We start from the raw sequence: 72,089 nt of genomic DNA on the forward strand, positions 1-72,089 counted from the left end.
TCTGTTAGCTCCGCCCCTTTTTGGAGCTATTGGAGCTGTTGGAGCTGACGGCTGACCCCTGGCTGCTCCCTGACATCAGTCGTGGCAGAAAAGTGCAGAGCCCCGTCACAGAATCACTGACATGCTCTGCTGTCAGAGCAGTTGACAGAGGAGAAGCTAAAGATGTTGAGAAAATAGAAGCTCCTCACAGCTTGCCAATCAACAGTACCCATACTCTGTTGTTTTTCTCTCTTTTTTTTTTTTTTTCCGCAGTGGAGTTATCTGACGAGAGAACTGATCCCTCACCTGAGCTCATTACCTGCCTGCTGGCCCAACACAACACAATTTAAGTGGCATTAAGTTCTTCAGCGCACACACACACACACATGAATTTCTCTGCAGAAAGATGTGTTAAGTGTTCACCCGTGCAAAAAGGAAAGTCGATTCTGTCAGCACAGGAAAGCATCCTATAGGATTTGTGTCAAAAAGTCTTATTTAAAGAATTTTTGACAAGGAGGAAGTTATCTTTGCACTCGCAGAGCAGGAAAAAAAAACAAAAAAAAACTTCAGTTGATAAAATGGGTTTGAATAAGAATAAAAAGCCCAGACAGAAAAGAATCAGGCTCAGAAAAACACACACACACTGGAGCACATTTCTTTGGTTCAGCTCATTTTATTTCAGTTCAGCACAGGCCTATGAAATGGGCTTTCAACAAATACGTAATTGCTCAGTCATTTTGCCACTCAGTTGATCCCACATTACACAGCCGGCACTATTGCTCTTTTTCCCCGACTGCCTTTGACACTTCCTTGGCTTTTAGAGCGGCTTCCTTTATAAACTCAAGTCGCTGTGTAAAATGTGGATTACAAGCCTGTTGAGCTCAGTTTTTCATGTAGGCTAAATTAAGTGCATTAAGCGCTGCTCTTTAACATTAAGGAAAACCCTGAGTGACAAGTTAAGGAATTATATTTATAAGAATCCTTTAGGTTTGTTCGTAGTAAATTTGCAAAATATGTTTCGATTTGCGCAGAAATGTAAACTTATCAGTTCATTTGTTATTAAATAGGACGGTTCCAACTTTCCACCTGGAAAGTTTGTGAGATAAACCTTGTGTAGATATATAGTTTGGTCTCAGCATCTGATTTGCTGCCAGTTGTAAACATCCTCCTTGTAAGCCATTCTTTCTATCTGAAAGCTTTGATTTGTTACCGCAAGGAAGAGCACCATAAAATCCACAGTCCGAAATGGTAAATGAGCATACATCTGAAAAAGGCCAGACCAGGTCACAGAAAAAAAAAACAAAAAAAAAAAACGACAAGCTTTGCTAGATTTTGTATGGATGACTCCCTTGTACTCAGCTGTGCCTGGGAATGAGTTATGATCACAGTAGGAAACTCTGACAGTACCCACCACCCACATGGCCTTCATCTCACTTTGGGTGTTTCTATCCAGTTGTTACTGTTTGTTTGTGTTTTGCTTTTTTTCTTTGACAAGAGCAAAAAGTCTTTTGTGGAAACACCGATTCAGTGTTCAGTGTTCCACAGAAAAGTTTTAAAAATACCTTTTATTTTTTTTTTAGTTAACACAGCCTTTCAGAGGCACAGAACTATGAATATATCTGTTTTATATATATATACTGTAGATAGATAGATAGATAGATAGATAGATAGATAGATAGATAGATAGATAGATAGATAGATAGATAGATAGATAGATAGATAGAGAGAGAGAGAGAGAGAGAGAGAGAGAGAGAGAGAGAGAGAGAAAGAGAATCAGCCAAAATAAAGTATACATACAGGGTGGGGAAGCAAAATTTACAATATTTTGAGGCAGGGATTGAAAGACAGTGTATGACCAATTAGTTTATTGAAAGTTATAAGAATTTCAATCTTCAAATCATATTTTACTGCATTTCTAATGGGCTTGTTGTCTACCTCAAGTTCAATTGCCATTTTTCTCATGGATTTGGTTGGATTCTTTAGGATTTTGGATTTGAGAGCTTTAATAAAAGCTTTGGTACGTTTTTTGTTGCTTCCTCCACTTCCAGACTTTCTCGTAATAGTTTTGCTCATAGTCATTCTCTTCTTTACATTCTAAACAGTCTTTATGGACACTCCAACTATTTTTGAAATCTCCTTTGGTGTGACGAGTGCATTCAGCAAATCACACACTCTTTGACGTTTGCTTTCCTGATTACTCATATGGGCAAAAGTTTCTGAAAAGGTATGGATAATAGTGTTAGGTATGATTATGACATCAATATATGTTTGGTTTCAAAACAATTGACGTAGTGCCTGCTGAGAAAAAACAACTAAATGTTCATTGTAAATTTTGCTTCCCCACCCTGTATATCAGGAAAAGAAAAACTTACATAAATATGTCAATACCAAATTTATTCAGACTTCACGAAACTCATACAAGTAACCTTTGACCTCTACAATTACAAGAGGCGCTCAAAGAGGTCTGCCAGATTTCCCTTTATGCAGATCATACATGGTACCATGTGTTTCAAACTTATCACAAATCGATGAAACTGTCAGACATGTAGGAGGTTCTGAACCAAACTCACACCTCCACTGTCTTTGAACTTCAACAACATTCTCAAATTTAACCCTTTCATGCACGAATTATGAGAACCTTAATCAATTTTTTTTTTTCCCTAGTGTTTTTATTCCTCTTCAGGCATGAAAAAACACAGTGCGATTGAAAAATTTCTTGTGAAAAATAAATAAATTTTTAAAAAATTATAAAATATATATATATATATATATATATATATATATATATATATTAATGAAAAAACAATCTTATGAGCCTATTTTTCATGAAGTTGCAAAAATGTCCACTCAGCTGGACACCACTCGTTTAATTTTTGACGCACAGAAACATGTATTTACTGATGAATTATGTGAAAACTATGGGGAGGGCTTGTGATTCTGGGGCTTTATGCTCAAGAGAGATCTATATAATGTTACCAGTTCATGTCAGAAAAGATATGTAGTGTCTTAAAACTTTAATAAAGATATGTGTAAAAAAAATTTAAAAAAAAAAAAAAATCCATGAATATACAATAGAACAGCTGTAGAATAGCTGTCCACTGTAGTGACCAGTGTGCATGAAAGGGTTAAAGAACCACTTTAAACTGATCTTACGTTCCTAAATCGACATGTTGTAGACGTCACTTGTTGATGCTAAATTCATGAGGGTAATGTTATTGGTTTGTTGGGAACACATCATACAACAGTATACAGTGTTATCATAATTTGATCAAACTTTGAAGGATGTATCTATATGTATAGAAGTACTAATATAAATTTAATATTTATGCAAGTTTTACTTTTCCTGATGTGTGTATACATTATTTTGGCAGACTCTGTATATATATCCCCACTTAATAAATCCACTTAAAGCTCCTAAGGGTCTCTGGGGTCCCAAAGCCTATCCCAGCTACTATATTCATTTACATAAGTATATATTTCTTGTAAGAATTTGATCCGTTACCTTTAGTTTGCTGCTGGCTGAGATTTGGTTCCCATAATGTACTAAAACATAAAGCAGTTTTATAACTTGTTTGATCTCTGGCCTAAGTCTGCAGTTTCTGAGGAAGTTGCAGAAGGCAATGCTAACATCCAAGAGAGCTATATATATACAAAAATATTAGGACTCAATGAATTTAGGTCTGGCATTCCTAAGAGGGTCCGAGGCTACATAATTATAATGATAAATGTCATATTATAATAATTACCATAAATATCAATGCAGTAAACGTTATTCATCTTTTGGGGTTACTTTTGTTCACTTTGTTATCTACACTTACAAAACGGTTCGGAGTTTGTTTTATTCTTATTTCATTCAACATTATTTTTTTAGAATTATTTTTTAATATTCTACCTCTAAATCGCTGATATATGTATAACAGTCTGACCATAAATTACTTTAAATTCCAACTATCTATGTGGTTTCTTCAACTCACCCTCAGAAAGAAAAAATCAGCCTTTAAATGTAAAAGAAATATTGATTTGACTTTTATTTTTGATAATTATTGGAAACAACTGACCTCAACATTTTATTATGATTCTTGTCCTGTGATGTGTTCTAATTTTTGTCCAGATAACATATTATGTGAATTACTAAAATGTCTGATGAGAATGACAGTCAAACTATGACAAACATTGCTTTTTCTTTTATAATAATTGACGTGCAGATGGTGCGGAAAGTATTCAGACCTCCTTAAATTGTTCACTCTTTGTTATATTGCAGTTATTTGCTAAAATCATTTCAGTTCATTTTTTTCATTTCCTCATTAACCCTTTCATGCACAAATTATGAGAACCTTAGCCAATATTTTTTTCTTGAGTGTTTTTGTTCCTCTTTAGGCATGAAAAAAACAATACAATTGATTTTTTTATTTACTTATTTTTTTAATGAACGTATTTTTCATGGAGTTACAAAAATGTCCACTCAGCTGGACACCATGCATTTAAGTTTCAAACCAAAGAAACATTTATATAAAAATCATCATCAGAAAGTGATATACTGTGTGAAAACTATGAAATAAAAGCATTTTTAATGCCACTAATTGCTAAATTGCTACTGTTTTCTCACATTTTATCATACTCTAATATTAGTTATTACTCATTTCATGGAGATAAAATCCTCCTGAGACCCAGGAAATGGACAGTTTTGCTTTTTTACATTAAAAAATTGTCTTGATTGGAAACTGCATAATGCAACAGTTTTTTCAGATACATTTTTAAAACTACTTTTATTTATTGATTGATTTTTTTTTAATGGAATGTCCTTTGTAATGGACAGCATTTTTAAAGTAAAACTGTTAAACTTTTGTCCCCTACAGAGGAAAAAATGCATTGCTGGGTCTCAGGAGGATATGCAAAAAAAAAAAAATTTTTTTTTAAATTGTTTGTTAATTACAGTCTAATATCAATTAGCGGTTGATTTCCACTAAAACATGTTACTGCAGATCAGGTTTATCAAGAACAGCAAAGTTACAGTAATTGTATGAATTGCAGTGTTTTGGATGATGCATAAGAGTCCTGATATGGAACTAAAACAACAAAACCCATGAATAAACAATAGAACAGCCGTAGAATGACTGTCCACTGGAGTGACCAGTATGCATGAAAGGGTTAATGTACACACAGCACCCCATTTTGACAGAAAAAAACAGAATTGCAGACATTTTTGCAGATTTATTAAAAAAGAAAAACTGGCCATAAGTATTCAGACCTTTTGCTGTGACACTGGCGTATATTCCAGTCTAGCTATGTTTAATTAAATTAATTGGACTTGATTAGTACGGACACACACCTGTCTATAGAAGACCTTACAGGCCACAGCACATGTCAGAGCAAATGAGAATCATAAGGTTAAAGATGGGGTATGAGATCTTAGAAAAACAGTTCGAGCTAGCTACATTTTGAAAATACTCAGTTCAACAGTCCAAACTCCTTTCTTCAGACGTCCCTCCGAAGCCACGCCTCCAGAGTGGTAGCACACGCAGTGCTTGTTCCCGAAGGTTCACGAGCGCTGCACAGTAACAATTCGCCGGCTGAGGCTCTGCTCTGGGTTGGGCTCCGACGCCATCTATGGTCCGGTCCAGTCCAGTCCGGCCGAACTGTCTCCGCCACCAGCAGAGGCTCCGTCCCCTACTTTGCTCCCGTACACCTCAGGCTCCTACCCCAACTACGGCCCCGGCGTATCCAGTCATACCTCATTCAGTTTCCTCTAACACCCCCACTCTTCCAGAACAGCCCCTGTTCAGACCTATGTGACTAATGTTACATTTCCAACTGATTTATGTTAGTGACAAAACAGTTTGCAGGTGAACTTTCCATCCTAATATAACTACTATAGCCAGGTTCTGGCTACGCTTCCTGTACAAGCCCCTGGGAACGCGAAGAGAGGGGGAAGGGGGGAGGGGTGAATTGCAGTTGAGTTTGATAGACATATTCAATAATTTCGAGTGGGCGCTCAAAATGATTAGATAGTGTTTTTTCAGTCCTGTCCGATCCACAGGTGACTGATTTTTTTTTTATTTTTGAGTTAGAGCATTTAATTAATTAGTTGTAATCGGGGTGTGAAGAGGACTTTAAGGAATATAATAAAAAAATGCTCCAGAAAAACATCTCAGACCCCACCTTTAAAGGAACTGCACCAAGAGCTCAGAGACAGAACTGCGGCAAAACACAGATCTGGACAAGGTTACTACAGGATTTTTGCTGCACTAAAGGTTCCTCAGAGTACAGTGGCCTCCAGAATCCTTAAATGGAAGATGTTTGGGATGACCAGAACTCTTCCTAGAGCTGGTCATCTGACCAAACTGAGCAACTGGGAGAGAAGAGCCTTTGTGAGAGAGTTAAACAAAAACCGAGAGATCACTGGGGCTGAGCTCCAGAGATGCAATGGGAAGATGGGAGAAAGATGTAGAAAGTCAAAAATCACTGCAGCCCCCCCCCCCCCCCCCCCCCCCCCCCCCCCCACACACACACACACACACACACACACACACACACCAATTCAATTAATTCAGTTTTATTTGTAGAGGCCTATATCACAACAAGGTTTCCTAACAGGGCTTTACAGAATTAGTTGGATATGAAAACAAGCAACAGTCAAATAAACAGTAGATGAAGGAAATGGATTTATGTCCTGGGCCTCCCCCGTCCTTAGACCCTCCTTCTCGGCAAGGAAAAACTCCCAAAACCCAGTGGAAAAAGACAAACCTCGGAGAAAACCACAGAGAAGGAGAGATCCACTCTCATGGATGGACAGGCAATAGATGCACCAGGACTTCAGGACCAATCAGGGCTTTATGGCAGAGTGGTCCAACAGAAGCCTCTTCTAGGTTCAAGACACATGAAGTCCCACATAGAGTTGGACAAAAAAAAAAAAAAAACACATGAAGGACTCCCAGACTATGAGAGATAAAATTCTTTGGTCTGATGAGACCAAGGTTGAACTATTTGGTCTTAATTCTAAAGGCGGCCATACACTGTGCAATTATTTCGATCGTTGCACGCAGCTCCATCTCAAACTGTGCGAATCAGTCGTACAGTCAGGCTCACGATTCCTGCTCTCTCATTGTACGGACTGACGCTCGTATGCGACCTGACTGCTCACACTGTAGGACCATACACCACAGGATGCACGACACGTTTGAGTGTTGTATCCGGAAATACAACGTTAAAATACCAAGGAATCCGTAAAAGTGCATATAGACGATTGTGCATTGGCGTGAGTCACGAAATGGTAGTGCTAAACAAAAACCAACGAGCTGCTTCGGTAATATGTGCCATTATCTGTGAGGAATCAAAAAAGAAGAAAAGACAACGATGTGTTCGGTGCAGGCATTGGTTGTCCAGACGTGGACAGTATCGGCTGTCATCCAGGAACTAGATGTAAGCTGCAACAGCCAAACTGCACTAGGACAATAGCCAGCTACTGTTAGCTTGTATGCTACTGTACGCGTCTGTGTTCGCGCATGCACAGTGTGAGAATTTGAGGCACATCGGCTCGTGACACTGCTTTGACAGTACGATACACTCACGAGGAGCGAGCAGGATTTCAAACAGCTCTGTTTTCCTTGCGAACACACGATTGCTGGTCGTGAGGTGGTCGTGAGGTGCTAATCGCTTCTCTTTACCCCATGTACACTGCACAAAGCACGACACACGATTAGAGGCACATCGGGCCCGATCCCAGAAAGAGTCGCACGAGTGAGAAATCGTCTCTAAACTCGCACAGTGTAAGGCCGCCTTAAGCGGTATGTGTGGAGAAAACCAGGCCCTGCTCATCACCTGCCCAATCCAAACCCCAACAGTGAAGCATGGTGGGGGTAACATCATGCTGTGGGGGTGTTTTTCAGCTGCAGGGACAGGATGATTGCTTGCAATTGAAGGAAAGATGAATGCAGCCAAGTACACAGATATCCTGGACCAAAACCTCTCCCAGAGTGCTGTGGACCTCAGACTGGGCCGAGGGTTCACCTTCCAACAAGACAATGACCCTAAGCACAGACCCCAGCCAGAGTCCTGACTTAAACCCAATGGAGCATCTGTGGAGACACCTTAAAATGGCTGTCCACCAACGTTCACCATCCAACCTGACAGAACTGGAGAGGATCTGCAAGGAGCGACGGCAGAGGATCCCCAAATCCAGGTGTGAAAAACTTGTTGCATCATTCCCAAGAAGACTCGTGGCTGTATTAGCTCTGAAGGGAGCTTCTACTCAATACTGAGCAAAGGGTCTGAAAACTTGTGACTAGAGATGCACCGATACCACTTTTTTCCAGACCGAGTACGAATATTTACATTTGAGTACTTGCCGATACCAAGTACCGATATGAGTACTTAATAATCCCATTCCAGTTCTTAGTTCCTTTTGTAAACGTGCTTTATTGTCGTTGTCATTAGTCTGACTGGAACAAGGCGCTGCTACTGACATTTAATGTGTTGGAATGAGCGTTTGTCCATTAATCCACCAGGGGGCGCCGCTCTGAATTAACCATACTGGCCAAATACCACAAAGAAGAGTAAAGTTTTTTGAGAAGAAGAAAGTCAGTAATAACAAACATGGAGACGACAGAGGCAACACTAATGTGATAATAATATTGCAGCATTTTCGCTAGTAAGGTTTAACAGATTAGCTTCAGCAGGTAGAGAAAAGAGAAATGAGTGATAAGTTTCACTTTCACTTCCACTGGCGGCGGTCCGCACCGCTCCGTACTCCTGGTGGTTTTCTCTGTGTGGGTACGCATCCGCCAGCACCTGGAAAACGGATGGAATGCACACAGAGGACGGACAGAACGCTGCATCCGTATCTGTCTGTGTCTTCAATGTTACTTGCAGTCAGCGTTACTTTATCACCGTCATTTATTTTGTAAAATCTCCACACTCTTCACACCCCCCACACATTATTCCTCCTTCTCGTACCTGCTGCACTGAACTGTGAATGTCACACGGCCGTAAGTGGCATCAGCGAATTTGTATCAGATTACTTTTATGAGTACAAATACGAGTATGCACACTGAGTATTCGTATCGGTATTGGTGCATTCCTACTTGTGACCATGTGATATTTCAGTTTTTCTTTTTTAATAAATCTGCAAAAATGTCTACAATTCTGTTTTTTTTCTGTCAAAATTGGATGCTGTGTGTATGCTAATGAGGCAAAAAAAAAAAAAAGAACTTAAATGATTTTAGCAAATGGCTGCAATGTAACGGTGAAAAATTTGAGAGGGTCGGAAAACTTTCCATAGCGACTTTAACTATGAAGTTTAGATGGAGGTCATGATAGGACACAAATAAGCTCCATTTGGTTAATTAAGGTTATGAGATGGGTCTGAAAGTTTGAAATCCTGTACTGAATTAACATGATCGTGAAATTGTGAATCTGAAAAGAAGACGCACACACATCAATACGCTGTTTTAAACGCATACATGTTTGATCTTTACTGTGTGGGGGCGAATTTACGTCTGACAAGGATCTTCGTGGAGGTCTAGAAGTTTTTGGGGCCTCGGTGGTGGTTTGGACATAACAGCACACAGTAGCTCCTGGGGTAAAACACAACTGACAGGTCTATTACCGCCCATCTCCTCAGCAGGCGGATATGGCAGGCCCTTCAATAACCCTGCAGCGAAAACAAGCATGCAGACACACATATATACGCACTTATCCACTGCCTGATTTATGAGCTTGAGAGCCCGGAGGTGGGAGGCAGTGTCGTCTTCCCCCAGACATGTTGACCAGAGCATGAGCTATCGAAAGAAGACAGGGAGGCGGGCAGCACTGTAATTAACACACTAACTACATTAGGCTGAAAGATCCCACAGTACATCAACAGGGGATGCACTGAGAAATGATTTGGGCACTTAGTCCTAAAGCATCTGTGTCAAAGATGATTGTGTAAATTATGTGAGTGAATCAGGAAACAACTGATTCAAAACATCTGATTCAATAGGTCCTGGCACCAAATGAATGCTCCTTTGAGTCTTTTTTTTTGTTTGTTTTTTCAGTTGTGAATTTGCATGTCAGACACTGTAAGAGAAAATATAAACTGATTGCACTATGGTCCTGGATTAAACAAGACATGAAAGCTAACTTAATGGCATAATCACTTTAGAAATATTGAATTAATTAAGTAGTGAAATTCAAGTTAATATCAGGGGTAATGTAGTGTCTTTAACCCTTTACACTCAACAGCCTTAGTGTGTTATCGGAGAACATAAGATGAATTTATCCCATAAAGACCCAAACATCCACCGCTGACCCAAAGCACCTGTTGGTCTAAAATGTTTAGTTGATCCACTAAACCTATCAATACATTGAAATACTTGAGATAAAATACAGTTTCATGGTCATCAGATATGACCTATTTGGACGTTCAGAGGCTCCGCAGTGAACGTGGAAACACCATCATCTTCTATAACATTGATTCACCAGTAAAACCCATGGAGTTCGATCAATGACAGTGGATAGATACATTGGATTTTACCTTCAGTTATTGAAAACTTTGCTGAAAAAGTCACTTTTTCCTCATTTTTCCCTATTTTTGATATAATAATCCACAACTTTAACCCTTTCATGCACAAATTATGAGAACCTTAGTCACTTTTTTTTTTTTCCTGAGTATTTTTATTCCTCTTTAGGCCGGAAAAAACAACAACAATGTGATTGAAATTTTTTTTAACAGATCTATTTTTCATAGTTACAAAAATGTCCAACAGGTGTTTAATTTTTGAAGCAAAGAAACATGTATTTAAAACGTAATATCAGAAAGTGATATACTTTGTTAAATCTATGAAATAAAAATATGTTTAATGCAAATACTCTGATGTTTTCTCTCATTTTAACCCTTAGGGGTCACAGTCTCATTCTAGCTATTACTCACTTCATGGAGATTATATATATATATATATATATATACTGAAACATGTTAGTGCAGATCAGGTTTATCAAGAACAGCAAAATTACAGTAATAGTATGAATGTCAGAGTATGGAATGATGTATAAGTTTCCACTGTGTCGGCTGATATGGAACTAAAACTACAAAACCCATGAATATACAAGAGAACAGCTGTAGAATAACTGTCCACTGTAGTGACCAGTATGCATGAAAGGGTTAATATGAGCTTTTATGAATATCTACATGCTCAGTGAATTAAATTTTGGAAATTACCTGATTTTTACTGGAAAAAGACAAAACTAGAAAAGCACTCAGAGAGCGCAGACCTCTGCCAAGTCAGATCAGTGCCCCCCCCCCCCCACCCCCCCCCGCCTTCCCGATCACCACCAAAATTTAATCATTTGTTCCTTGTGCCAGTATCAACATTTCCTGAAAATGTCATCAAAATCCTTCCATAACTTTTTGAGTTATCTTGTTAACAGATAAACAAAAAGACAAACCCCAATGAAAACATAACCTCCTTGGTGGAGGTTACAATAATTGGTGATAAATCATTTAAGAAAGGCTAAATAGTGGGGGGAATTCATTTGGGAACAGCCACAAAAGAAACAGTGGGTCCTTATGGGTGCTTTTGTGTAATGATAAAAAATATATATATATATATTACTATGTAGAAAATCAAGGTCAATGAAGTTACCGTATTTGGTTCCATATCTGTAAGTGGCAAAAAAAAAAAAAAATCAAAGAAGTATATATGTTAAAACTACAAGAAAAACTCTTGTAATATGAAAAGAACATCACTTTTAGAGCATTACAACATCAGTGCTGATCCAGACCCCTGTCCACATCTACATTGTCCCTTTGAACATCATTCCTTACATTAGTACCATTACTTCATGGTACCTAACAAAGCAGGTACACTCACTGTTCATGCAGAGGTGGACCTTACAGACCCTATAGACCACATTAGACCTGAGATTGTTGACTCACTGTCCTCACTGTAACTGCTGCTGTATTGTAATGTATGATAAAATTACCAAAAAATAGTCACTTGCCCGATAAAGGGTTAAGAGGAAATATGAGATAGCATGAGTTTCATTTTCCGTGAGTCCACTTTGTTTGACACTGAATCAAAAAATGTCACTTTGTTGAAAATTTCCGACAAAAGTAATTAAATAAATGGGGCTTAATCAAGTTATGTTGTGCAGACGAGTGAACTATACGGTGTAGGCAACAAACCAGAACTTACATAATCTAGAATCTTGATTTCTTCAGAATTCATCGGACTCAAATGAGTAGGATGTAAATAATTTTGTTGTTAGCAACGTACATGTTGCTCAACATAGCTACAGGTAGAGTCAATGACCCCCATGCTATTGCAGCATTGACTGCTCCTCCTCAGCTGTTAGCGAAGACAATAGGGAGCATTGTACGTGTTGTCGAAAGCATCCGCCTTTATTGACTTAGGTAAGCCCTGGGTTGTTCCTGCACTCAACATTTAGAGATAGCTTCCTCTGTCACCCACTGCACTCCCACTCCCCCCCTCTCGCATCAGCCCCTGCTAATTACCCCAGCATACGCTAAGCTGACAGGTGAAGGTGTGCGATGGCTGTCTGAGTGGGTGGGTGAGTGGGGGGGCTGGCTAAGGCTGACACCACTCCACTCCTGTGACCTAGCCCTGAACTTGGACCTGTGAGAAAATAACAGGTTCTCCAATTAGGCCTCCAGTGTCTCTCCTCAGGGCTGTTTCTGGAAGTCTCCCTTACCTCGACACACAACAATTAGCCCAGAGGAGCTCATCAGCTTGCGTGGACTTGCAGCGTGCAGGTCCTTGCAGAGCTGCCTCGCTGCCTGCCAGCATCTGTTTTCACAAAGACATTTAATGCGAAAATGTTTGTCTTCATCGTTGCAATTAACTCGGGCGCACTGTAACCGACTGAAAAGCTTTTGTTACAGAGTTCATTCTATTATACAGTTCAGACTGGAAAGTGGCAAGTCCTAGCATCGTTTGTGCGTACATGCAGTATTTTTACAACCGAACCAGGCAGTTGACAGATTTCTGACATTTGTACGCTGATGGCCATCTTTGTCTGTTCTAATTCCATTTATTAACTCTGTCAAGCAATTATTTGTCTGCCTGTCTGTCTGTCTGTCTGTCTGTCTGTCTGTTTGTTTGTCTGCAGGATTATGCATAAACGGCTACACTGATTTCCCTGAAACCTGGTGGAAGGATAGGGTACAGCCCAAGGACCATTAAATATTGGAACAGATCCATGAATAGGGGCTGAGACTGGAAGGTTCTATTTACTGTTTTTGTAAGACTGTAAGAAAGATATTTTGTTTAATAAAATAACAGGAACGTAGGGCCTTGGTGGAGAAATGTGCCCTGGGAGTGGCCTTCTAGTTACCTCCGCCAAGGAGGTTATGTTTTTGCCGGCGTTGGTTCGACTGTCTGTTTGTTTGTCTGTGTGCAGGATAACTCAAAAAGTTCTGGACGGATTTGGATGAAAATTTCAGGAAATGTTGATACTGGCACAAGGAACAAATGATTAAATTTTGGTGGTGATTGGGGTTGGGGGGGGGGGGGGGGGGGGCACTGATCTGCCTTGGTGGAGGTCTGTCCTCTCCAAGTGCTTCTAGTTTTTAATGAATTATTGTGTTGTACATGCATATTATATAAATACTCTATATTATAGAGTAAAGAAAATTATTGTTCTGTTTTGAATGTTAAGAAATACACTGTCGCCAATAAACTCAGAATAATATGTACCCGTTTGCATGAAAAGATGGCAACGTGATTTATTCTTGATAGATTAAGTATGACTGGAACTCAGTATGTAATTACTGCACCAGGTCAAAGGTCATTACCGATGTGTAAGTGTAAGTAGTAATAAAAAGAAAAATGTGTTTGAAAACAAAATGATTCCAACTTCATGGGCAACAGTGTATATTAATGATTTTACAATGTCATGTTTGCATTACCTGACTCATTTATTATTCACATCAAGGTTATGATAGTTTTGGATTTTTCATTATAGTTTAGTTTTATTTTGCTTTGACTTCTCTATTTCAGTTAGTTTTAATTAGTTTTTAGAGCAGGTTTGCTAGTTTTTATTAGTTTTTGTTATTTTCTAAATCCTTAGTTTTAGTTTAGTTTTAGTTTTTTAAATATCTTTTCTCTTCTTCGCCGTCAAATTTAAATAAATCCCAGACAGGACTCTGCTGTTTTCTCCCAACTTTAGTCTCCATGTTTCCAGGTAGAGCGGGGACCAGAAGACAACTCTAAACCACAAGTGACAAGAAGCGACGGACCGTTAAATATCATATGGTGCCAGCAGCTAAAATTACTTGAGGGAAATAAATCGATTTTGTATCAATCCGACATTGACAAAGACGAAAACGAAGGGAATTTTATCCATAATTTTTATACGTTTTACTTAGTTTTGTAAGCACACAATACAGTTTCAGTTAGTTATTGTTTTTTTTTCTTTTAATTATAGTTTTTATTTATTTCAGTTAACGAAAATGTTTTCACAATTCTAGTTTTCGTCATTTCGTTAGTTTTCGTTAACGATAATAACCTTGATTCACATATTTACTTATAGTACTTTAAAAACATGTGTATTTAAAAAAAATAATTACATATTGAAATATATTTCACATTAAAAACAAACACATCCCTACTCAGACGTGAAAAACACCATTCGCTAGATAAAGAAAAAGTGTGTTTCTGTTGAATACACACATATATAAAGAAGCACATGAAGAATGTTTACACAAGGCGTTAAAGCACAGTACACATCAGTCAATGCTAATCTCTGCTGTTTGCTTTAGAAATCATCCATGTCCGGCATCAGCCACTAAAAATACACTTTAGATTGTTCCACACTCAGTCAGGGTCACAGAGGAGCCCTTAGGTACACCACAGGCCATCTTGTTTGCCGTACAGATAAAGATGATAAATGTCACAACATGGAGTGCCTAATGCTTTGTTCTCTTGAACATGATTTATGGTGAACTTTGACTAAGGCTAATACATCTTCAAAAGCTTCTTCTGTAATGGATCTGCCCACACATCAACTTGTCAGGGCTACTGTAACTGTTTGATTTATCCACACTTAATATGTGGCAGTTTGAAAATTATTTGGAGTGTCATATAAACGGATCCTGTCGAAGACTTTAATTTGTTGCTGAGTATTTTCATTGGAGATGCACCAAAGAGAGGAGAAAACAAAAGACAAGAAAGTGGCTTAGATTCATATAGGTAGTAGAACATGCGTGCAAACAGCGCGATGCAGCAAAGCATGATTTATGGTTGAGAAAACAGAAACTGGTTTGTATAGTAATCGAGCAGTCAAAGTAATTACGACTTAAAAATACCGAGCGCTAGGTGTATGATTGCCATTTTATTAAGTGTATTTAAATACATAAACACACACTTGTATAATAATAAAAATGATTTTACACAAACCTAAAAAAACAGCAAACAAGCTTACCAAACAAGCAATATTTACATCAGAAAAATACTGCACTTTTAATATGAAACAGTAACAAATAAAAATAAATCTTTATAATTCAAAAAGTGAAACTCTTTAAAATTTTTCAAATCTTTGCAAGGAAATAAAGTGAAGTCACCGACAGACAGGTACATACAGTGTCGTTTGAATGCGAGTCTAACACACTGACTGGGGTACTCATGCAAAGCCTCCCGGCTGAAAACGTCTTTGAGATTTTAAATGTACAGCATTTAGTGTGCATCTTTGGCACAGCCTATGATTTATTCCCTCTGTAGAATCTGTGACAGCTTAAGAGTCTTAGTGGCCTTGTTACAGAAAGAAGAGACACTCTGACTCCCGTGAATGGAATTAAAAAGATCGGGGACGGCTGCAACACATTCAGACTATTTTAATCTAATTTAAAACAGCATTTAAAAAATACTGTTTTACATATATATCTGCTAGAGCATATATTTTATACTTTATACATATTTCTACAGTATGATACAGTGTGTAGCTTGACAGATATAGATTTATAGATAGACTGATTTTTTATTTCTATTTTTTTTTTTTTTTAATGTGAATGCAAGCTATACTAACCAAATAACGGACATGTTTGCACCTTAAATTGTAAGGAGAAAAAAAAATAATTCAAACACAAATTATTCTCCATCTAAACTTTTTAACTCTGTCTCCAAAAATGGCACTTGTAATCAAAAGCACTGTAAAAAATATACTTGCATTTGAAGTTATCATATCAACACTTTAAAAGCTTTTCCTCTGAGACCAGCAAGGCACTGTAACCATGTAGTATTACAGTTTTTGGCAGTGATTTATAATACACAGATACACTACGTTAAGGCAAACTTTGATATTTTGGCACATAACACAACTTGAGGCAGCTGTGAGGATCGAGAGGTGTGAGTAATACAAACGTTGCAATACTGTGTTGTGATTAAGGCTTGAATGACCTGGTTGGATTTGACAGATTTACACTCCATATGTGACGGACTTGCTCAAATACAGCTTTTTCTTTTTTTTTTTTTTTTTTAATCCTAATTTTCACCAGTGCAATGAGTGTCTATACATGCTAGCTTTCCACAATTTCGACAAAATAACAATAGGCTACATTAGGTATAAGATTGGATGCCGCCGTGTTTTCCAGTCAAAAATCCCTACCTCGAATGGCTCTAAAACGACACACAGGCTTTTTACAGTGATCCTGAGGCACTATTTGTTTTCTGGTTGGCATTAGTCTTTGGTTGGTTCGTCTGCTTTAACTGGCCACGTGAGTCTCTGAAGGCATCAGGAGTGGCATCTTTCGCTCAGATCCTTCCATCGACGTGGCTGGATTGTGAGTTTCTGCAGCCACGGTCGGGACCGAGCTGAGATCTTGAGATTCCGACGACGCCTCTCCTCCGTGAGCCAGCGCCGCTTCGCCGACCGCCCTCCTCATCCTCTCTTCTTCTTCTATCTTCATTCTCCTCTCTTCTGCCTCTATTTCCTCTGTGGTGGGAATGGAGTTCTTCTTGGGTCTTCCTTTGGGCTTAGTAGGTGCCTCGTGACCTCCTTTAAGAACCTAAAATAACACAGAGACGGACTGAGTGGACTGACACGTGTAATAAATGGAAGTAGCAGTCAAAGGCAATGCGTGCTATTATAGTAATTACAGAAGACATATTGCCACTTCACAGCCATTTGTCTTTAACCATTTGATGTCTTTATTGTTGCTGACTCTTCTACAAGTGTTTGCTCTCATCGCTGTTATAACGGCTCATACTTCACCCCACACCCTCTCTACAAAGCTGTATCGCTTCCGACTATTTGTTCTTTTAAGTGCGCTAAACACTAACTGGATTCAAAGAAAAGTTATAAATATTCCTCTGAGCCAAAAAAACTTCATGCTTGTTTAACAGGAGCAGTTTTGTTCTCAGTCCCAGACATTTCAGGAGGTAGTTTACTAGTGATTCTTACCATTTTCTTCCACTTCATTCGTCTGTTTTGGTACCATGTCTTCACCTGAAGTTGAGTGAGGCCAAGTGACTGGGCTAGGTCTAACCTGCAAAATCAGAAACAAAAACAAAAAAGAACGCATGTCAGACTGATATTTTATGCCCTTATATCTTGTGCAAAGTGTACAACATGCGTTAAAAAGTCAGTCTCAACACCTCACACTTTGCAAAAATCTAAATCTTACCAAGTGTATTTTTCTAATTTGTAGTCAAAATATCTCAGCACACTTAAAATAAGACATAATCACCTAAAGAGTAACTTTTCAGTGAGATATAAGAAGTTATTTTTAGATAATAGATCTTGAAAATCTTATTTCAAGAAATCTTACCAAGATAATTTTCACTTATTCCATTGGGAGATTTTTTTTTTTTTTTTTTTTGCATAATTGTTTTTATCGGCGTTGATTTGTCTGTCTGTCTGTGCAAGATAACTCAAAAAGTTATGGATGGATGGATTTGGATGAAAATTTCAGGAAATGTTGATACTGACACAAGGAATAAATGATTAAATTTTGGTGGTGATCAGGGGTGGGTGGGGGGGTGGGTGGGGGCCACGGGGTCCCACTGATCTGCCTTGGCGAGGTCTGCGCTCTCCGAGTGCTTTTCTAGTTCTAGATTTTTTTTGCTCAATTCAAGTAATAAAATCTGCCAGTGGAATAAGTGAAAATTGTCTTGGTAAGATTTCTTTAAGATTTTCAAGATCTATTGTCTAATAATAACTTCTTATATTTCACTGAAAAGTTACTCTTTAGGTGATTATGTCTTATTTTAAGTGTGATGAGATATTATGACTAGAAATTAGAAAAATACGTTTGGTAAGATTTTGATTTTTGCAGTGCACTGCATTTTAAATGTGATTTTTATGTCTGGAAATTTCTACCATTGCAAACATTAGGATAAGAAACCTCCCTTAGCTGTGTCTTTGAGTTCTAGATCAAAGCAAACAGGCCAGTAGCTCAAATCTGACACTGTACACCTGCAGCTACGGATACAGTGTTAGAAACATCTGTACTGAGGTCAGTAATCCAATCACAGCACATGTAGCTATAGATGATTGAGGCTGCAGAAACAAAATCTAAAATGCATCCACCACATGTGGCGATGCATGACTAACAGGGCTATTGGTTGGTGTGTAATGCAATACCTCAGGAAGAGACAGATAAAATGAACAAAATCAAACATTTGTGGAGGTAAGGAGCAGTTATCGAGTTTTTTTTTTTTTTTTCCTTAAATGAGATTTCCTCTTCTGTACTCCTCTCAAAGTCCTTGGTGATCAGATGAAGGTTTTCCTAACACCACATTGCTCCATTAAAAGCAACTGACTTCAATTTTATGGTGAAAGAAGAAGCCAAGGCAGAGAGAAAAAAGGGATCCGAATCTAAAAAGCAGAGTGACAGCAAATCCCAGAGATTCACGGGATTGTCTACATAACCTTTTACCATGAGTGTGGTTTTGTTCACATGTGTGTCTGTACGTCAAAAAAAACAGCAGACATACAGGCAATCAACCTGTCTATCAAATCTATCGCAAAGGCAACCACTGGAGGCAAGGAAAAGTAATTGCAAAAAGGAAAACACCCCACTTATTATGGTCATTAGTCCTCAATGCAGAAAAACCACATAACGTGATAGCGACTGCATTTGAGTTTCTCCCTTAAGGCTATTGCAAGACCGCTATTTTATTCCATTCTCACAGGTTTCAAGAGAATTCCAGGTTTAAGTGAATACCTTTTAATAATGGAGATGACAGTGATGATGATGATGATGATGATGATGATGATGATGATGATGATGATGATGACACTCAGGATTATTACAGCACTAATTATTATAATCGGAAGATGCATAAAATCGTTATCACTCCACGATAAGAATAATTGAAGTTCTTTTTCAGGGATATTTTGGTTGCGGTTCCTCCTGTCATACCACAGAGGTTCCACGCCAAGAAAAGGGAGAGTAAAGTGAAGTTATCTTTGAATCATAACAAACCAAAGTGGGGAGCATGCCACACCTTTGATGTTCGGCTTAAAATGGGGATTTTCTCTGTTGATGTTTTCCTGCCAGCTGGGTATTTAATTAATTTTCAACACAGTGTCAGAGTGGGGTATTTTGACAGGACGCTGTATGGGTGGTTGGTTTTGATCACTGAGTTGTGAGTTGTCTCAGGGTGTCTGCTTTAAGATGAGGCATGGCGCATTTCCAACAGCTCTAGGCAAGCCAAGATGTGATATATTTAATAATGTATCGTGGGAGTTTTCCCCACAGATGGGATGTAAATGGATTCGCAAATAAATCTGGTTTATTCTGAGAATGTTAATACCTTTTTATATTAAACGTGGAAATCAAATGCATCGCAAAGAAGACACTTCGTTCAAGACGTCAATTTGTAAAGAGCAGTTCTTTTTGCATAACTAAACACATTACATACAGTAAATGAGGAGTGAGGATATGATTCATGTTATGACATAAGTATTTGCAGAAGTAAAATTTGTAGATAAATAACACATGGATGGAATATACAAACAGTCTCAAACCGAAGTAAGGTTCATAAGTTATTTCAAGTTCTTACCGCACATTTGAAGGAAAGATTTTTAAGCCACTTATGGTTCAAAACTATCACGGGTTATGATGGAAAAATACCCTGCGGGCCAAATATTAAAGTGAGGCCCACAATAAAACTGGAAAATATGTTCTAACCTCATGTCAGGCCCAGAAATGACCCACAGAGTGGAACCTAAGACAGATATTAACATACATACATACATATATTACTTCATCTCATTGTAGAAAACTAAATGCATTTTATATACACCTGCACATGTGTGAAATGATTGGCAGTAAATCAATGTAATACATTTGTGTTTGCTTATGTTGGCTGCCGTCCCTGTTTTCTTGAATAAGGCAGTGTTTCTTTGTTGGGGCTTTTTGGTGTTCGACAGCTCAGAGTTAAAACCTTACTCTTGTCTCAACTAGTATGCTGAGGTAATGCTCTGGCTTAGACAAATTCACATTACATGAGACATTCCCCACAGGATAAATCAAAAATTATGATGTTAGGTTAACCACTGCTTGATAATTGCACTTGTGGCCTTGTGAATGTGTGCGGACGCATGTGTGCGACGGCTCTGGATTTCCAAAATGCTCACTCAGCTGCCAGGTATGTAGGTTATCAAAATGTCACAGCTGACTGACACATATGCCTCTGGTTGCTCTAGTACATCTGGTTGAAATTTAATAACTATGGCATTAGTTACCCTTGACTCATCAGTGATTTGCTTTCTTTGATGTAACTCGGTCACAAAATCGTTTAGGTAGCTGTGAGGTTTTTGCAGCCGTGATAAGACGTTTTTAATTGTGTTTTAACCCATAAATACCCGGTGATACTTTTGTGTCAGTTTCTGCATGAATTTTTCCACTATATTTAACCTTTCTTATGAGATTTATCACCATTTAATCAAATATTATCCTCTGTATTTTGCATTTTGAGGTGAAAATCATGTATTTTCCTATGTTTAATTCACTGATCATGTAGATGTTAATTAAAGTTCGGATTAAAGTTGAGGGTTATTATATCAGAAATAGAAACAAAACTGACTTTTTCAATTAAATCTCTCATTAACTGAACGTAAACCAAGTGTCTCCATCCACTGTCATTGATCCAACTCCATGGGTTTTACTGGTGGTTCAATGTTGTAGAAGATGACGGTGTTTCCATGTTTACTATGGAGACTCTGAACGTCCACAAACGGGTCATATCTGATGACCATGAAAAAGATGAAAAACTGTATTTTTGTGTTTTGTATGGCGTAAATTGGCAGCCATGCTTCTGTCAGTATACCCCAGGGCAGCTGTGGCTACAAACGTAGTTTAACACCACCAGAGTGAGAATGTGAGAGTAAATGAATACTGAATCAATAATGTAAAGCGCTTTGAGTGTCTTGAAAAGCGCAATAGACATCTAATCCATTATTATTATTATTATTATTATTATTATTATTATTATTATTATTATTATTATTATTATTTTACACCAATTATTTACATGTATTGATAGGATTAGCAGATTAACAGGTATTAAACAGTTACATCAGTAGATAGTTTCGGTCGTCAGTGGATGTTTGGGTCTTTAACCCTTTAACCCCTGACGTGTCTGTGGTGAGCGTTCTGGATGGAAGATTTATTTTAAATAAATAAAAATATAAAAATTCACCTATTTGCGCAACGAGAAAAAATTCAAAACATGCTGATAGAATAGACCTTGTTTTTTTCCATAAACATATGAGCATGCTCAGTACACCCCCCAGCACCTGTGGAATGGGGGGGGGGTAAAACATAGAGCAGTTATAAAAAAAGATGGTTAAGGCTTTTTTCTTTTACAGCGTTTTTCTTGCAGTTTTTGTTTTTGTTTGTTTTTACTGTTGTTTACAGTATTGTGATGATTGTGTTTGTTTTTTTTTTACAGTGTTTTTACTGAGTTTTGACCATGTAAATGCTTTTTGGAGTTCAAAGCAGTTGGACTGATTTGGAGAAAAAAGAGCCCCAAAACAAAAACTACTGGGCCAAAATTCAAATACTTGTTCAGTGTGTTCCAGTTCACAGTTCAGTTCTTTTTTTTTTTTTTTTTTACACCATTTTCCTTGTTGTTTTTTGTTTTTACTATTGTTTACAGTATTATCATGATTTTCCTTATTTTTTTCTTTATTGAAATAATGTATCAGAGGTTAAAGGAGGGTTAATTTAAAGAGGTGTGTGTCATACAGACTTAAAAAAAATCAAACCTCACCTGAAACTTTATTATCAGTTAATTATCAGTTTGTCAACTCTACTAACCTATCAGGTGTGGAGAGGTACTTCTGCTTCTGAAACTTCTTTTCCAAGCCCATAAGCTGCAGCTCAGTGAATATGGTGCGGCTACGACGGGGTTTTTTCAGACGGGGCGTGCTGCGTTCCGTTTCCGATTCACTGCTGATGCTGAGGGGCGTCTGGCTGGGGGAGGGCTCGGAGCCTCGCGGATGCTGAGGGGAGAGCAAGGGCAGGTGCGAGTGGACCCCACCCGGAGACGACGGCTGGGGGAGGTGGTGAGGTAGGTTGGGCGGCTGCCGCGTGATCACCGAGAGGAGTGGGTAGGCACGTAGTGATGAGGAGCCTGGAAGAGACGGCAGAGACGGTGCGTCAGACGACAGAAACACAGGGAAAGATAATAAAGACAAATGAAGTAAAAGGGGGAAGAGTAGATATTCCTCTGAATCACTAAGTTTTTAGTGAGCTCTTACACGCCTCTCAGTCACCTTGGTTGGACCGTTATCGACCGCCTATAATTGCTTAGACAGGTTCATTTTTTAATTGCCTGGTGTTTGCTGTGAAAAGTGTTTTGCTTTTGACCTCCTTCATGTAGGGGGCTGTGATCTCGATGACGCAGACTGTGTTTTACACTCATACTCTGAACCCTTCAAATGAATGATTATTTTCCAGAGGTTGTTAAATACTAACTGGCTTCCTGTCACAAAAACCACATGCACCCACACTGAGTCTGACAGCATAATATAAAGGCACAGACTGAATGAAACACAGATTTAGTTGCGATACACTTCAGACAAACTGAATCAACAACTGTTCAGCCAATACACTTCTTTTTTTTTTTTTTTTTTTCTGCTCTCGCCGTCTTTCTCAGTCTTGCACATGTACGCAGTCATTTGCAACTGCACGTACACATTTTTGCTCTTTATCAAAGCAGACAGAAGCAGCGAGACGCCAGAATCGATAAAAAAGTAACACTTGTCTGGAGCCAGGACGAGAGGAAAGGAGACCAGAAGGTTGGTCGAGAGGATGTGGTGTAGGTCAGGAACAGCGAATATAATATCTGTGAGAAAAATCCTTATAGCTTCAAGTCACTAAGTGAAATATAAGCAAACTGACTGTAAAGGGTTGATATGATGCAGTGCAAAGGAAACAGGAGAAATTCTATGAGTAAAAGGCTGAGAAAATAGGAGGTCATCACCAACATGTGTTCCTGCTTCTCTGCAGTCAGTCACTTCCCAACAGATTATGAAATATCCAACATATATATATATATATATATATATATATGCTAAAACATATAGAGAAAGTACTGCATACTCCAACACACACAGATCATACGACTATATCTTTTTTTTTTTTTTTTTTACTACCGTTTCTTTGCACATAATGATATTTCAGCAGTTGTAAATGTTTGTTGCTTAAGGCCGAGGAAAAATAGCCCTTTACAGTTGTAGCGCTATGTGAAAAGAAGTGGAACAGCTCTCAAAATATACTGGAACAGGTCTAATTTTAGAATAAAGCAAGATTGTAGCCGGTTATACACTATGGACTCTATAAAACTAGGCAATAAACCTTATTTTAGATAAGGTAGGGGACATAAGTGCTGCATGTGAGCGCACATACAGATTTGAACACTTATTCTGTACATACACACTAGACACTGCCTCGGGCTCATCATGACATCATGGTAAGGGACTGAGGTCACTAATCCTCCAACCTGAGATTGCTGCTGTTGCAACAGGTCTAGACAAGAAGCGCTTTTTTTTTTTTTTTTTTTCCCTCCTCTGGATATATGCTTTGTCTTTCTGTGTGTATATCAGAGTGTATTTACTGTTTGCAATCTTTTATGAGAGATAGAAAAATATGTATGGAATTATTGCAAGAAAAGTAGAATAAAGAGTAAATAAGAATCAAGAAATAATATCCCTGTCCTTCAAGAGTATCAGGTAATCCCTTGTCAACAAAAAGCTCAAAGTTGTCTCCGGACAGTCCCTTTAGAGGCAGTAAGAGAGACAAAGGAAGAGAGAGGAGGCAAAGAGGGAAATGTCAGTCCTCGTGGTGACTTTCTACTGACAGAAAAGCTGTCTGCCCGATCCCATATCTGACATGTTGTTGACAAGTGCCAGTATCTTGTCAATAGTCTACAAATAAACTGAGTAGCTGCAAGTACAAAAGCCAAAGCATACTGATACTCTTGATAATCACAGCTGGAATGTTGGGACTGGTACAAGTGCTTATAGTAACCATTACAGAAGACATACCTGCTAAGAATAGATCAAGAAGAGCAGTTTGTTAAGAATTTCCTTTAATATCAACCATTTGGCGTTCGATGGATTCAGTGGTATTTCTGCATCAGTGCTACAGGGCTGAAATGATTTGTAGTGATATTATAACTGTAATGTTTTTAGGAAGTGTATTTCACAAACGCATAATGTGTTGAAATTGTGAAATTGATTGCAGCAGTTTTAAAACAGTATCCTGTACGGTCTTATTGCCTTCAGTCCCATTGTGACAGAAATGATTCACGGCTCAGCTATGATGACGTGTACGTGAACATTCGCCATGTTCTGAGTAGAAACTCTCTGATGACAGAAAGCGACTAAATTAAGCAAGTTTTTGCTTTGTTTACGGCCTTTCTTTTTTAAAACGCTACGAGGATGGGAAGGGCAACAGGCCATACAGCTTCTTTATCTGCTCTAATACATTACCTCAATTAGAATCATTCACCTTCAGGACATAACAGACGCAACTAATTCTCAAGAAAAGTGTTGACAGCATTCTGATGTGTTTGTCATAGCATTTTCCCAGGCGTACTGACAAACTTATCCGCTGAATCTCCAAACCTACAAAAAAGGCATTATGCTAAACATTAGTGTTAACAGTTTAATCTGATACCTAATCTTCCTGTGGCGACGAAAATCAGCCTGTAGCGCAAACTACTTCAGCAACAGGTTTATAACTGCTCCTTGTCAAGATAGCAAAAGAAAAAAAAAAAAAAAAGTGATGGCATTGAGTGTGTGGATACAGTGGGAGATGACAGACTGTCAAACATCATCCTTGTCTAGAAAAGAGAAGATGTATTTTGTCTTTGTGTGAGTGAATTCGAGGCTGTGCGTGCGTGTTGACATGGACATAATCAACCTCCTCGAACCAACTTTTTGCTTAATGGGAGACTTTATTGTCAGCAACGGATTATGGTTTAAAATGAACTGAAAACCCTTTTGCTCATTTTCATCTCTAATCCCTCAGTCAGTCTTAAACCAGTACCTAGTGGCCCTCGGGCTGCAAACACTCCTTTTTAAATATGTGTATTTTTTTCATCATGCTGTCAGGTGAGATTACACCACATTCTCTCGCCTCTCAAAGATAATTCACCCAGAACCCTTTTCTCTGGGCAGGGCATTTAGAAGGACTGAGAGATGAGGCTCCAAATGAAATATTGTAACCTGCTATTACATCGTTCGCTGTTCGTCATCAAGTCAGAGCGTATTGTGTCTTATCCTGCTATAACTGACAGGGCATTAACTCTATGACACGCTTCAACTCTACCACTACAAAATTAACATTATTCACTATCAGATGCACACATACACACATATTAAGAAGGAGGAAAACTCACTTAATATGTGTACAAGACATAGGAAGAAGATTATTTTGGTATGCCTGAGTGACAAACCAATGACAAACAATTTTAAAACCACCAATTAATTTGTTATCTACTCACTCAAGCAACATTATCAAGCACCACTGTCTTTTAGCGGCCTCCACTGGTGGAAGTGGATATAGCATCACTCATTTGCAGAATGAAGAAGTCAACTTTCACTCTTTAGGGAACCAGCAGACTCTCTTTGGCCCTTGACTTGTGAGCCTGCCAGCTTCTATATCAAGCACTAAAAGCCATTGATGTTAGGGAATATACAGTGTCTCACACCCCCGCAGCTACAAATAAGTGGTGGGCACAGTGTTCTGATATGCAGGGAAGGTTACTCTATCCATCCAAACAGAGGGGTGCCAAAGCCCAGTCATAGTGCCCTCTAGCATACACCAATCCATATCAGAGGGATGAGGGAATCGCTTTCTCTATTTTTATCCACCCACCGCTGTCATCATCAAATTGCACTGGCTATTATTTCAGACTTTAGGGCAATTATCCTAATGGTTACTAGAGTGTGCAGTAGCCTTTAAGTTGTTTGGATATATCTGGAATTATAATTAGGAATCAATCAAGACGCTTTGTTTTGACAAGGTAACATGTGCTGTGTCAACTGACTTTTGTCACGTTATTTTGGTAATGTTCAGCAAGTACAATACACAAGTAAGTAACAGCTTTTCTAATAGCCTGCAAAATCTATCTATCTATCTATCTATCTATCTATCTATCTATCTATCTATCTATCTATCTATCTATCTATCTATCTATCTATCTATCTATCTATCTATCTATCTATCTATCTATCTATTTTAAATATGTTTCTACATTGTGAAGTAACAGTTGGGATAAAACTAACATTTCAAGTACATTTATTATTAATTAAAGGGAAATTTTAAAATCTTATTGAAGGAATAATTGTCCTTCATGTTTTGTTCCATACTTTTATTTATATAGTCCAAATTCTATACATTAGAGAGCAGTTTTATTCCTCCTTTATTCAGGTTTTTCCAGGATGATACAGTTCACACTGTAAATGCTACATTTCTTACACAGCTTTACTCTGTTTTATGTAACCTTAATTTATGTCACATTAGCTCAGGGCATAATCCTTCCACATACAAACGCCTCTCAGCAGTCAAACTCGTTAGCTGAGAACTTGATTTTAACACAACAACCACTGACAGCTACAGTTTCAGAGTTATGACTTCACAACTAATGGGTCACTTAAGTTTATCTTCATCTCATTGTTCCAGTGATACCTGAACTGATCATTTCAATCATTCATCATCCTCTGCTCAACAAAAGCCCTGGGGCATCACTGACGCATGACTGTGATTTTCTACACAAACACTCCTGTGATCCGCACATGCAGATTATTGGGGAAGTTGCGGGTGCAAAGGGGAAGGAGTTAATGGTGAATAATCCTCAACTAATTGTTGAAATGAAATCATCCGATACAGGCTTTGCCTACCAACATGACAAAAGGCCAAAACAAACACTGTAATTATACCTCCGTAGGGAGAATACTGCTTAAAAAATGAATGTGAGCATAATTATTATAAATTACAAACAGAACACATTTTGCCTGCACAACAGAAATGCGGACTGCGCAGGTCCAGACCTCCATTCAGATGGATGAAGATCAGACAAAAAAGCAATAATGAAAGTTAGGTTTCACTATTCCCGTGCGTAATTCTCACTTATTTTAATTTTACCCAAATGTGTAAGTGCTGTGCATTAGTGTGTTTCTGTCTGAAGTGTCTGAAGAAGAACAGGAGTCTTCTTACCCGAACATGAATGAAGAGGCTTCGGTCGAACAATGAGCGAAGGGCACACAGAGTACAGGGAAAGTTTCTCGAAATAATCACAAGTCTCCTTGGAGAGGATCTCGTCTATCATGAACGTCTTGTAGCGCCTTCTGGCAGCCTTCAGCTGCCCGGGTGTGGAGAGCCTCAGCTCGGCTTGACAGTGCATGATCTCTCGCTGTGCGCTTTGACTGCAACACCAGGACCGACTGAACTACACTTGTGCAGATCAACTGGGAAATCAACTACGAGTCCAATTTATGCTCGTAAATAACTCATTGTTTGTCTTAAATACAGTGTAGCTTTCCCTGAAGTTTGGTGCTGAGGAGCAGGAGCCTTCAACTGGAGCTGCGCAGAGCGCCACAGTGGGAATGAAGTGAGTGGATGTGTGCGCACTGACACTGCTATATAAACCATCTGACAACACTGCTGCAGACACACACACACTCTCTCTCTCTCTCTCTCTCTCTCTCTCTCTCTCTCTCTCTCTCTCTCTCTCACACACACACACACACACACACACACACACACACACGTGCTGTACACACTGACCCACTACATTCACAAAAGTCTGTTTCCTCACGTGAAACACACATTTAATTTGACAAGTGACGAGTGGATAAACGCACACAAGTTGATCTCTTACACTATTATAAAACCAATACAGCGAAAATAGTTTGTATCTGAAAGGAGGAAGTTCGAATGTCTGGTTTTAGATCATTTGAGATTAAAGAAATATTCAACCAACCGTCTTCTTTCAAAAACTGTACTTAGATTACATCTGTTTTAGTCGATTACAGTCGAGTTAGTTACAAAAGTATGTTTTGTTTCAAATATACATGGAGTTGAAGTGCATGCGCCATGGGAAATCATGTTTAATCCATTTTTAACTTGAGTTAGACTGAAACTATCATTTCCCTTGTATGTGCCAGTGTCTTTGTAGGCCCTATCAAATCTATTAACATTTAAATGAATTATGATCACGGGGCTGAAATTGTATTTATTTTATTTACTTTTTAAAGATTGTACCTAAGCATTTTATATAGCTTATATTATTCATGTAAATTGTTGAATGATATGTATTGTCATAACTTGTGCGTTAATTCTTATTGTGGCCTTTTAAGATAAAGTAGGCTACTGGGATAGTTATCAGTATTTTTCCTAATTATAAATAGGCCCGTTATTAGAATTATTTTTAATAGCCTATTAAAAACTATTAAAAATTTCTTACACTATCAAAACAATACTAAACGTGGACAAGAAAAAAACAAACAAACATACATATAGAAAATCAGAACTGCGGTTAAAGGCTATAAGTTGATAAAGTTTTTATTCTTTGTTGATTTGTCATTATTATTGGTGTGGTTGTAATTTAACTATTATTAATTAACTACTGAATGGGATTAGAAGTTGTGAAGGAGTTGTTCTACTGGGGTTTAGTCAGTAAATATATCGTTAATGACTTTTTTCAGCTGAACTAAAACTGTTTGTTTGTCACCATCGAGCTGATGTTCATCGTTTAATTAAAAAAAATCCGTAGAAATATATTATTCCACAAACCACTTTTTCTTACTTATTAAAAAAAAACAAAAAAAAAAAACAAAGCAAAATAAATAAATAAAAGTTTCTACTTAGTTAGATGCTGATGCGCACTTTGGAAGAATAAAAAAAAAAGTTCTGTTAAGTTCAGTTTCTATGTATTTATTTATTTTTAAGGTAAGTCTTTTTCTAAACACTGTTCGGATTGTCCGTGTTAAACTTCGGGGTCTTGAGCGGCATGTGATTATCATCTCAAGAACCGAACAGAAATGGAAGTGGCTGCGCTTGTGCCTCCGCCGCCGCCTTGTTCAAAGTGAGGAGGATTATGGAGGAGGAAATGTGGCAGCTCTGCATGGGAAAGCTCGGCTGCTTTTCACAGGCTTGATGGCTTGATCAAAGGGGCAGATGAGAACAACTGGTGCTCCAGTCTGAGGACGACATTTTACTTTTTCATGGCCGACTAGAAAGAAAAAAAGATTTGTTATATAGGCCTGTATAATATTATTAAGATATATTATTATGCTTATACATAAAATAATACAGCATTCATCATATGAATGTGTAGCTTTTTCCACCAAGTTCACTGAAAAGCCTTGTATATTTTAACCCTTTATTGGACAAGTGACTATTTTTGGTCATTTCCGCACATATTACTTAAAAAAAAATAAATAAAGTGAATGCAACAGTTACAGTGAGCACACCAGGGAATAATCTCAGGTCCAATGTGGTCTACAGGGTCTGTAAGGTCCACCTGTGCATGAACAGTGAGTGGACCTGCTTTGTTAGGTACCATGAAGTAATGGTACTAATGTAAGGAATGATGTTCAAAGGGAGAATGTGGATGTGGACAGGGGTCTGGATCAGTACTTATGTTGTAATGTTATAAAAGTAATATGGAAAGTGTTTTTCTTGTAATTTTTATTTCTATTTCTTGGATTTTTTTTTTTTTTTTTTTTGGCCACTTATGGCAAGGAATCAAATATGGTAACTTCACTGACTGATTTTCTACATATTTTCCTTCTTTTTTTGTTTCATAAAAGTAATAAAGTCTTATTATGTCCTCCAATAACACACTAAGGTTGAAAATTTGGATTTATTTTTTGTTTTTTGAATTTATATATTTTTAAATAAATAAATAGATAAATAAAGCAACAGAAAAAAGAAAATTAAATTTGGATTTCTTTTTTTTTTTTTTTATTTAGATATTTTGAAATAAATAAAAAGAAAATGTGGATTTGTTTTTTTATTTATATATTTTTAAACAATACAAAAGAAAAAAGAAAAGAAAATTTGGATTTCTTTTTTATTATTTATATATTTTTAAATAAATAAATAAAAATAAAAGAAAATTTGGGTTTCTTTTTTTAATTATATATTTTTAAATAAATAAGAAAAAAAAAGAAAATTTGGATTTCTTTTTTATTATGTATATATTTTTTTAATAAATACATAAAAAGAAAAATAAAAGAAAATTTGGATTTCTTTTTTTAAATATATATATTTTTAAATAAATAATAAAGAAAAAAAAGAAAATTTGGAGTTCTTTTTTTATTATGTATATATTTTTTAATACATAAAAAGAAAAATAAAAGAAAATTTGGATTTCTTTTTTTTTATTATTTACAAATGTTTAAATAAATAAATAAGAAACAAAAAGAAAATTTGGATTTCAGAGTAATTCTTTCAGTGCCCTTTAAAGGGTTGACTCCTGGATAAACCTTCCTAACTCTAAGTTAGTCTATAATGAAGACCCTTCATACATAAAGGTTTGAATTGGGCCCATTTCTTGTGCTATAATGTCACCAATGAACCCAACAACCCATGTGTGCGCAGATCCAGGAGTCACGGCTGCAGGCATCTTGTCACTTGCGGTTTGCGTGGTTGGGCTGCTGCAGAGGGGAGGGTCTCCGGGTGTTTGGAAGTGGATCATTTCAGGAGACAAGCTTCTATATAAGTCCACACAGCAGCGGCTACCGAGCAGGCTCTGTAATCCGGCCGCTCCAGGGTTGGAGACGCCAGGCAGATCAACCAATTAAAAGAGTTATGCCCCAGCCAGGAGTGTAATGCAGGCCTTCCTAGTACTGACACTGAACAGAGGATACTCTCTATTAGAGCGATTTGGGAGCATCAGGATGCAATCTGACACGAGACAGATTACAGGGAAGACACAGGGCTTAGAGCAGAGGGTGCAAATACACCTCCACTTTTGGATACAGGTTTATTGGGGGGGATATAGTTGTCAATATAGCACTGTTAGAGGAATAAGCACTTTCGGAAGGGTAGATTATGACCTCAGTATGGACATTAAGGGATTTGATCATCACTTTGTTGGAAGCAGGCTGTAACAGAGACACTGGGGTATAAACGCTGAGAGGCTGCCTGCAACCCGAGATGTTTCGGATCAAAGTGCTGCTAATTCTGGGATGGGGACAATAAGCTACTTTTTGTAATCGCATCTAGAAGTTGTACCATTTTAAGGTGGTGTGAAGACTTCTTTGATTAACAGTGATTAAGGAAGAATAGGATATAATTATGGCCACTTCTGATTAGGAAATAAACAATCCAACCTATGCTGCAAAGTGAGCGCAGAAGGTGTTAAATCCATGTTAAGACTTGAAAGCATCCTAAATAGAAAGATCAAATGTTGGAGCTGGTCAGGGCTCAGTTATATTTAACATCTTAATTGATTCAATAAAAGGATGTGCATGGCGCCACCTGTAGATTACACCATAAGCCCCTGCACAAGCATATTAGTTACAGGTAGGCCATTTATAGGTTCACATGAGGCCCGGTGTCCACGTATTACATCATGAAACATCAACACAGTAGAATTCCCTGAGATTGTCACATAATCGGAAAGAGCTCTAAGTATCCTGTCGATGTTCAGTTAAACCCAAGCCTTTGTGTTGAGTAGGGATTAAAAGACAAAGCCACACTCAGATGAAAGGAACTTTATAATAATGAAAGTGTTCCATTTAAAACATTGTGACTTTCTTTTACAGACCCAGTTAAAAATAAAATAAAACACGTTTTCAGAAGGAGCAAGGACAACTGCTTATCGATAAGAAAGGATGGTGCTCTGGTGCACAAATTGGTGCTGGTGAAATCTTTAGCTGAAAATCTGGATTTTTTTTTTTTTTTTTTGCAAAATACCTGAAGAATCCAAAATTGTGGAAGCACCATTTAAAGACAATTTGCATAACAAAACAAGCCACTTTCCAACAATTTTTTGTAATCCATATTGTATGTCATTGCTAATCAGGTCTAACTTTTGTCCTTGCCCGCACGAAACTTCAAAATATCGATGACATCTGTGAGGAAAAGCTCACATTAAAGTACTGTACAAGTTTAAAAACACCTTAAAAGTAAACCAAAAAAAGAAAAGCTCTAAGGCATATTTCATATAAATCCCCAAAATCGGTGGAGTCATGTACAAACAACCTGAGTGGATGTGGGAATTATATCAACATAACTCATGATTTTCTAAAGCAAGCTGTCCACAGATTTGAAAAAACTGAAGTCCGGAAATCCTTAACATGCCTCAGTATTTTCTCCATCTGCCATCTTGGTAGTTGCGGTTGCCTCCCCTGTCATCGTGATGCCTGTTGCTGCCCCTGTTGTCATAGTGACGACTGCTGCTTCTATCATTCTGGTGGTGATAGCTGTCCCGGTGGTGACCAGAACCTGGTTCATCACCGTAGCGCTGGTTTCTGCCACCGCTGTTCATCTGGGATGGATGGTGCCGATGAGGGTTATCGTGTTGCCATGAACCACCTCCGTTCCCACCCGGATACGGCTGCCTCTGCAGAGGCTTAGAGAAGGCGCTGTTTAACTGTTCAAGCTGCTGCATATGAAGCTGCAACATCATGTTGTTCATCTATGGATTAAAGAAAAGACTGGTTTAAGAACAAGAAGCTTATTTTCACTCCTGGGAATTCATATCGAGCTAAAATCTCTCTTATCCAACTATAATGCACGTTCTGTGTCTGGCGTTTGTCCAATCGATGTCCCGATGTTGCAGCACAGGAGGCCGTTTGTACGCGTTTCACTCAGCCTTCACAGGCCCGATCACCGCCAAACTTGCCAAATGAATAGAAACATTACCTGGCTATTTACTAGGCACAATTTTATGTCTAATGTTGTCAGGTATTCTGAGCGATTTTATCCGTCCTGGCTCGCTCAGCCAGGCACGACAGATGTGATGCGAGTCAACACTTTTCAACGGCTCTTTTAAGTGAACAACAACAACGAATTCTTTGCGAGCCATTCGTTTACGTGCTGTTCTTATCTTCAAATTGCCCACACTGCCTTCATGCTTCACCTGTGTGCCACATGAGTCTGAATTGTCCACGCTGCCTTCACCTGAACGACTAATGACATCTCCGACTTTCAGTTGTCTGCAGCACACCCCATTCACTTGAACGCAGCTACGTGCGCAGCTAATTTAGGGGAGGAGTTATCAGTGAGTCCAACTGACTGGACTGAAGACATTTACCGCTGAATCGGGAGGAGCGACTGAAAAAAGAGATGTGGGATTAACTGGAGGAGCATCCTCTTTCTATAAATGCAGATATGCATTCATGTGGTGGAAAAGCTGGACCCTGGTGGACCCCAGCCTCACCACAGTTATGGTATGAGGTACCTGTCTGCTGTTCTATTCTATGCAACGGCCCATGAAACACACTTAAAAATCTGTTTCCTTTTACATATTTGAAGGTTTTTCAAAAAAGTAACGCAATAATTACTTTCCCTGGTAACTAATTACATTTATGAAGGCGTAATTCCGTTACTAATTCTATTACTTTTTTGAAAAACTCATCAATAACTATAACTACTTACTTTTTAGAAGTCATTTGCCCAACACTGGTGGTTATGCTGCTGTTCATGAAAATTCTACTCCTTCTAGACCATGCTACAATGTAAAGGCTGCAGTTCACTACCACTGTATGAATTTATTCATGCTTGACAGGCCAAACAAATACATGCTCTTCCCTTCATGTTTCGCATGTTGGCTCAAATTATTACCTGCACAATGCATAATTAAATGGTAGTTTACAAATGCATAGTGGTGGCAGACAACTTCTACTTATCGTGCTATCGTACAATGGCCCCACGGATACAATGCCACTAGTTCGAAAAAAACAGTTTCACCAATAAAAAGCAGGCTTTACAAATGATATTTAAACATGTACACAGTTATGAATGTGCAGTGCTGTATAAAGCATTAACAAGTTTTACCGTGACATGCTTCTGCAGATTGTCAGGAGAGGAGAAGGACCTCTGCAGCTGGGGTGGAGTATATGGTGGAGAATTCAGCTGAACTGGGGTCCTGCAAGAGGAAAAACAGACTTGGTAAATATTTTTCAACACACACGGACCTTTGTCTTAATACTTGTTGGATCATTTCGTGAACGAGTTTACATGTTAACATTGTGTAAAGCTGGATGTATGATACAAAGTTCAGAGAAAACCCTCCAAAAAGCTTACACTGACTTTGTAAACACATTTGTATTCACCATAAATTAGTCTTTCATTCCCAGGTTATTTTGTTGCCGTCTAAAGACTTCAGTTTGTGACACATTAGTGTTTCTATCCACTGTGTCACAGAAGGACATATATTCATTTTAGGCTTATTAAGGAACAATTACTGAAATGGAAAAAAACAAACATTAGGGCTGGATGACTTGGTTGCTATTAGAATTTTAATTTCTATTTGTTAAGTTATCAAGGAAAATGCACAGAGTACCCATTTTGAAGTTTGTAACTCAAAAATACAAAGTTGATCTAGTATATAAAGCAGGGGTGGGAAACCCTGGTCCTCGAGGGCCAGTCTCTTGCAGGTTTTAGATAGTTCCCTCTTTCAGCACACCTGGTTCAATTAATGATCAGCTCATCATCAAGCTTGGGAGAAGCCTGATAACAATGTAATGGCTTCCAGGTGTGTTGGAAGAGGGAAATATCTAAAACATGCAGGATACTGGCCCTCAAGGACCGGAGTTGCCCACCCCTGATATAAAGTACTATCTTTATGCTTTACATCAGGGGTGGCCAACCCCGGTCCTGGAGAGCCACTATCCTGCATGTTTTAAATGTGTCCCTCTTCCAACACACCTGATTTAAATGATAAGCCTATCATCAAGCTTTGCAAAACCCTGATAGCTACCATCAGGTGTGCTGGAAGAAGGAAACATCTAAAACAGGGGTCACCAATCCTGGTCCTCGAGGGCCGGAATCCTGCATGTTTTAGATGTATCCCTCTTCCAACACACCTGATTCAAATGATAAGCCTATCATCAAGCTCTGCAGAAGCCTGATAATGACCGTCAGGTGTGCTGGAAGAGGGAAACATCTAAAACATGCAGGATACCGGCCCTCGAGGACCAGGATTGGTGACCCCTGATCTAAAACATGCAGGATAGTGGCTCTCCAGGACCAGGGTTGGCCACCCCTGCTTTACACATATTTTGCTCTGTGCTACTGAACCAAATAACCAACAGAGACTGTTTCTCTTTCCACATTTCTATAATTATAATTATATAATTATAATTGTGCAGATTATTTAGTTTACACTTGATGTATTTAAACATATTTCACTTTTGACTAGATATGCATCTATTGGACTCCATATTGTGCACGTACACTACATCTGTAACTCCTCTGTACTGACACACAGATAAAAAAAAAGCACAACAAAAAGGACATTTCGAAACCTTGAAAAAATGTTGTACCTCCCAGAATGATGCATGAACATTTGTGCAAAAACTAAAGAATGCACAAGTTCAATGCAATTTATTAGTGCTGAAGGTGAGAAGAAAGACTAAGCAGCTGAACAATGCTGAATATGTAGATTTTGTTTTTGGTGGTTCTTTGGGAGTTGATTCTTACCTCTGGCCATGGGGATTTGGAGTATTGGCAGGAATTGAATTTTGTGGGTTTGCCGGACTGTTGCCAGTTCCATGCTTGCTACCTGTGATTGGGCAGAGGGAGAAGAAAATAGTTAATAAGTGAACAAGTAATCAATTACAGACTCTTAACTAGCACATTTATGATGCAATTATTGTTTTTGTGAAATGTAGAGTGATAAAGTGCCCATCTGATTTGGACTTATTTTGGACCATGTTGTAGCTCGTCAGAAAAAGGACACACCCTGTCAGCAGGAATCCAAGTTTGTGCCTTTGCACAGCAATGTATGTACTAAGTGTAAACTCATCTTCACTATTCTGAGACTAATTCCACCCAATGCAAAGAGTTGACAAGTGTTATGCAGTCACAAAGACGCTGAATAGAAGTATGGGGGGGGGGCAGATTCAGTTGTATGAGGCAGTTATTCTGAGACACCAATACAGAACCATAGGAGGGTCTGACGGGATTAGTTTAGATTTTTGTGACAATAAATAAGGAAGGAAGTATTACTTTATATGTATGCTACATTTTTAATAGTTCTATCACTTTTTCCAACCCTTATACAGTCCATTCAAACTGAAACTGCATCCCTTAAGCACTCTTCACATCTACCAGACTCTCCCAACAGTAACAAGTATTCTGCAGCCACCTTAACCTGTCAGCTCTAATATTTTACTGAATGACTTTTGTGTTGTAACATATTAGTTCAAATTCTAACAGACGAATGAGTCAACATGGGGAAGAGTAAAAGATATAGAATTGTGTATTTGGTTGTTTGAATGGCCTCACCTTCACATGTTGGAGTTCCACTAAAGGGCTGACAAGCAGCATACCTGATTAAAAGGTGATAATATATTTATTTATTTGTTTGTTTGTTTGTTTGTTTAAACAATTTGTATGAAGTCAACTATTCCAAAACAGTTGACTCTACATCAGGGTGGATGAGCTCATGACTGTTAGAAGAGTGTCATCCCATTCACACCTTCTAAATGGCTGCTTTTAAATATTAACACCAGTGTTATTATGATGATAACTGAATTTTGAGCATGATTTCATCTTTGGTAGGTATTTAATGTGTTATCAAAAAAAAAAGAAAAAAAAAAAAATCAGACCTTGCTTCTGTAACAGAATAACTGTTTCCAAACACAATGATGAGCCACATTATTGTACAGAGACATGTTACTCTATTATGATGATTAAATTAAATCCAGATACACTACCCTGCCTTTACATTAAAACTGATATCCAATTCTATCAATTAATGCATTTATTCTAAAATAAATGTACTGGGAGAAAACTTGGGCCATAGGACATTATGTGAGTGGCAGATGCCACTCTGCTACAGTATGTATATAATATGACAGTATGACATATTTAGGCTATGAATTACTAGTCTAAGTATGTTAGTTGATTTTGCATTACCAGATGTAACATATCTTCCCACACCAATCCACGTATGTGAATGTAACTTGAGGTTAAAAGGATTTTCATCATCACTTTGTAATTAGTGGTTAAGTCTTCTCACCTGTCAAAACATCGTCAACTCACCTGATCTGAACTGCACAGAGATTTTTCTGCCAAAGAGCTGCGTTCCGTTAAGTAGCTGCACGGCGTATGGTACGGACACTTCATGTTTGTAAAGGGCAAAGGCAAAGGTCTTCCGTTGCGCATCCGCACTCTTTGGAATTATAGTTTTGATGAGAGGTCCCGCCTGCAAATACAATCAGATTAGCCGTTATTTTAGCGAAGCGTTAGCTTAGCAAACAGCGACCGAGGCTAACAGTGGTTAGCCTAGCCAAGTTAAAAAAAGACCATGATAAAAAAAATTGTTTACAGAGTGTGTGTACACAGAAATGGTCTACGTTCTGAGCGTATGTAAAGCAGCTTTACTTAACATTCATGAGCATACGAGATTAGTTTCTGTTTCCCATTGTACGCCTTCGACTTCACTCCGTGTTATGTTTATCATTCAACTGATACTTGCTAGCCTGATGTGACGTTAGCAACAACAGTACCTGTAAAAACAGCTCGAACAACAGTTCCTCTGTCACTCGTGGGTCTAAATTTCTTATGTAGAGCGTCCTGTCTACTTCTGGCTCTAATCCCATTGTAATTTAAAAGATATTGGCACTCTCCAACTGTTCGGTGCTAAACGTTCCGCGAAACATAAACGGAAGGCCCAGTGATGCCGTAAAGTAATACGTCTTTGCAGTTGAGCTTACATTTTACGTCAGTCGTAATGGACAGTGAATTTACGTTACTTATTATGGGAAATTACGTTGAGATGTGGATAACTTTTCCTTCTGGAAATTAATAATTTATTTTTCCATAACAATAATAATATTTTATGGTTCATTCCACCGAATGGGTGCCATTTGCTTGTTATAACTCTTCCAAATTAAACTTCTTTTTTTTTTTTTTTATCTTTTTTCAACACTGAATCAAATAACACACATATTTAACTATTCAAAATGTGTATTGGTCCATCTCAGTCAACTTTATTTCATTTTTTACAAGGTTTTTAAGCAGAACATGATTGCATTTTTCTCAGTCCTGTTACCAAAACTCGTGACATTTAAAAAGCACACTTGAAAGCTTGTCAACTAATTCCTTTGTTTTCCTCTCAACAAAGTGTTTATTTTAAAGAAATGGTTGGTTACATGTTAAAATAATTAATATGTGTGACTAAAAATCACTATATATGCACGCAAGTTGTAATTTTCTAAAAAACTGCAGTCATTTTTTCATTTTAAAGGAGACCCAAACCTCAAATTTATCAAAATTTTTATGATGCAATTCATTAAATACTTGGACAAAGAATGGACCGCACATAATTGAAAAAAATCCGGTGGTTTATCTTTATTTTTTAGAAAAAGTTATTTAGTAACAGGAATGAACATAAACAACATCTTTATTAAACTTTGTATTACAGTTAACAATATACTAAACAATAAGTAACATATTCCCCCAAATAAATAAATGAATGAAAGGGAAAAAATAATAATAATAATAATTAAATGAATAAAAATAAATAAAAAATAAGCATAAAGAAACAGCATACAGCTCAATAAATCAGCACCATTGTCAAAATTAATTGGTCTCATAACATCTGAGAAACTCAGTTAAAGGTGACCATATTTTCACAAAATCCCCTCCCCTTCCTCTAACAATATAAGTGAGTCATTCCAGTACCATACAAGATGCCATCTCTCTCACCCACATATGTACTAAGGGTATGTCCATTTTCTTCCAGTATAAGGATATAATCCTCCTGGCCTGCGGGAGTCCAAAGTGAATGAGTGTTGACTGACTTGAAGTAAAAACACAGTTGTCTGGAAATATACCCAACACACACGTCTTTGCTTGAAAAGGCACCGTCACACCAACGATCTTGGACAAAGTTTGAATGACAATTATTACTGTTTTAATGAAGGTTTCTTTGAACTTCAGTAATACAGTTTATCATTTGGTAGGCTCTCTGTGAGTAAGTGGCTCATTGTTTTCTTTTCTCCACTCTCCATTGTTGCATTGACAATAAATAGCATAACTAAAAATGTGATGTAGCTGTTCAAAATACTTGTTTGGGAGGCACCATGGTCAAGAAGGTTAGAGAATCGGCTTGTGTCGCTGGTTCGATTCCCAAGACGGGCAGAAAAATTGTTGACTTATGTACCCCTGAGCAAGGCATTTTGCTCTCTGGGCGCCTGACATTGCAGCCCACTGCCCCTAGTCTGCATTGGGTGATGTTCTTGCATGTTTCATCTTATGATTAGATAAATGCGATGTGAATCTCAGTGTGTTGCATGTAATATATACTGATAAATAAAGATTCTTAATTCTAATTGGGTTGTTACCTGAAATCATAGGCTGATGTTCCAGTTTTCTACTTTTCTTTTGTCTCACCTTAAGTTCATTTACTTAGAAAGCCTTGTTCTTGACTGTGAATCAATCGACTTAATTATCCGGAACTAAATGTTTCTGGTGCTGACGAAACCACTGAATTTGGTGTGAAAGGCTTTAACCTCTGTCTCTGTCCTCAATATCAATTAAACCAGTGTAATTTGTAATGATTTTCTCCTTCATGCAAGGGAAATAACCTTACAGATTATGCCGTGGTAAAGCAATTGTCAAGAGAAGTGGGGATGGAAGATACTTTGAGTACTGCTTTATTAGAATTTTTCGAGCTGTTTTATGGAAGATCAGAATATCATCCAAGATGTAGGTGAGCTATACACCCTGCAATCTGTGTGACATGTTTATTCCATGCAGTGTGCTTTTACTCCTGTGGCAATACACACTGCAATATACCACCAGAATCTTGGCTGTGTTCATGTCTTCTGCAAACTGTGCTGTTGTGCATACACTTGACGTATTGAATTTACTGGCACCTTCCAACAAAATGCTTATGATTTTAAATGCTGCAAGGTTGCAATGGAAGCAGTAAAAAAAACGGCTAAACCATAAAACCACACCTGTGCAGTATACTATTTGATGACTAAAGCCCTTGGATCTATTTTAGGTCTCTACATTGCCATTAGCCCATACATCTCCCTGATGTATTTCCTCCTCCCTTTTTATAACCATTGGATGGGATTTAGGAGAGCACTGTGAAAGCGCTGTTCCACAGGACAAAGTATACAGTGTGGAAATGAGGGGAAGGAGTAAATGGACTGGAAGAAAACAGACCTGCTGAATCTGTAAAACCCATTACGGCCTGTAGTAACTGAATACAATGCCTTGTATTTTTGCTTTGCCAAATAAATAATGAAACGGATTGATTTTGATACTTAACATGACGAGTATTAATTAGATGTGTTAGTCATACTCTGTTCATTCATACCTCAAAAAATATTGTGAGCTCCGTTGAAGAGACTTAAAATCTACAGCAGATGGCAGCATTGAATCAGTCATGATGTTTGTGGCAGAGTCGCACGAGTGGGGGATTTATCTCTGTGGAGATAGGATACACTTTGTACTGTGGAAGAAATAAAATGCATGAGTTTAAAAAGAATGTTTTTTTCAGAGAAGGGATTGAGACTTGATTGTCACAGGAATATCCTCCTTTATATATATATATATATATATATTTTTTTTTTTTTTTTTTTTTCCCTCATAGCTTTTAGCCTACTTTAAGGTCTCTTAATATGAGAGTTCTGATTGGCTCAGAGTTTTCTGCTGTCATACTCACCTTTCCAATGTACTACTATTTGTGTTTATATATTTAGACATATATTTGACAAAGCACAAATATGTTACACAACATGTAATCTTATTGAACTGAATCAGTTATATATATGAAGATGGTTGCATGTCATCTGCTGCTGTTAGTGTAAATATGAGAACAGGCAATATTATGTTTAACAGAGAATCAATTTGCACATCTGTCATTTTGTGAAGCTGATTAAGACATTCCAAATTCAATTTTAACTGATCTGCAGTTTACATCACATACCACTACATTTTTTCCCCCTTTAATTATTCATTAATAGACAGAATTAGCAAGTCTAATGTTGCAGAAGAAACTCACAGATATGCCTGACTTTTTATGATCCAAGATATTGTCAAGCAGGGCACTCTTGAGCCTTTTAATTTGTTGGAAAACAAGCGGTGCTCAAGCAGAAAGCAATTGCACTAATTTAGAGCAATTACCAAAACACTTTAGGAGCTAAAATGAAACAGTAGTATGCACTGTAGATTTAAAACCCAAAATATTCAACATTCAACATTAATACAAGTGTAGAAATTTCTGTTTTTGTGACAACCTTTCCAAAAAATTTAACATAAAGCTTGGCTGCATTGTGTTAATTATTATTAGTATTATTATTTTTTTTTTAAATTAATTAATTAATTAATTAATTTGTTCATTTATTCATTTATTTATTTATTTATTTATTTAAAATGGAGTAATGCTTAAAGGAAAGATGCTTCATCAATGTTAATTCAACAGGGGAAAATGTGGCAGGGCAGGACCCCAGAGATAAGCCCCCACCACCAACCCCTACTCCGGTGAAATGTGGGTGAAAGCTTTTGGTGGTTTATTGCTTCCACATAGTGTAACGAGGTTACACACATAAAGATAAGCTCACACAATGTAGACACTGTCGAAATTACGACCTCTGTCCTGGAGTACTGGATGACACTTTTTGCTTTAGGCTCCAACCTACACAGCACACCCTTCCTCTGTCCTTCTCTCTTATTCATTAATATTCATAATTCATGTGGAATGAAGTGATTCAGGATCATTAAACTCACATGAATATTTGTCGGATGAAACTTTAATTAAGCCATCCCTCTCTGGCACTGTGATGTCACAGAGCGACTTCCTATTCAGTGCATCCAGTGAAAGGTTTAATGGCCTGTACCTTTGTAAGTGCTTACCCACATCTTCCCCAAATCTTATTTTACACCTCCTGCACTGCTATTGGATAGACTCAATTGATCGGGATGTTGTTTGAGTTGTGGTTCCAAGCGTAATAGGATCAATCATACTTAATTCAGTAGAGAAGCAGAACCACTTTTGTGGTAGATGTCATTAATAATTCAGGACTGCGGACTATACATACATGGTTGCTTTTAGAGTTAAGTAAGTGGCACGTACATGCAGCTTACAATATGTTTCTCCTGTAGGAATAGGTTCTGTATTTTATGTTAACTCCATGTAGAATATGCATATGATCTGTTGTCTGTACTGTCTTATATGTAAGATGACTCCGCTTCTTCGATTCCAGCTTGAAAGTCTTGAATATATTGCAGCAGAAGAAAATCTATGATACACACATCCAGCATTACTCATTCTTTCCCCGGTCGGATGATAATCGTTTTCAATCAATCAATTTCTACAGGTTTGCTTCCAATATTAAGTGTGGGACTTTAGGGAAATGTTCTGTCCTCACTTTGTAAGACACGTGTGATGAAGTGTCTTTCTCCCACACATACGCAGACAAGTGCTCATCACTGGCAGCCTGCCACCCTATTTCAGCACCCTCCTAAAACAAATGGAGGCAAAAATCTTCTGAGAGATGTCTGAGCTGCTTCATTTCTTTACAGTTTTCTCTCGCGGGGCAACATGCTTGTTATCTCAATATCAGTACTGCGTGTTGCTGCTGCCCTGATATGCTGTGACTTCATTTTCATTTGTGTGACCCCCCCCTCTCATGCTCCGTCTCCCTTTCTCCAACATACACACATATTAAGGGAGAGATCCATCCTGTTGCAACAGTGCTGCAGTGCTGAGTAGCAGTATCACAAAGAGGGAGATGTCTGGCATCGGACCCACACCACTAAACAGACTGCGGCACGCCATCCAAAACTACTTTTCCTTTCCATCACTTAACTTGAACAGTGCCCCCCTTATTCTCCAGTTCCCCTGTCAGAGGGCTTATACTAACTCGCAGATTATAATATGAAGATGAGAGGCATAGGCGGGAGTATCTGTTGCAACAAAAGAATAGTGGACATTTGTTTTGCAGACAGTAATCGCTCCACCCATTACCCCTACCCCTTTAACTGTTCGAGAATTCAGGTGTCAGCACATTTCAGACAGTCAGGCTCACCCCTGATGCCTGCCTGTTGAGGAACAGAATAATGCCCTTTGCCAAATGTGCCATATGGAGTGTGTTTTATAGCCACGGAATGGAGGGGAAATGACTGTCCTGGAGGAATAATTAAGAAATGGATCCCCACAGTATAAAGCTCATCGCACCACAAATCTTCAACCTTCCTGGATATTCCACCTCCAGCTCTTTTTCCCCTCTTCTCCACTTCTCTTGCTTCTTTTTTAAAGCCTCAAACACCTTCACTGAAGATAATGAGCTCTGTCAAAAGAGACTGCTTCCCTTCCCTTTTTCTTTTTTTTTTTCTCTGCCTTCCAAAAGTAAGCTTTGCCTTTTTCCCTACTTCATTATAATCAACAGTGGAGTGTCCCATATTCCAGAACATGCCCTCGGAGACAGTCAATATTGCAGCTCATAACCTATAACTCTGAGCTCAACCCCAGAAGAAGAAAGTTTTCCCTTTGAAGATTCTCATCACTATGGTAATCAGCTGATCAGAGGATGTTATACCAACTCCTTGTGATGCAAATATTTGCTTCACATGAAAAACTTCGAGATTAGAGATCTGCGTCTAATTCGCTGGTGAGTTCAGGTTCGTCATCTGACCTCAGTCAATGCTGGGAAAATGGCTCTTATTGTACAAAGAGCCCCACTGTTACTCCAAATGCCATCTGTAATGCTGGTATATTAAAGAAATCACTTAGCAAGTGCGATGGGGTTTAATTTATAGTTTCATAGTAGATAAGAAAATGCCTCCATTTAGACATAATAGCACAGCTGTTCTCAAAGTGTTATAGTGATTCTTAATCAAGCACCACTTGCGGAGCTGAATTTTAATTCTGCTGAAGTTCTGGGGTCACCACCCTGCATACATACTGATAAATATGTAAACTACATACGATTAGCTCACTGTTTAGAGGCTGCTAAACCACAACAGGATGGCTTATCTATTTATAGCCTCCAAAACATTACTGATGCAAATTAAATGAAATTACATATTGCTTTGGAATGTAATAGAGAAGCTGTCCATGCGTTTTTGGAAAGTGTAAAACCAAATGTTTCTCATGGTGTAAATCAATTGTCTTGAACACCTTTGTGGTATTCTTGTATTAGCATAAAAAAAAAACCTGCAGAGCTAACCTTCAAACTCTCAGTGTGCTCTCTCGAGACCTCTGAGTTGTTGTTTTTTTTCTTCCTTACCCCCAGCCTCAGCCCTATATCTCTACTGTCAGGGTAAAGCACATTACTTTAAACCCATGCAGGAGCTGCTCTAGGCTGTACTGTGTTCCTCACCGTAAAATAATCGAAAGAAAAGTTCAAGAGGAGTTTGACAGATCCAACAAGATGGGACCATGTCAAATCCATTGAAGGCTTTTGCAGAGGTTTGGATCTGTCATTGTCACAACTAATATTGTGTGCTTCCTCCATTCTGGGCTTGTGGGTTTCTCTGCACAAATGTTAAGCATTTTTCTTGACATTCTGCTAATTTATTTATGATGTCAGAGAGCAGTCGACAGGCCATGAAAGTACGACAGTTGAAAGACATATTTTGTGTTGAGCTCAGAATTTATTGGAGTCTCAGTCCCGTTGTCATAGCTTCAGTGTCTGTCATCAGTTATACAAAAATAACACATGTATATTATTTGTTATTCTCACTCCCACAATGGTATTAAATTAGATCTGTATGTATATAGTATAAACACCCACGCATGTAACTTGAAATTCACGACACATTTCAGTTTGAAATTTTTACACAAAGTAGATCTGGAATGTTTCTTGAAGATGGTGCAGCAAAGACTCTTCACCCCTGGGAATAGGGCACTTTTTGACAGTTTTGTCATGAAAGCATATGCTCTGAAAAAAAAAAAAATCACACACATGCTGTATGACTATATGCATGACCCATTTTTATCCATCCATTCACTAAATATAGTGGACTTACTTCGAAGTCCACCATATCTGACCAGTGTTCATACTCCGATAATACTATTGTATAGTATGATGTTGCCACTGGTAAGTTGAAAACAACTGATGATGGAAACAGAAGTCAGAATCCTTTGAATGTGTTTAAGGGAATTTTTTTATATACCGGCTAAAATTTACTTAGGGGGTCAAATGAGTGGCCGTTTTTGTAAAAAAAAAAAGTTTTAAGAAATGCATAGAACTGTGCTGAAATAATGCTAATCTATTTGTGCACAGACTACTGATATTATTTGACAGTGGAAGCTATATTTTCAGAAATATTGGATTTTGAATAGCACCTGTATGTGAAAACTTTTGCTGGTGGACGGACATGACATTACCCATGATGCTCTGGTCAGCACCAGTACTTTATTAGTAATTAACTCATATACTTACTATTGCTAATTATCCTCTTATTCATAAATGTTAGTATTGTGGATCTAAAACAATAACAGCTGACACAAAAACACAAAATGCGGCAGTGGACGGATGTGACATGGTTGTTACGGATCCCATCATACTGATGCTCGGCAGCCATGTCACCATTTACACTAATGATCCCTGTGCGTGAAAACTAGTATCAGAATTATTTATTGTATAGTTTATCATCATACAAGAGTAAATAACAATACAGAATTTTTATTTCTTTATAAAAATGCTTATTATTAGAAAACTGTTGATTTAAAAAGTAATGTGTGACATTCTTAATGTATGTATTGGCGTAACATAAGCAGGATGGATCAGCACCATACTCCATATTGCAACCTGTAAAAATAAAACATGTGATATGTACTATATAATCTTGTAAGAAAACATGGGGAATATAAAAGAATAGAATATTTGTTTTTCAGGTAAATTCAATTAAAATATAACTTGGCCATTTGTGACATGAAAATATAGCATCAATTGTGATGAAATTAGACATTTTTGAGCTGAAAACATAGTTCACATGACCATCAACATGTTGCAACAGAACTGAAATCCTGTAAATTTGCATAACTTGCATTTACCAACACAAAGTACCTTTGGGGATTCACTTATATTGATTTCTCATGCACAAAGACATAAATAAGACCTCTAAGCAAATTTTAGCCGATGCACATTTTTGTACGTACCATACATGTTTCTATTGCTGTTTTTACAACATAATTGCTATTATTTTTTCAATTGTGTTTTTGTCACCACATCTTGTTTCCTGTTTTTTATTGCTGTCCACACTCATGTAAAAATATTTTTCTTTCTTTATTATATATATTTTTTTTTTTCTTTGAAATCATTGCTGAATGGTTGTTTTATTATTTTACTGTATATTGTATTATATTACTGTACATATAGGTTGTTTTATTTATTTATTAATTTAATTATTTTTTGCACTTTCTGTGTATGCTGTAACCAATAATTATCCATCCTGGGGTTAATGAAGCATTTCTGACTTTCTGATTTGCTGTATATGGTCCGGAGGGGGGGGGGGGGGGGGGGGTCTCTTAAGACACCAAATTATAGGCAAGTATCACTGCAAAAATGCCAGTGTTAATTTAGCACCCATAGTGTTGAAATCAATACTTGCAAAGTGTCTATATGTGTCCACTCTGTACAGTGTCATGGTAACACTTTTGAAAATGTTAAAAGATTAACACCCAGTTTTAGTTGGTTCAATACTCTTCATTGTGAAAAAGTAACACTACACAACACTTTCCAGTGTTGTATCCATACTACACTAGTGCTGGTGTTGAGATACAGTGTCAGAAGTGACACTCCTATGCTGTAAGTCCTAAAAGCTTTGTGTTTTAGTGTCTTTCTCTACTTGAGAAAGTTTAGGCAAAGGTAACGTTAATCCTATTCTCAGATCCCTAGAAATTCTTCCCTTCTTGTCGTGGTTCTTTACGTTACATTTACCAGAGTAATCAGGCTCCACAGGTGTGTTTAATCTCTTCTGCCAATGTGGTTGCAGGCATAATCACCCAGATCACCTGTTCTTGAAGCAGCCATTTTGAAACATCATGAGTCATTATGGTCTTGTGTGGGCGTGGAACCTTCACGTGAGGGTGTGGATTGATCTACCCAATTCAGGGTTAAATATAACATCAGTGTTAAAAACATTCTGATTTGACAACTTTTATTTGTCAGTGGTAACACAGGCAAAGTTATTTTATAGCAATGTGGAGTTAAGAGAACACCAACACTCTCCATTTAACACTGTCCCTGAAATTTTAACACTCTCACATTTGCTGTGCAGGTAATTTAAGATCTTTGTATTTTTCACCTTTTCTGGTCGTCTACTCATTCCGTGGCTGATCATGGTCCTATAGTTAGTCTTCTAGGCACGTGTACTGAACTCTGCAGTGAGAAAACAAATATCACAGCAATGAAGATAAAGAAAATATCTGCTAATTCATCTTTTAAAACATGCTTTGTGAAATTCTCATTTCTTTAGGAATGTCATACTGTCCTGTCGGTATTAGTATTAGAAGTATTTTTCAAACACGGTTGACAGTTTGTTTGATCATTTTCATTTTAATCTAGATCTTTCACTTGTGATTCACTGTTAATCATGGTGGCAGTAGGAACTTCCTGCTTTTCTTTTTTTCCATTTTCTGCAAACACACTAATGCGTACAACAATGCATCAGTTGACTGCCCCACCAGATTAAAGGAAAGAACCAGAGATCTTCCAAAAATAGCACTCGTATCAACACTCCCACCAGCTGCTTCATGCCTCACCCGGGGACATCATATTCCATCAATCTTTCAACCATTTATTGACGGGATGTCCACATAAATTTGTCTGACAGGCGTTCGAGCACTATGAAATATTAATTTTAAATTCTCTGTCTGGTGTTCCTGAATGAGGGGTGGGGGTGGGGGTGGGGGGGGCAAGTCTTGTCCCCCTGGCAACAAAAGGTTCATACATTAACTAGCAGATAGTGTTAATGGAATACTCAATGGTCAATATTGATGACACCGCTTCATATTCAGTATCTACAATGTATTGAGAGCACATTATAGTGAAGTCACATTGTAACAGTATGACCTAGTTATTACAGACAGAGATATACAGTGATGCATTCCATCCCTAAACAACAGCAAGTGTGCATTCAAGCAGTTAAAGGGTTCTTGAGGAAGACGTCAAATCCCTACCAGCTCACTCGTGATGTTTTTCCCCGGATAAGAGCTTCAGCTTAAAGGCGCCAAAAAGCTTGACATCTCTACTGTCCATTTCCCTGCATGTAGGTGATTTTAAGAACCTGTTGTTGTACCTTTGAGAAGTAATTAGTGCTGTCAAACAATTAGAATTTTCAGCCAAATTAATCACAGGGTTTCTGTGGATTAATTTTGATTAATCATAATTAAATATCATTCATTTTTAGTCTACAGGGTGGGGAAGCAAAATTTACAATGAACATTTAGTTGTTTTTTCTCAGCAGGCACTACGTTAATTGTTTTGAAACCAAACATATATTGATGTCATAATCATACCTAACACTATTATCCATACCTTTTCAGAAACTTTTGCCCATATGAGTAATCAGGAAAGCAAACGTCAAAGAGTGTGTGATTTGCTGAATGCACTCGTCACACCAAAGGAGATTTCAAAAATAGTTGGAGAGTCCATAAAGACTGTTTATAATGGAAAGAAGAGAATGACTATGAGCAAAACTATTACGAGAAAGTCTGGAAGATACTATTAAAGAAGAATGGGAGAAGTTGTCACCCGAATATTTGAGGAACACTTGTGCAAGTTTCAGGAAGCGTGTGAAGGCAGTTATTGAGAAAGAAGGAGGACACATAGAATAAAAACATTTTCTATTATGTCAATTTTCTTGTGGCAAATAAATTCTCATGACTTTCAATGAACTAATTGGTCATACACTGTCTTTCAATCCCTGCCTCAAAATATTGTAAATTTTGCTTTCCCACCCTGTATATTAATCACTTTTCATTTTCCATGAGCAAACAGACAGAAGAAAAAAGGGAATATATATGCACTTAACTTGTTTATGAAACACCTTCAACAGTTTCAACAAAACAACTTGAAACTGTTCTGTCTTGTTTTTTTTGTCCTCATTTTTCCATCCAGAGGGCCAATGTGCTGTTTAGTGTCTTCCATCTTTATGGGTTGGTTCTGCTGCCTTTCTCTACTGGATCAACTGACCATTTGTGCATGCACGGCGGTAAGTCTACTTGCACAAACTGTCCGAAATGCCAGGGACGTTCAGAGTCATTCTGCTCTGCAAATGGATTAATTGCATTAAAATTTTTAATCAGATCAACCTTTTTCATGCATGAATTATGAGAACCTCAATCAACTTTTTTTCCTGAGTGTTTTTATTCCTCTTTAGGCATTAAAGAAAAAACAAGATTGAAATTTTTCTGATGAACCTATTTTTCATGGAGTTGCAAAAATATCCACTCAGATGGACACCTTGTGTTTAATTTTTGAAGCAAAAAAAAAACCATGTATTTACTGATACACTATGTGAAAACTCTGAAATAAAAACACTTTTTATCCTGCTAATCCGATGTTTTCTCATATTTTAACATACTCCAATACTAATTCTTACTCATTTCATGGAGATAATACGCCAAAAAAAAAAACAACAAAAAAAACTGTTAATTACAGTCTAACAACAATCAGCAATTGGTTTACACTCAAACATGTTACTGAAAATCAGGTTTATCTACAAGAACAAAGTTACAGTAATGGTATGAATTGCAGTATATGGGATGATGCATAAGTGTCCACTGTGTCGGCTGATATGGAACTAAAACAACAAAATCCATGAAAATACAAGAGAACAGCTAAAGAATAGCTGTCCACTGTAATGACCACTATGTGTGAAAGGGTTAATCATGATGACGGATTAATCTGCATTAAAGTGTTAATTAAGACAGCCCTATATGCATCAGTTCAGCCCGTTTTGGAGCCAATGTATGTCACTGGATGTACAGTTTACAATCAAGGTGGTATAAAAAAAAAAAAAAAAAAAAAAAAAAAAAAAAACTTTGTCATTGTTAATAAGATGCACCAGAGGTAGTCAGTGTCCTCTCACTTCAGCCATAGTAAGGGAGTGTACAACTGAAACACATTTGCATATTTACACTTTGTTTTCTTCAAAGTGACAGCAGTGTTACTGCGCTTGGATGAGGCGCCAAGGTTACGCTGTGGTTTGATGCTTCCTATTTAAAATCTGTCGGAAAGTAAATAAATTATGCACATCAATCCATGCAGCAAGTACAAGAAAAATGCTGTTGAGTGTAATTATAGCAGCAGATATAGATGGGAATTGGAGAGGTGATGGTGATGCTCCATAAATCATCGCTGGATATTGTACAGTCTAGTATGTGGCTCTAATAGCAACACATGCCTTCACTTTATGACACTACATTCTGGTCTCGCAAGAAGGAAATTACAAGTACATCACCGTGTAAGAGAACATGTAAATAGTAGATTTATGTTTTCTTTACTGTGTTTTGCATAGAGTTTGGACAAAGTCATAAACTGCAGCATGAATGTATATCATAAGACTGTCAGGCCGACACTCCGAGCCTCAAGGAGGGGAAATTGAAAGTCAAGAGATTCAACAGATTATTTTAATGATGCTAAGACTGTATAATTCTTTATTCATCACTAGGGCTGAGAAAGTGTCAGGCTGAATATTTTAGGAAATTGTAGTGCAGTACAAGAATGAAAGCTGTAGAATAATACACCATTACAGTGATATATGACTGAATTAATAGATCACGCGTGAAAGGGGAAAAGGTTGGTACCATCACCCCTTCCCCCCCATGAACTACCAAGAATGCTCCCAATGTTTTCATCCCATTATGATGAAGGGACGAGATAAGCATGCCGCTTGCTATTTGGTATAGGTCACAGACCACCAACGCTGAAATCAATAGTCTGTATCTACACAACACCACGCTCAGTGAGATGAAAGTAGAAGGACATATGTAGTCTAGTGAAGGAAAAAGGCATCTAAAATTAAAACTAGTTTAAGAAATTGGCTTCAAATATGGCATTTCATCTCCGTGTTGTGCAAGTTTGTCAAATATAGAAAGTTATATTTAGTTTATGTACATTCACAGATTGCTTTGAATGTATTTATGAGGTGTTTTCCTACTAACATTCTTCTCTCATAAATAAAAGCAACATCTTTAACTTTTCCACCCTGCGCAGCCTTGCACTGGGGGAGGGCTACTTATTATCTTATTTTAATAATTTCCATCTGGCTAATGAGGGCTTATTTTCACTGTGCCCAGAGGCGCAGTTGTTTGTATTGTTATATTTCATCACTTGGTTAAATGTTAATTGAGTTTTTCATATCATTTGTGCTGAGTTAATGTCTCACTCAAAGGATTTCTCCCAAATTAGCTTTAAGGGTCTCTGCAGGTGTTGCAATTTCCACTCACAGTGCTAGGTTCTGTGCATAATTGCTTGTTGGTAAACCATGTTTCTTCATTTAATAAGCCGTCTGTTGGATTTGGGACTAAAAGGGACTGACCTACTGACTATCATAGAACTATCTTCATGTTGTCCTATCATAATTTCCATCCGCGCATTGTAATCATTGCAATACACTATGTTTGTGTCATCTGCAGTTTTAAAGCCGCATTCAACTGCATCCTTGGATTCAGTCTCATCCATCTGATGCTGATTAACAATCAATCAAATGCACCTTTCTTTCTTGAAGAACTGTAATTACTTCAGTGTTTACCACCTACCGCCTCATTAGCATATGCTAATCATAGGATAATTCAGAGATGTGTGTCCCATGCAGGTAGTGGAATAGGAACATTTACTATCAACAGGGGATTCGACAGGTTTATATTGTATTATAGCTTTGTGCTATAAGACCACATAGCAGAGAAACACCACACAAAACACCAAAGAAGCAAAGGAGAAGGGTGATGTAATGGATTCTTAAGCTATAGTGTTAATAGTGTTATAGTGCTATTCATCTGTTTTCTAAATTAACTATGGATCCGATCATAGCATGCACTTTAGAAGGCAATTATAAGTAATAAGTGTTTTTATTTAGTAGTTTACATAGGTATATTTTACATTGAAATCTACAATGGCACTAAAATTTGCAGTGATTTAAGTCAGAATGACAGTTTTACAGCAACGGTGGCCCCAAATGGACTCCACATTTTATTATAATGAGAATTCTCACCTTTAGGGCAGCAATCAATTCACTCAAAAAATCAGGAACATTGGCACTTAAGTAAACATGGTCATCGGCAAGTTTTTTATTCATGCCCTACAACACTGGATTTACAGATTCCTTCACCGAGTCGGGTCACACACGGGTCAGTAAAGTAAAGGTGTTCAAAATGTGCAGTCAGAAGCTTATTTGATAAAACCATTCCCTTTGGTGTAGGATTTAGACATAAGTGTATGGGGAAGGACAACTGAGGATTTTCAATGCAAATGTGAAATCTGCATTTAAAAATTGGACGAACAGTGAAGACTAAAACAAGCCTCTCCTACCTTGGACAGGATTAGCCTTTTTTATTTTTTTGTTGCTTTTATGGTTTTCGGTTGCATAGCTTTTACAGTAACATTAACCCATAAAGACCCAAACATCCATCACAGACCAAAACCATCGACTGATGTAAACTGTTTAATACCTGTTGATCCATTAATCCTATCAATATATGTAAATAATTGGTGTAAAATGCAGTTTGTCATCTTTTCATGGTTATCAGATATGACCCGTTTGGACGTTCAGAGGCTTCGTAGTGAACGTGGAAACACTGTTTTCTTCTACAACATTGATTCCAGAGGCGATTTCTCATAGATGGCTTCCCCTAAAATTACGAAAATTAAATGGTCAAATATGTTCGGTTGTGTTGACATTTCATTGACTACAAATGTGTTAGAACACGTTCATTTCAAGGATGAGTTCGTTCAGAATCAGTTTTATCACAAATCAACAGACTCGATGTTGTTCACTTCTCATACATTCCCGTTGCGCTGTTTTCTCATTCGATCTCTGCTCAGTGCATTTGCCTGCAGATGCTCGGCGTCCATGCGCTTCAATGGGACTGAGTGGAACAGTTTTTTTCATTGCCTCAAAACTGGACGGTAATTGGATAAATGCCACGATGTTGTCCCACCCCCGGACGCTCGGCATCTCTGGGGGTGAATGGAGCTGTGGGCGGAGCTCGGCTGGGCTGGACGCTGGGCTTCCATGTGCTGATTGGAGGATCAGTTGAAAGGCTGAATTTCATTTGATTGACAGCTATTTTGAGATCAACTCCTTCACTTGACAGAGTTCAGTTTAATACCGTCGCGCATTCTGCTGTGAAATTGAGAGAGAAACCACTACGAAATGACTTGTTCATTTCTTGCACTGTAAATAAAACACACTCATTGTACTTGCTTGTTTCAATTTAACATAATTTCAACATTTTCTTGTTTACTTGGTATGATAAGGTCACTGACCATTTTCTTAAAAAGGAACGGAGGGACGAATTTGTTTAAATAACTTGACTTTTTTTTTTTTTTTTTTTTTTTTTGATGTAAGCCGACAATGAGCTTCCCCTTCTGACAGACGAGCAGCCGCCACTGATTGATTCACCAGTAAAACCCATGGAGTTTGACAAATGACAGTGGATGGAAATGCTTTTCTTTATGTTCAGTTAATGATATATTTGACTGAAAAAGTCAATTTTTCTACAGTTTTCTCTTTTTTTGATATAATAATCCTAAACTTTAATCTGAATTTTATGAATATCTACATGATTAGTAAATTAAATACAGGAAAATACCTCATTTTTCCTGATAAAATGCAAAACACAGAAGGTAATATTTTAATAAATGGTGATAAATCCCTTAAGAAAGGTTAGATATAGAGCAAATGTCATTTGGGAACTGACACAAAAGTAGCGTTGGACCTTCATGGGTTAATATTTATATTATATTATGTGACAATAGTAATCCACAATGCATATAATAACCACAAAAAAAAAAAAAAAAACATTAACTGCTCTGTTACCCGACACAGTTGAGTAGTGAATGATGGGAGTCTGTGCAAAGAAAATGTGCAAGGACTACAAAGAACAAAAGAAACGATAGGGAAAGAGGAGCAGTGACAGGCAGGAGAGGAGTGGTAAGAGACTGGCTGCTGTGAGCATTGCCTAAGACATGCTCAGGGCTATGAGCATGTGACTGAGGCAGAGTAGGTAATGCAGTTGCAGCAGTTGGTAATTGCTACTCTATCAGCACCCTGTCTTTGGTGTCATCCATTTCATTAGCTATGCATCCGTTCACAATATACTATATAGTAAAAAGAAATTATTACCATCTGCCCTCCCTTCTTCCTTTCTTTCATTATAGTAGCCCTGAGTTAAAAAGCTGTGCCGTTATAACATGGTTTTATAATAGATAATTCGCAAATTATATGTGGAACATTATAGAGCTATGTATGTATGCTATATATGTGTATCTATGCCATTATTTCTTTCTTTCTTTCTCTCTCTCCTCGATGCATAGTCCACAACGCTACTGTGGCAAGCACTCTGTTCTACTTTTTACAGTAAGACATGGTGGAAAGTTTTGTTGAAATAAGACCTCCCTAAGGAGCCTCCTGTGAGGTAATATGTGCAGCTACCAGAAATTTGAGCAGCTTGGATAGCCACAAGCAAAACTGCAAGCAACAGGACTGCAAGCTACCGTGGTATGAATAGAAACATTAATGCTAATACAAAAAAAAGTTTCAGTTGCATCAGAAGGGCACTGATAAGAGCGTTCATGTGCCACACAGCCACATGACAAAGATGAGCAAATATATTGGGTTAGTCATACTTGAGTCAATTTAAACTAAGAACATCACTTAAAGCTATAATATGTAATATTTCTGCTGGGAAGTATCTAAAAAAGACTAGACCTGTCTGGATTAAAAAAAAAAAAAAAAATCACACATACAATATTTCATCGGATTGCCTTTAGCTCTAATTATGCAACTATGGCATCATTCATGCTATGAAATTCTTATCCAATGTCATAACACATTTCTGTCCAGAGTTGCATTAATTTATCACTAAGATCTTGTCCTGATGGGAGAGTCAGACCACTGTGTCCTCTCCAAATCCTCCATGGGGTTCAGATCTACACTCTTTGGTGGACAATCTATGTGTAACAATGCTGTTCATGCTCCCTGGACCATGTTTTCCATAATTTGAGCCAAGTGAATACATGAATTCTTGTCCTATCAGAAAAAAGAAAAAAAAAATAGTGATGGAAAACCCTGGTCATTCAGTAAATCAGCTAAAATTTATTTAGGGGGTCGAATGAGTGGCCATTTTTGTCAAAAAAAAATTGTAAGAAATGCATAGAACTGTGTTGAAATAATGCTAATCCATTTGTGCACAGACTACTGATATTATTTGACAGTGGAAGCTATATTATCAGAAATATTGGATTTTGAATAGCACGTGTATGTGAAAACTTTTGCTGGTGGACGGACGTGACATTACCCATGATGCGCTGGTCAGTACCAGTACTTTATTAGTAATAAACTTATATACTTACTATTGCTAATTCTCCTCTTATTCATAAATGTTACTATTGTGAATCTAAAACAATAACAGCTGACACAAAAACACAAAATGTGGCAGTGGACGGATGTGACATGGTTGTTACAGATCCCATCATACTGATGCTCGGCAGCCATGTCACCGTTTCCACAAATGATCCCTGTGCAAAAACTAGGATCATAATTATTTATTGTATAGTTTATCGTCATACTAAAGAGTAAATAACAATACAGAATTGCTATTTCTTTATAAAAATGCTTATTATTAGAAAACTGTTGATTTAAAAAGTGATGTGTGACATTCTTAATGTATGTATTGGTGTAACATAAGCAGGATGGATCAGCACCATACTCCATATTTCAACCTGTAAAAATAAAACATGTGATATGTAGTATATAACCTTGTAAGAAAAAATGGGGAATATAAAAGAATAGAATATTTGTTTTTCAGGTAAATTCAGCTGAAATATAACTTGGCCATTTGTGACATGAAAATATAGCATCAGTTGTGATGAAATTGGACATTTTTGACCTGAAAACATAGTTCATATGACCATCAACATGTTGCAACAGAACAGAAATCCTGTAAATTTGCATAACTTGCGTTTACCAACACAAATTTCCTTTAGGATTCACTTATATAGATTTCTTATGCACAAAGACAGAAATAAGACCTCTAAGCAAATTTTAGCCGATATTCAGGTTTATTTGGCCTCATTTTGTGGACACATAATCTTGCTGAACCCAGACCTGGCCAGCTGAATCAACCCCAGATCACACACTGCCCCTTCAGGCTTGTACTATAGGCACTAGGCATGATGGGTAATCGCTTTATCCACCTCTCACCCCATCATTCTGGAGCAGGCTCAGTGTGGACTCATCAGGTCACATGGTCTTTCTCCAGTCTTTATGCTCCCTTCGCTGCTGAGATGGTTGATGCTGCCCACTGAATCAGTGTTAAATAACTTACTGCCAGTAGAAACATATCAATCACTGTGATAGCTGTCCAGTGGAAGCCTCTTCCCCAGTCACTTGGTGAAAAATGGAAACTTACTTTGGGTTGTTGGGCAGTGTATTTTGTGAACATACTGAATTTACATATGTTTGAAATGTTGAAATTCAGAGGAATTGATAAATAGGGATGGGAATCGAGGACCGGTTCTGTTTGAGAACTGGATCCCAGTAGCTCGGTTCCTTGGAATCGTTTGCCTGCCTGCTTAACGATTCTGCTTATCGATTCCGCCTTCGTTGTGCATACGCGATGACGTCACGCGTACGCTGCATTGTTTTGGTCAGAAAGTAGCCACTGAGGCAGAAACGGTCTAAAAAGAGGACACCAGGTCCACTTGTAACACTTGCAAAGCTTCCATTTCTACAAAAGGGTAAAATCCCTCTAATATGCTCAAACATTTGTCCACAGCATGTGATTCATTTACAGGAATGTCATGTATTTGATATGCAACTTAACAGTGCTTGTGAATGTAGCGGCAGAGTGAATGTCGGGGTGTGATCCGGGCCCAGTTCAGGTTCCAGTGCGGGCAAATACAAGTTTCCGAAGGTAGGGGAAAGGAAATGAGGTGCACAACAACAGGAGACGAGCAGAGTCAAACTGGATCCACGTAGTGCAAATGCGGCAACAGAGGAATTAGTAAAGCATCTTTAGTTTCACTTTCACTGCATACCCCTCCACCCCACCCCCAACCAGGCCCGGCGTCATCTGTTATTATTATTTGTACATACTGTATATGTTATATTTTCTGTACAGAGATGGAAATATAAAAGACAGTTAATGCCAACACACGTTTGTACTCTTTTATTCCTTCACCCAATGAGAATCGATAAGAGAATTGATAAGGAATTGGATCGATAAGTAAAATCGATAATAGAATCGGAATTGTTAAATTCTTATCAATTCCCATCCCTATTGATAAATGTATTCAGTATTACAGTGCTTTTTATTTAATACTGTATCAATAGCATTATGGCACTCCTTATCATTAGGAGCTGCATTTAAGGTTCTTTTCTGTGGCTGTGCAGCGCTGGATCATTACACCTCATGATCTCCCAGTAACCCAGACTTTATCACCGTCCTTACTCACCGGACTCTGACTGCTGATATCAGGTTTTTCTGTTTGTTCCCCTTTGTTTGTTGTTCTGTTAATAAATCTGTTTCTCCCTTCAGCACTGTGCATTTGAGTCCTATCATTCCCACCATGACACACACTACTTCACAACATTATCTACTATTTCATCATTTATTATTGTCTTGATTTGGGCACTGCCTGCTAGTGGCAATACTTATATTCTGTACACTGAAAACATCTTTCCTGGATACCAAATTTGATTCAGTCATTCTGATAATGAAAGAACACTCTACAGTTATTCTACATGAGACCATATTAGGGGCCATCAGGTCAGTGTATTGTGTTCAGAATATATTATTTTCACAAATTGGATTCATAAGCTGTATACCAATAACTTTTCAGACCTGATACTGCATGTACAGAGGGTTGAAAGGCTACATGGATGCTTTTATGAAACTGGTCTCTAAAAACAGGACAGAGGGGCGAAAAATTCAAACCAGATGTAGACTAATGTTATGAAGCAAGTTTGGAAGCATTTTGGGTCTATTTTAAAAATGAATATTTACCAAGATAAAAGAGAAACTATTTTTCAGATAAAACACTTTTTTACATGATTTTTGTATTATTTTTTATACAAAAATCTGCATGTAACACGACAAAAAGGACACAAAAATTATACACTACAATTTTTTCAAATATCTTTTTAGTCTCTCACAGGTATATTTTGTGAATCTAACTAATTATGCAAGGCAGAGTGTTTCACAAAAATTGCCGCTGTTGCAATATCACTCGTGATTTATGTGTTTAAATGGGCAGGTAACGCGCATGCAATGCAAGTGGACACAATGGGTTAAACAAAAAACCTGGAATGAGACTGAGATTCATGAAAAACCCACATGTCTGGATTAGAAAAACCACTAGGATTGTCAAATTTAACACAGTGTCTTTATATATAGTGGTATATAAGAACATTTCAAGCTATGTTTTCCAGATCAAATGCACTGACACCTAGGTATGTTTTCATGTCAAATTTGGTCCTATTTTTGGCTCCAATATTTTATTAAAAATTCATTAATTTTGGGATGGCTCAGAGCAAGAGTATGATTTTTTTTTGCATTTATCTGAGGTCATCATTAGGTACATCCTGGGAGGTAATATGTTTAAATGTCTCTTTCATTATTGGGTCTAAAAATCTGCCAAAATGCCAGGTACCAAAATGTACCCAGTTTCATAGAAGCACCCAAATATAAGCATTAATTGTGATTTATGTGGCCAAGTATAGCAATTGGTTTGGATGCACAAACATTACATTTATGGTAGACTTCAAAACTGACTCCTAAAATTAGCACCAACTTGACAGATTGAGTGCAAATTAAACTGAAAGCTTTTCTAAATTACACAAATATACCGAAATATTGAGGGCAAATCTTCCAGCAAGATGGAAGTGTCAATCAAGATGATATAGAGCTCATCAGTGTGTTAACAGCACAAGAGCTCTAAGTATATAGTGTGTATAAATATATGTGACATCCTCATAAGCTGAAAGACAGTGAGAAAGAACCAGATCATGAGTGTATGTTGGGGGAAGGAGGAGGAGAGTAAGGCGAGTAGTGGAGTCAGAGTCCCCCTCCTCATCATTTCTCTCTACCTGGCATAAATCATCCTCATCCAATTATGATAAAGTCTGTATCCTTGATTACAAGGTTTTACCACTGGGCAGGAAAAAGATCATTCTTGCAGACGCCCTCTGCACTGAATAAGAGTGAGGTTTCATTTGGGCTTCAACAGGCTTCGTAGTTTTAATTAATGGGGCTCAGCTGAGTCGGAGATGGTGCAGCTATTTAAAATGCTAAATGGTTTTTTGGATTTTCGCTTTAGTGTTCAGCACCCTCCAAAACATGACACACACACACACACATTACCTCCCTTTCAATGCTGTCGGCCTCACTCTTGGTGGCTTGTGTGATTAATTTTCCCTTCGCTGTGAGCTGGTCTTGGTTGTTCTGGTAGAGTGTGAGTGTGGGTGTGCACCTGTGTTTGTGTGTATATGTGTGTGGATGTGTGTGTGGATGAGGTAGAAGGAGGTTCAGAGCAGTGATGAGTTGATAAATTGGCACCTGATGTTATCTGCAATCTGGTATTAGCGTTGTGTTTCGAATGGGACGGAGACAACATTTCACACAGAAGATTGAAAGCCAAAGCACAACCAGAATTAGCATCCGCATTGATTTGGTACCTGCTGACCCTTAGAAAAACCACCATCAGGAGAAAGATAAGAGACGTGGACTGGTGACAAGAACAAAAAAATGCATCAGCTATGGTCGTTCACCTTTTCAATTTTCTCATGCATTGTTCTTTACAGATGTAATATGTAAATTTTTCTCACTTGTTGAGAGAAAACGAGCAGTGGTTGAGTAAACCCGTGCATGAATGAAGAGACTATTGTTAGCAAGAACAATATCATGAAACGTAGAAATGAAATTACATTTTCTGATTGTTTCACAGCGGTTAGGTTGCTAAACATTTGCTCTTTTCTGCTAAGTCCAATGACTGTGTGAAGGTATGGGTGTATTTGTGTTACTGTTTTTATTGAAGATATCCTGCAGACTTTTTGAGATGTTGTTTTTGGCTTTCTCTGAGGTTAACACCCATACTATGTTTTTAACACAGAAAAAAAGAGCAAATGTAAGAAAATACAGGCAGGTAAATATACCCAGAAGGTCAGGGGTGTCAAACTCATTTTACACATTCAGTTGAATTTGATCTGAAGTGGGCTGAACCAGTAAAATAATAACATAATAATGTATAAATAATGTCAACTCCAAACTTTTCTCTATGTTTTAGAGCGAAAAAAGTAAATTTACATTATGAAAAGGTTTACATCTGCAAACTATTCTTTCAAAAGATGTGAATAACATGAACAAACGGAAAAAAATAAGTGTAATGTTAACAATAATCTGTCTCAGTTTATCATTTACACATGTTCATTATAACTTACAGATCACAGTGGATCTACAAATACACAAAACATTTAGTAATAGGCAGAATATTATTAAAATTGTACTTACTTCTCTTAAGACATTTCAGGTTGTTCATATTTGTTCAGGTTATTTACATTTTTTTGCAAAATTATACTTTGTTTTAGTGTAAATAGATGAAAATATTTACATTTACAAAGAGAAAAATTTGGAGGTGTCATTATTTTTAGGTTATTATGATAATATTTTACTGGTCCTGCCCACTTTAGATTGAATTAGTCTGAATGTGGAACCTGAACTACAAGGATTGTTCATATCTTAGTGTAATTTTTTGCATTTCTCAAATTCAACCCAAGGGCCGGACTGGACCCTTTGGCGGGCTGGATTTGGCCCCCAGGCCGCATGTTTGACACCCGTGCAGTAGGTAAATACAACACCATAAACTTCTAATGGATCTAAAGTGAAGATTGATTATTATTGTATTTGCCAACATGCATTTTTTTTTTTTTTTTTTAATTTTACCAGTATGACACATTTGGCCCTTATCATTCACCATATCACCATATCATCAGCCTCATAGCATAATTACCTAAGTCATATTTTTTTTCCAGATTATAGCCAATGATGCAAAATGAAGCAGCAGTGTAAAGAGAGTAAAGTTATGCAAATATCACAATTCAACCAAAAAATATGACTTTTTTTTCCATTATGCTATGAGGCTAACGAGTTCTGGAAATAAATTTTGACACATTAACCCATAAAGACCCAGTGCTATTTTTGTGTCAGTTCCCAAATAAATTCTCTCTACAGTCGCCAAAAAAATTATTAGACCACAATTGTTTTCTTCAGTTTCTGATTCATTTTAATGCCTGGTACAATAAGATAAGATAAGATATACTTTATTGTCCTCAGGGGGATATTCATTGTAGGCAATAGAACATACTACAAACAGGAAGACATCTCAGTGCAGACACATAATGATAAATAACACTGCAGACATGTGAAAGCAATACTATGACATGGCATACGGAAACATGGGACAGGATACAGCACCAGTAGATAAACAAATAAAACTATTGCACAACCCTAAATCCATACCAAAATATGTAACAACATCACAAGAATTAAAACCAAAGTGATTAAAAATATTACCAATAAAGGATGAGACACCACCATCAATAAATAGAGATAAAATATGATAAATAAATAGTAACCAGCCATTTTCACATTTTTCTTTTCTGTCTGTTTTAGTCACATGATACACACAGGAGTTAATACTTGATTGCATAACCGTTGTTTTTGATGACTTTTGATGGTCTAATAATTTTTTCCACGTCTGTATTTAACCTTTCTTAGGTGATTTATCTCTATTGATTATAACATCCTCTGTATTTAGCATTTTTTTCAGTGAAAATCATGCATTTTCCTATATTTAATTCACGATGATGTAGATCAGGGGTGTCAAACATGCGGCCCGGGGGCCAAAACCAGCCCGCCAAAGGTTCCAGTCCGGCCCTGGGATGAATTTACAAAGTGCAACAATTACACTGAAGATATTAATAATCAAGGATGTCGAACTCATTTTAGTTCAGGTTCCACATACATGACAATGTGATCTCAACTAAAATAAGAGCATAAAAACCTATAAATAATGACTTCAAATGTTCTTAGTTTAATGTGAAAAACATAATATTACGTTACACCTATAAATAATGACAACTCCAAATTTTTCTCTTTGTTTTAGAGTAAAACCTTACATTAAATTATGAAAATATGAACATTTACAAACTGTCCTTAAACAATAAAATGTGAAAAACCTGAAATTTTGGAAGTGAAATTTCAACATTATTCTTCCTGTTATTAAATATTTTGTGCATTTGTAGATCCAATCCATAAAATATACGCATGTATAAATGGTAAGTTGAGGTGTAATATTGTTAAAATCGCACTTATTTTTCTCAAGAAATTTCAGTTTTTTCAGGTTATTTTTATTTAGATAGTTTTTAAATATACATATTTTCATAATTTAATTTTGATTGCTCTAAAACAAAGAGAAAAATTTGGAGTTGTCATCATTTACACGTTATTATGCTATTGTTTTACTGGTCCGGCCCACTGCAGATCAATTTGGGCTTAATGTGGCCCCTGAACTAAAATGAGTTTGACACCCCTGATGTAGATGTTCACTAAAGCTCAGATCAAAGTATGAAGGTTGTTATATCAGAAACAGAGAAAAATGAAGAAAAAGTGACTTTTTCAACAAAATCTATCAATAACTGATCATAAACCAAGTGTCTCCATCCACTGTCATTGATCCAACTTTAAGGGTCTTACTGGTGAATCAATGTTGTAGAAGATCTATCTTCAAGAAGCTCCTGAAGACCCAGCTCTTCCGGAGCACCTCCTGTCCTAGCACTGTCAGACATTCCATTTTAAATATCTTAATAAGGTTTTTTCCAGGATTATCACAGATTTTCCCAGGATTATCTCTGGACCTGCTGCGGTGGTCCTGCCTCTCTCCTGCCTTCATCATCACCACTCACTTATCCACAACTGCCTCCATGTGTCTCCCCCTACTCCCCCCTTCTCCCCCAGTCTCTATCTCTATTGCTCTCTCTTTTTCCTCTTTCTCTACCCTCTCTCTTTAACCCCAACTGGTCAAGGCAGACGGCCATCCTCCAGGAGTCTGGGTCTGCCCCAGGTTTCTGCTGTTAAAGGGAAGTTTTTCCTCGCCACTGTCACCAGTCACAAGTGTTTGCTCCTGGAGGATTCTGTTGGGTTTCTGTAACTTGGCTTAGAGTCTGGTTTTGACCAACTCTATATATAAAGTGTCATGAGATAACTTTTTTTGTTGTGATCTGGCACTATATAAATAAAATTTGATTGATTGAGTGATTTGATTGGTTTTCCCCTCTAAGTCGCTTTGGCAAAAAGCGTCTGCCAAATGCATAAATATTAACATAAAAAAATGAAAAAAGGTGAACGACACGCACATCCAAAATTAGAGGTGTGCAGGATCCCAAAAAAGTAGAATGTGAAAAAATAAAGGAAGGTCCACACAACCAGTGAGCTCCCAAACCATTTATTAGTGACATTTTGGGCCGAGGCCCTTCATCAGACTGAGGACAGAAACTTTCACAGGTGTTTTATATGTGGCGTCTAATCACAACACGTGACCCGCGTTATACGTCATAACAGAAAAAAGTATTAAAACTTTTCAAACATATGATCAATTGTAAATGATCAAGAGTCACACATTTCAAAGTATCCACAAATACAAAATACACAGGTGTTTTATATGCAGTGTCCGACCACAATAGCATGTGACATGCAATATACGTCATCTTAGAAGAGCAGAAAATAACTTGTAAAGCCTAATCATACGTACAATCAATCATAAATCATAAAGTGTTACAAATGTCTACAAATATACATGATTTTTAATGATCAAATTGCTTTGCACTCATATTTGTAAACAGATATTAATCAAATTTCTACAGGTCCATGTAGTTATACTGTCCATCTGAATGTGGTGACAAACACCACAGCATGTGTGCACGGTTCTTATTAACAAAAATACGAGAACAGATTTACAAGGGCAAAAACAAAAGAAAAATTGTTTTTAAGAAATTTATATTGGGCAACGTTGAGATACATCCAAACAGAATTTATTCATTTACAATTGATCATATGTTTGAAAAGTTTTAATACTTTTTTCTGTTATGATGTATAACGCGGGTCACGTGTTGTGATTAGACGCCACATATAAAACACCTGTGAAAGTTTCTGTCCTCAGTCTGATGAAGGGCCTCGGCCCGAAACGTCACTAATAAATGGTTTGGGAGCTCACTGGTTGTGCGGACCTTCCTTTATTTTTTCACATAAACATAAACATAAGATGACAGTGTTTCCACATTCACTACAGAACCTCTGAACATCCAAATGGGTTATATCTGATGACCATGAAAAGATGATAAACTGTATTTTACACCAATTATTTCCATGTATTGATAGGATTAGTGGATCAATAGGTATTAAACAGTTTAGACCAGTAGATGCTTGTGGTCCCCAGTGGCTGTTTGGGTCTTTATGGGTTAACGTTAATGTCTCATTAGAAAATGAACCAGGAAATTCAGAAATGTTAATTATTTTTCTGTTTTACTTGGACCTCAAAACAAAATATTCAGAAAGTTTAGCCTCACTAACCCTTGATAACCTCTCGACCCACCGTCCCTCTCCAGCTTGCACTGTCACCCCCTCACCCCTTTCCCACCTCCTTCCCCCCAACCCACAGGTCCCTGGGGCTACCATTTGTGAATTCATCTCTGCCCTCACAGCCCTGCTCAGCTGTCACATCGCATCTCACACGCACAGACAGGCAACGATAACAGTGTTAGGGCTTTTCATATTCCATACACCCAGTTTCCACCTCCCGCTATACCGACATGCGATGTTACCCACAGTCTCTTTTTACAACCACCACCCAGATTTTGTCGATTTAACCACAAGCCCTGCACAAGATTAAGGCTCTTCCTTGCTGTTTTTTTGTTTGTGTGTTTTTATTTTTTAATTTTTTACTAAGATGTTTTGGATGTTTCTTTCAATAGGCTCTAAAAATATCTGTTTAGATATGAGCTCTCAGTGCTGCTTCTTTAAAAAATAATTACAAGGAATATTAAATGAATCATCATATAAAAGCAAATCTAAGAGCTTTAATTTGAACTAAAAATCAAAACGGCGTGGCAGCCACAGAGCAACCATGTCTCCCAGAAATTAATGTTCCTACAGCACACACCAAATGCAAATACACAGTGGTAATGCGGCACTGTCAGAAGTTGATAGCTAGCATTAAAAAAAAATATGAAGCATTAGAGTTGCTGATTTACAGATGGTATGTTAATCAGGATTCTGACAAGTTTTAAATGCATTTAAAGTATCATCGTGCAAATAAAGATGGCAGTCAGGAATGATAGATTATCATGTTATTATCTTTATGGGGGTTCAAGAATGAGAGTTTAACCCTTTATAGAGCACTCAGAAATACTCTGAAATTCAAAATTTCAGCCTTAGTGTGTTAATGGAGAACATAACATAACGTAACATAACATAACATAACATTGTTAATACTGATTTTAATGCTTAATGATGACCATAAGTTTTCTTTTCCTGGCTCCTCACAACTGTTAGTTTGTCAGACACCTGTGTCCTTCAAAACATGAATGTTTCTCTCAGTCAGCTTCTCAATTCTGCGTATTGTAAGCTACTTTATCTCTAAAGATAGCACAACTTACAGTTTGACCTTTTAGCCCATAGCAGAGCATGAGCTCTCTCAGTTCTGGAATTCAACAAAGAGTTACTTTCCTTAACTTCCCAGAATGACTCCAAGGTCTTACATTCTGTCCTGTGTCCATCTGACATTCTTTCTTTTACTTAGCAACAGCATCATACGTCATATTTTATATTAACCAATCCCATGTAAGCTTAGCACAGCCTCTAAAAGTTAGACTGATTTTCTGTATTAGGTAGAACTGACTTCTGACAGAGGGCGAAGCTTCATTTGTCAGTTTCTCACTTGTGCACAATAAAGGAAGGCCTGACTGACAACCAATCCATTCTCCACGAATTTCTTTGTCGTTTACGCCTCCATGACAATTTGGTGTCAGAAGTGGGATTGTCCACATCTTTGAAGTCTGCCTCTCATTAATCAGTAAATAAAAATTTTACTTAACTTTGTTGGTTGAAATTCCTGCGTCGTGTCACCGTCAAACAACTCGGTTCTCCATCATCGATTTACGATGGTTGAGATCGAAGTTTTTGTACTTCGAGGAGGCCACCCACCGGGTCGTCGATGGTGTACAATGAACAAGGAATCCCACTTCTGACACCAAATTGTCGTGGAGGCGTAAACGACAAAGAAATTCGTGGAGAATGGATTGGTTGTCAGTCAGGCCTTCCTTTATTGTGCGCAAGTGAGAAACTGACAAACGAAGCTTCGCCCTCTGTCAGAAGTCAGTTCTACCTAATACAGAAAATCAGTCTAACTTATAGAGGCTGTGCTAAGCTTACATGGGATTGGTTAATATAAAATATGACGTATGATGCTGTTGCTAAGTAAAAGAAAGAATGTCAGATGGACACAGGACAGAATGTAAGACCTTGGAGTCATTCTGGGAAGTTAGGGAAAGTAACTCTTTGTTGAATTCCAGAACTGAGAGAGCTCATGCTCTGCTATGGGCTAAAAGGTCAAACTGTAAGTTGTGCTATCTTTAGAGATAAAGTAGCTTACAATATGCAGAATTGAGAAGCTGACTGAGAGAAACATTCATGTTTTGAAGGACACAGGTGTCTGACAAACTAACAGTTGTGAGGAGCCAGGAAAAGAAAACTTATGGTCATCATTAAGCATTAAAATCAGTATTAACAACATAACATAACAAAACATAACTTAACAAAACACAACACAACATAACAAAACATAACAACATAACACAACACAACACAACACAACATAACATAACATAACATAACATAACATAACACAACACAACATAACAACATAACAAAACAAAACATAACAAAACACAACATAACATAACATAACATAACAAAACAAAACAAAACAAAACATAACAAAACATAACAACACAACATAACATAACAAAGCACAACACAACATAACAAAACACAACATAACAAAACATAACATAGACATTTTTCTTTTTTTTTCTTTCATTTAGGCAATCAAGGTCAATGAAGTTACCACACCTTACCTGTAAGAGGTAAAAAAATAAAAAAAATAAAAATAAAAATGAAAATCCTAGAGGTATACTGTATATATAAAAAATACAAGAAAAACACATGTAAGTTGACAGGAACATGTCTTTTAGAACATTAGAACACCACTTTTAGAACATTACAACAACATAAGTGCTGATCCAGAGACCTGTCCACATCTACATTATCCCTTTAACATCATTTCTTACATAAGTACCATTACTTCATGGTACCTAACAAAGCAGGTACACTCACTGTTCATGCAGAGGTGGACCTTACAGACCCTGTAGACCACATTGGATCTGAGACTGTTGCCTCACTGTAACTGTTGCTGTCACTGTCTTGTAATCCATTTGGAAATAACCAAAAACACTCACTTGCCCAAAAAAGCAGTGTTTTTCAACTTTGGGGTCAGGACCCCATGTGGGATCACCTGTAATTCAAATGAGGTCGCCTGAAATTTTTAGTAATTGACAAAAAAAAAAAAAAAAATGCTACAAATAAAAAATTAAGACATGACAAACTGTGAAGCTGAAACTGAAGCACTGTGGTACTGTTTATCTTTCAAATGTTCATTGTGGTCAGTTTCAGATGCTGCAGCTCTTTCATAAGTCATAGTTTAAGTTATTATTTTTTCAGTAATAATTTGCAGCCTTGTAAATCCAAACTGGACTGACTGTACATATCCTGACCACGTGGCTTTTCTGCCTTCGTCCATAATAATATATATTATGTAGCCTACATGTTCTCTAAAATTAATGTTTATTTGCAACATAGTATAGCAAACTATTACATGATCAAAAACAAAACAATTTTAGCAAAAAAAATGTCTCTGTTTTGAACGTCTGGGGTTGCCAGATATTTGTGATGCAGCACTGATTCACAGATGGGATGAATTTCTGCTGAATGTCAAATGAGTTTCAAAGAATTGTCAGAATACACATGTTGACGCCCTGCTGGGAGAAGCGTGCCACCCACTGTTCCATTCTTGCTACACATGGATGATACTTCATATCGTCAAGCTGATTATGACACTTGGGCAAATTAGCAGTAAATGTCAAAAGTAATCGAAATCAATGCAGTAATTCGATTAAACAATAATACAACCTAAGTTCAATGCACAAAACTGCAGTACAAATCAGATTTTTTTTTTTTTTTTTTATGAAGGATGGAGGATATTTAACACTACAACATAACAAGAATAACTTAAATATTAAATAATAGGAACTCCATTGTCTGTACCACTGTACATCTTTGTATGAGAACAAAATGATTCATGGAAATGAGACAGAGGCTGTTCAGAAATGAGAGAACATCAAAACCATCTAATCATAAACCTTGGGGATCTATCTTTTAATGGAAGGTAGACTCTTTGGTGTGATATAAAAAATGGGCTTAGCTAGAGGAAAGAAAGTGTTTTTTGAGAGCTGGTCAAATGCATTGTTGAGAGTGCAATGAAGGGACGAGAGGCCTGGTGGGATACGGTAAAGTGGAAAAAGAGACAGTGAGGGATTGTTAGAAAAAAAAGATGAAGAAAAAGAAAAAAGAAGCTAAAGGATGAAACAGAAGTAGAAGTATCTGTTTGCAGTTTACTGCTGAACAAAACGGTAGACCAAAAAATGAAAAGAAGAGAAAAATAGGTTTATTTTATTTTCAATTGAGACGGTTTATATCATACACACATTTACCAAGATTTAGGACAATATTCAGACTCAGACTGAACACTTTATTCAACCCATGGATGTGACCACGTAAGACAAGGGTATGAAGAGAAACAATTAACACTGAAGTATACAGGAGAAAAAGTGCTCGATTGTAGATTAAAAAGATTTTTAAAAAGACTGAAACATTAATTGTGCATCAACAGATTTTATATTAATATTGTTAATAGTAAGATACAGGTTTGTTTTCAAAATATAACAGTGCATGATGATATGAAAATGTCTTAGCACAACTTTACTGCACATCTAAGCTTTACCATCGAAGACAAAACAAATTTTCATATTTGTGATACTAATAGATGGCATGTTTTTCATTTATCTATGTCTTGTTATTCCTTATACACCTGTTTTGCATGAAAAATTAGCGATTCACGTATCTAAATAATATTTTCATCTCAAAAAATATTAATGTAGAATTTAAAGGAGTAATATTTAGCTTTTTTGAAATGGAATTATGCATTTTAAAACATTTCCCTGTGGTCTACATAAACTGTAAATGCTCTACTTGGGTCTGAATTCTTCATTAAATCAACTCCACAGGTCCATCTTCAACCCTATTTCTGAGTAATGACACCAGAAAGGTTGTTTAAATGTAAATGAGCCACTTCATGCCCCACCCCCTCCAGGTTGTTGATTGTGCTGCTCTGTCCTGTTCAACCAACAACTGAACATTTAAGGTAATCGGCTCGAAGTTTGGACATACTTTCAGCATGGACTACAACCGCTGCTGCTGACAAACAGTTATGTCGTGCTTGGAGAAATGTTCATCAGAAGTCTTGACCTTATATGTGCAAATGTTGTGACGTACTATAGTTATAGACGTAACAAATTTAGCAGGAATTAAACCAGGTTGTAGAAATCCACTTGATTTTTGCCAGAATGAATACAAAGATAGCTTTGCAGCACCTGGAGGGTTCAAATTTAAACTTTTTGAACTATTAGGGTCCAAATACACAAATAAATGCACTAAAGACTAATAAAAGTGGGTTTAGCTAAATATGACCCCTTTAAGTGTGATCAGACAGACTACCGACAATAATAATACTAAATACTCAAGCTGGTTACATCTTTATGTGCATCTCCAAAAAATGTATCATTTACTATATGGAGAATGGGTCTGTTACTGACCTATAACTAAGTAGTTGACTGTAAACATAAACAGTTACTATTACATTACAGCAGTGTTTTTCAGCCTTGGGGTCGGGACCCCACATGGGGTCGCCTGGAATTTCTAGTAATTGATTAAAAAAAAACAAAAAAAAAACTTACTAATAAAAAATATAGCACTGTGGTACAGTTTATCTGTCAAATGTTCATTGTGGTCGGTTTCAGATGCTGCAGCTCTTTCATAATTCATAGTTTGAGTTCTTGTTTGTTCAGTATTAATTGTCAGCCTTGTAAATCCAACCTGGACTGACTGTACATATCCTGACCAAGGAAAATAAAATTCTCACTTTGTGCAGTAATCTACACCTGGCTTTTCTGCCTCTGTCCATAATAATATACATTATATAGACTAAATGTCACCTAAAATTAACATTTATTTGCAACATAGCATAGTAAACATGACATTACATGATCAAAAACAAATTAATTATAGCAAAAAAAAAAAAAGTCTCTGTTTTGAATGTCTGGGGTTGCCAGAAATTTGTGATGTTAAAATGGGGTTACAAGTCAAAAAAGGTTGGAAACCACTGCATTACGGACATAAAATAAACATAAATGGATGAACTAAATGTGCCTAAATTAACAGTAGTTTTACTTTTGTATCACTGTATTGTCATCAAACCTGCAACATCATCTACCAACAAATGACCGTCTGTCCATCAAAGTCATTAGTGTTCAATATCTTTGTTGCAGTTATGAAGTTTAATGGCTGCAACTGTGTCCTGCTTCATGCTCACTTCAAAACACACACTCAACTTTTTTGTATTATTTTTTTTTTTTTTACGCAAAATCTTCTTCATCTTTTCTGTTACTGATTAATATCTTGCAAACATGATGAATTAAATATTCAACAAATGTGCACGACAGCCGTATATGTTTGATACAAGCCTGGGATACACGCTTAATATTCCAGGTAGGAGCTGTTGTTCCAGACAAATGCATTGCTACAGAGATAAGCCATGTTTCAAGAGTTGTCTTTGTGAATAACTGCCAGAGCATGGTGAACCACTGAACTGTTGACTACATTGTGTCCTCTTGTGCTGATATTCATTTTTGCTGACAGTCCCTTCCCAAAACCCCTTTTTCATGCATTCCCCTGGACATATTTTGTAGCACGTCAAAGGAAGCTATCCCTCATTCAGTCACAGGGGCTGAATCTTCCAGATGCAGACATACAAGTTTTCAGGTGTCATGAAAGAAT

At 37.4% G+C, this 72,089-nt stretch overlaps 2 protein-coding genes and 1 long non-coding RNA gene across 3 annotated transcripts; 1 reads left to right on the top strand and 2 right to left on the bottom strand.

Moving 5' to 3' along the window:
- Nucleotides 1-15,867: 15,867 nt before the first annotated feature.
- On the bottom strand, nucleotides 15,868-28,041 carry barx2 (BARX homeobox 2). Its single transcript, XM_030151310.1, has 4 exons — nucleotides 27,650-28,041; nucleotides 22,241-22,556; nucleotides 17,374-17,458; nucleotides 15,868-16,978 (listed from the first exon to the last, which is right to left on the bottom strand). Exons 1-4 carry the CDS (start codon nucleotides 27,834-27,836, stop codon nucleotides 16,676-16,678), a joined length of 891 nt encoding a protein of 296 aa, XP_030007170.1. The 5' UTR covers nucleotides 27,837-28,041; the 3' UTR covers nucleotides 15,868-16,675.
- A 4,101-nt stretch (nucleotides 28,042-32,142) lies between these two features.
- rbm7 (RNA binding motif protein 7) lies at nucleotides 32,143-38,321 on the bottom strand. The gene is made up of 5 exons (XM_030152975.1): nucleotides 38,125-38,321; nucleotides 37,658-37,820; nucleotides 36,092-36,173; nucleotides 34,445-34,535; nucleotides 32,143-33,083 (listed from the first exon to the last, which is right to left on the bottom strand). The coding sequence occupies exons 1-5, from the start codon at nucleotides 38,215-38,217 to the stop codon at nucleotides 32,748-32,750; spliced, it is 765 nt and encodes a 254-aa protein (XP_030008835.1). The 5' UTR covers nucleotides 38,218-38,321; the 3' UTR covers nucleotides 32,143-32,747.
- An 832-nt stretch (nucleotides 38,322-39,153) lies between these two features.
- LOC115431359 (uncharacterized) lies at nucleotides 39,154-47,383 on the top strand. The gene is made up of 3 exons (XR_003937087.1): nucleotides 39,154-39,297; nucleotides 43,579-43,581; nucleotides 47,371-47,383. It is a non-coding gene; the product is annotated as an uncharacterized LOC115431359 (long non-coding RNA).
- Nucleotides 47,384-72,089: the final 24,706 nt, after the last annotated feature.

The sequence above is a fragment of the Sphaeramia orbicularis genome, chromosome 13 (assembly GCF_902148855.1).
Source record: "Sphaeramia orbicularis chromosome 13, fSphaOr1.1, whole genome shotgun sequence".
NCBI lineage: Eukaryota > Metazoa > Chordata > Actinopteri > Kurtiformes > Apogonidae > Sphaeramia > Sphaeramia orbicularis.

Bases quoted from the DNA above. Each gene is read 5' to 3' on its own strand.
- barx2 (XM_030151310.1), bottom strand. From the start codon at position 27,836: ATGCACTGTCAAGCCGAGCTGAGGCTCTCCACACCCGGGCAGCTGAAG. The intron at 22,557-27,649 runs GTAAGAAGACTC...CGTCTCTTCCAG, and splicing joins GCCTCTTCATTCATGTTCGG to GCTCCTCATCACTACGTGCC. The intron at 17,459-22,240 runs GTTAGTAGAGTT...CTGATTTTGCAG, and splicing joins TACCTCTCCACACCTGATAG to GTTAGACCTAGCCCAGTCAC.
- rbm7 (XM_030152975.1), bottom strand. From the start codon at position 38,217: ATGGGATTAGAGCCAGAAGTAGACAGGACGCTCTACATAAGAAATTTA. The intron at 36,174-37,657 runs GTGAGTTGACGA...GCCCAATCACAG, and splicing joins CTCTGTGCAGTTCAGATCAG to GTAGCAAGCATGGAACTGGC. The intron at 33,084-34,444 runs GTAAAACTTGTT...TTTAATCCATAG, and splicing joins ATCTGCAGAAGCATGTCACG to ATGAACAACATGATGTTGCA.